The 61346-nt window shown below is 45.7% G+C and overlaps 1 protein-coding gene across 4 annotated transcripts; it reads right to left on the bottom strand.

Annotated features, from left to right (window-relative positions):
- Positions 1-5344: 5344 nt before the first annotated feature.
- Tmem72 (transmembrane protein 72) lies at positions 5345-37108 on the bottom strand. 4 transcript variants are annotated; one of them, XM_029478761.2, is made up of 7 exons: positions 36729-37108; positions 25543-25686; positions 21786-21852; positions 21651-21675; positions 18186-18257; positions 16695-16834; positions 5345-15421 (listed from the first exon to the last, which is right to left on the bottom strand). In XM_029478761.2, the coding sequence occupies exons 4-7, from the start codon at positions 21656-21658 to the stop codon at positions 14943-14945; spliced, it is 699 nt and encodes a 232-aa protein (XP_029334621.1). In that variant the 5' UTR covers positions 21659-21675; positions 21786-21852; positions 25543-25686; positions 36729-37108; the 3' UTR covers positions 5345-14942. The 4 variants fall into 4 exon arrangements, with proteins under 4 accessions (XP_029334621.1, XP_029334623.1, XP_021021355.1 ...); XM_029478763.2 differs by lacking the exons at positions 25543-25686; positions 36729-37108 and adding an exon at positions 25051-25494; XM_021165696.3 differs by lacking the exons at positions 21651-21675; positions 25543-25686.
- Between the last annotated feature and the right edge of the window lie 24238 nt (positions 37109-61346).

The following is a 61346-nucleotide window of genomic DNA, read 5'->3' as shown; positions in this document are numbered from 1 at the left end:
TGATTAAATGCTTATATTTCTCTGGAGAACAAACTGTCTTTCACAGAGACTCCAGTTCCGTATGTAGGAGGGGCCACCCTGCTGCCCAGTATTGGCTGCCTTTTACTTATGGTGGAGTCTGTGGCTACCCACAGTTGCCTACTGAACATCCTCCATCTTCTGTGAAGAACGAGGGGAAAGAAGACGGGGTGGGAAAGGGAAACATTTGAGAGAAGCCCACATATTAGGCACAGCAGCCTGCTAGTGATGGATCACAACTGCCTGTATTTCCATGCTACACTCAATTCACAAGAGAATGGGATGGCTAGAATTGTAACAGGTAACTGATAAAATATCAGGGTAAGCACACAGTGTATGTTGCAGAAATTCTGCATTGTTATCTATGCTTCAGCTGTGTGTATTAGATTGTGGCACAAAATGTGTACCACTGTGGGAAAAAAATTTAAAAATTAGTTTCAGTCAATGTTGACAGTCTTCATCATGGCTTCCCTAGTTACTTTGAAGCTAGAAGGGGGTCTTCACACTCACTTCTGGGCATCAAGAGGAGACAGAATTCAAGGAAGAAGGACTTGAGGGGAGGGAGGAGAAAACTTTAGTTTTCTTAGTAGAATGAAGAGCTGTCTCCCTTGCCTTCTTGCCACGTTCGGATATAATAAACAATGTCTGGAGCACTAGCAGACAATTTGAGATCATAACAGAGTATGTCCACAGGCTTTAAAGGTAGTGGATTATAAAGAAAGAAAAAAGAACCTTGGTCTTTATTAAACATCTTAGTGTTTCTGTGCTGTCTTCAATAAGACTTCACAAAAATGGTGGTGTGATATGTGCGACACATGGCCAGTGTGACAGCTCCTTCCCAGTTGACCTTGGCTCCTCAGCTTCCACCCCTTCTGCCCCCATCCCCCTCCTGTCTGTCCTGGTCACACTGAACGTGGCTCTCAGCCTGTGTGCTTGCTGTTCTTTGTCCCTAAGTCTCTTCTCCAGACACTGCCAGGCTGACCCCTCACATCCCTCAGGTCTTGACTCACTGTTTCTTCCAGAACTTCTCGGGCCCTCAGTACATCCTTCCCAACCCACACACACCCCTCTCTGTGTTCTGTGTCTTCATCTTGGTCTCCCCACCTGAGGAATGCCCTTCCCTCAGCCGCTGAGCACCCGGGGTCATTGGGTTGCATCAGCACCCAGTGTGCTTTCGGCTCCCTGTCTCTTAGCAGATTCAGGAAAGACACAGACTCTCAAAGTCCCAGCTCCATTCCAGGTAAGGCATGGATAGTGTAAGATTCAACCTCTGGTGGCACCACTTTTACCTCCAGGAGTGAGGATTGAAGGACCCCTTCAGGTCACAGGGGCTGAGGCCTTGCAGAAATCTGAAGTACCATAGCAAAGAGGGCATTGAGGAATTCCTGCAGGAAGCTGGTGGGAGGCCCATTCTTACAGCACGGCCATTGGGATGTCTTTAGGAAGCGTAGCGTCACAGTCCAGGGTGATTTGTGGGGTCTATAAAAAGGTGAATGGAAAAACTCCTGACCCACTCTTTCATGCAGGCGCCTGGAAGAGAGAACTTTGGCTTGATTTGCAAGTGGGGGAGTTTAAAGTGCCCTAGTCCCTGCTAAAGCCCACAGCACAGTCTGAGGTGAGGCTGCCACCCAGGGCCTGCCCTGCTCTAGGCTGGCTCCAGGCAGCTGGGCACCCGGTTCTGTTTTAAGGCAATTGGGAAATCATCTTTGTCCCTCTGTCCAGGGCCTCGTGTGCTGAGATATAATTTAAATACATGAATTCTGAAACATAAGTGAATGGATTTTCATATAAATGATTTGAGATGAAAATCACTTTACTTTTTTTTTTCTTTGCCTGTGCAGGTCCCAGGACTTAGGTCATCAGGCTTAGGGGCAGGTACCGTTCCTGATGAACCATCTTACCCACCCACCCACCCTCCTTTTCTGAGACAAGGTCTCAGAAGCTCAGGCTGGCCTAGAACTCACTATGACTATGTAGCAGAGGATGGTCTTCTCACCTCCACCTCCCAAGTCCTGGGGTGATGGTGTCACTGTGCTTGGCTCTGAGAACCATTTTCAAGACCGTTCCTTTAAAAGAATAAATTGGGCAAAGCAGTGGTGGCACAGGCTTTTAATTCCAGTACTCGGGAGGCAGAGGGGGCAGAGGCAGGTGAATCTCTGAGTTTGAAGCCAGCCTGATCTACAGAGTGTGTTCCAGGACTGCCAAGGCTACACAGAGACCCTGTCTCGAAAAACAAACAAACAAACAAACAAACAAAAACATCAAACAACAACAGAAAGAATAAGTTGCATTTTTAAAATTAAAATTAGTTATTGATTTGCCCTGTCCCTCCGCAGATGGCTTTGTGTGGTCCTTCTCAGTGTCTCCAACATGAGATTCAGAACAAGTGCCTTTTCAGAACAATTATTCAAGTACTTAAGCGTGTTCCCAAAGGAACTTCTGTGCCTGGTGACTGTACCTGCTCTGCTGGGGTCCCCGCCACACATCACTGCCAGTGCTATTTGCTTGGGTGTGGTCCTTGAATGAGGGCATTGTATTCTCTGGATGTGCAGGAGGTCTTGTGAGGGCTTGCTCTTGGATTTCAGCTCCAAAAGTCAGCATTCTGCCTAGCCACCTTTTCTCTGTCAAATGGTTTTCAGCAACTCCATTTGTTAAAGTGCAAATAATAACTCTGGACTCTCAGAGCCTGGCTGGAAGTGATGATTTATTCCCTAGATGGACATAAATTCCAATGACATGCTTACAACTGCCTTCTTGCTGACTTGAGCATTTTTTTTCTTTATAGCAATGCATTGGAATTGCCTTTGTACCCCATGCCGCATAACTTCTTAACGCTGCTTGCTAGTACTGGGTTTTCCCAGGAGCCTTTACCAGGTCACATGGCCGGAAGTGCCACTGAACGCACAGAGAGCTGCCTGGGAGCCCCTCCTCCCTTTAGTTCTGCAGGAAGAGGACAAAGGTGGAACCAACAGTTGTTCTCAAAACCTGTGGGAGGAGGGGCTGGCCTGAAGTCACCTTCAGAGAGCACCTGTATTAGCTACTCATCCTTCTCACCTTCTTATCTTCCTGGTTCCGGAAATGCAACGCATTGAAAGAGAAGGAAACTTCACCCGAGAGTACAAATTAGAAGGCCAAGAGAGGAAGGGATTGCCTTAGCTTTCCAAGGCTTGCCCTGCCTTCCATGCTCTTGCCCAACACCGTCTGAGATCCCCACCCCCATCCTCCAAACCACTACTTCACCTTGTGCTTCCCTGGACATTCACTCTTCCGCTTCCTTCACCCTTAGAGGGCGTGGGCTCCTGGAGAACTCAGGCAGCAGGGTGGGGTTGGGGTGGGGGGACTGTTAAGTGCTGTTATCTGCATCGCGGGTGCTGTGGATTGCTGCATAATAAAAAGAAGATGCATGCGTCCCCAGTCCGCTGCATTTCTACAGAATTTATCTCAGTGACAGCAGAAAGTGGCTTCCTGTTGGTCCGTATTTTTATTTCTTCTACAAACCACTGGGTTCAGGGAGCCACAGTAAATAGTTCCGGGGCAGGAAGGATTACAGGAGGACACTGCTCTTCACAGAATCATCAGAGGAGATTGTCCAGTTCCTCACAAAGAGCCTGGGGTTGCCTGGGAGCCCTAGTTCTGAGAATGGGGAGTCTCAGCCAAAGAGACACAGGAACCAAGATCTTCCCTCAAGCCAGGATGTGAAGGCGGCAAAGGAAGCCGAGACCTCCCAGAGGGAGAGACAAGGACCCTCAGGGAATACAGCTCACTCTCGCGCACACACAAGGGCCATCTGTCCAGCTCTGGGTGCCTCTTAACAACAGAGAATCCCGGGGAAGTCACCAAAATTAAGGGGCTTCTAAGGAATGCAAAACATTCCTAGGGCCAGGGCCAGGCTGGCCTCCAGCCTGTGACCTTGACGTGAAGAAATAAAAGATGCTTCAGTCGAGTCGACCAACCCTCTCTGACGCTAAAGCCCACCCTCCAAGTTGCCACTGGGTCCCCAAAGACTTGTGTGTTGGGGGAAGGTAGAGCCATAGACTTGCTGGATTGTGATACTTTCTGTCCATTTTGGAATGGGTGCTGGCTTTACAACTCAGAAGGTCTCTCTCGGCAAAAAAGGATAAACATTGTCGTTTCAGCTGGGAGAGCAGAATGACCGGTAGTTCATTAGTATTCACCCGAGCAATAGTACAAATAAGACATGTGTACAGCCAGCGGTCAGTGTCCTCCACATCTGACCAACTGGAGCTCAAACATAAGCAGGAAAAGGATTGCAACTGTACTAACATTGTAGTATTTCCCATTATTAGTCTCTATGCTTTACAGTGAGAATCACTTATACTGTGTTCACATTGCTTTATGGAATGAGATCAGTCAGTGTACGGAAGCATACGGGTGACTTACATGGAAATATCACACCATTTCATTAAGGGTCTTGGGTATCAGCATCTTTGGGTAAACACAGTAGACTGAAACCAGTGGCCCAAGAAAGTGGCTCGGGAGATTATGGGTTGAATGGAAAGTCTGTTAGTTAAGACCCCCAGGCTGGAGAGTAAGACAACGGTTGACGTTGCAATCTGAAGTTTGCACACCAGACTGAGCTGGGAACTCAGCCGACTGCTGAGCAAAATGGCTGACAGTGATGTGCTTGTGTCATAAAACCCCAGGCTTTCCTCTGGAGGCCACAAACTGGCCAAGTAAGGCCCACTCACGCTGCAGAGGCCAGTCTTCTTATTCAAGGGTTAATTAAGTTATATGTTAATCTCACTTAAAATACTTCCACCATAGCAACCAGGCTGCCATTTGATCCAACAGCTGGGCCTCTGGGCCTATAAGCCAGCCAAGCTGCTACATGAAATTAGCCATCACACACAGAGATGGCCTATTCTGGAGTGTGACCAATAGTCCAAATTGCTTCATGTCCCCATGAGGAAAGACTCCATGCAAAGTGTGAGCCTATAGCAGGCCTTCCAGGACTGCTTGGGATGGAGCCATCCTCTTTTCCTTGTATCTCAGTTATGAGTCTCACTATGTAGCTCAGGCTGGCCTTGAACTCACAGTCAGGTAACCACATGCAGCTGGAATTTCATGCTTTAATGTATTATGAATCCTTGTCACCTGCGGCAATCCAGGGGACTTTTGTTCCTTCTCAGCTTTATGAGTTTATGTTATGGATTGCCAAACATTTTCTGTGAAGGAGCAATGGATATTTTGAAGGTATTGCAACCACTCAAGTAACCATCACCCATAAGGAAATAAGTGGGTGTCGCTGTTTGACAATAAAACTTTATTTATAAAATAAGCAGAAAGCTCAACTCCATTTATTTTCCTCTGCCAAACCTTTGGAAGGACACATTTAAACACTGTGGCTTCAGATTCTTTTGAGTATAAAGAAACAAATAAACAAAACAAGGAAGACATCATTATCTCACATAACAAAAAGCCCAGACATCGATAGTCTTGAGCTTGGTTTATTCAATGTCCCGGCCATCTTCAGCATTTTGGCCCAGCAACTCCTGCTGCTTGTCAAAGGCTTCTGAACTTCCCAAGGACACATGCACACTTGGGGGAAGAGGGAGAGAAGACCACAGTAACGTTCTTCCTGGAATGCTGAGGCAATCCTTGCAGAGGGTTTCTCTCACTCCCACTGGCCAGAGCCAGGGATGGTGCCTCTCTGAGGCTGGGTGAGTGACTATACATCTGTCTAAGGGGCAGGTAGGTACATGGGGAACTTCAGACTCTGCAGGTAGCAAAGGCTGTTCATGGGAAGAAGCTCATCTGGAGACAATGGCCCATGGTGTGCTGAGCCAGCAGGTGACAAGGAGAGGAGGGAACTAGCTGGACAGACAGAAGGCTCAAAGGGTACACTCTTTGCAGATCACCATGCCCAAGTACCACAGCTCTAAGGAACTGAAAGCCTCCCTGCTAGAGCAAGGCAGTATGACCATGGGGCACAGTGAGCTACTCATAACCACAGCATTAGGAAGTGAAAATAGGGGAATGAGGAACAGCCCCTGGGGGTAAGGGGGTTGGGTTGGGGCTGGGGTTAGCCTGAGAGTGCTGGAGCAGAATAGGATCTTGGAGATGCTGTTTAGGTTGGTGTCTTCTGTCAACTTTACTAGCGATCCCAGGCGTTGGAGGCTGCTCCTTACAGGCACTTCGCTGAGGAAGCCTTGCTGAGCCCAGGATTCTTATCCCAGATTTGGAGATGGCAGTGGAGAAGCCTGGGGCAGTTGTTACAACACTTTCTGCCCATCAGAGGTGGGGGAGGGACACCCCAAGCATGCGAGCACAAGGAGGCTCATTTGGCAGCAGGTGGAGGACTCACTCTGCTTGTTGGGGAGTGGACTAACAGGTGCTCAGTGAGGCAGAACCACAAAGCACTGTGAACTCAGTTTTCTAAAACGCCATGCTTATGTTGAAGATTCTACAGGCTGACTAAATAGAACTCCATGATTGCAGAGTCTGGATGCTACAGAACCAGAGAAGAAATTATCTGGGCTGGCTGTGGTCTGCTTGCCAGTGATCTATCTCTCTCACCTCTGTATCTGGCTTACCATCATCACCTTTACTGTGAAAGCTGTTTTGTATCTGTAGTCTACAAAGGTGGAAATAAGTTTGTCAAGACCTATTTTGGGAGCTTCTGGCAAGCTGGCCCTCTCAACCCCCACCTCCCTCATCCTCCCTGTTAACCATTTCCTATCCTCTTCTTCATCCACTCCTTGATAAACAGGGCCACAGGTGACGTAAGTAGAAGGGAACGTGTCTACTCGGGACTGAATGCTTGTATGCCCATCCGCTACCCCTCTTCACTCAAATTTATCTGTTGACATCCTGGTCCCCAGGATGTTGGGATGGTGTTGGGAGGTAAGGCCACTGGAAAGTGCCTGGCTTATTTACATGGATCCTGCAGGAATGGAAACAGTGTCACAGTAAGAAGAGACACAAAGAGATGAATTTTACCGTGGAAGTTGTATGAATCAGGAAGCAGGCCCTCCCAAGCCTCTTACCATGCTGGAGTCCTGACCCTGAGCTGTCAGAACAGTGAAACAGCAGTGTGTGCTGGTTAATCCTGGTTTGCACTGCCTGTTTGTCTCTGCTGCCCAAGCCAAGCCAGGACATTAGGTCAAAGCTCTCCTGACTCAGAGATGAGGGGAGATAAGAACAAATGTCCGTCCACCTGACCCAGGTCACCGATGGCAGACCACAGAAACAATTCCACCAAGTCTGGCCTAGCAAGCCAGTGAGTTTATAGTTTATTAACTGGAAGATCGGTTCAAAGGCAGCTATACCACCAGAAAGCCCAGGCTAGCATCAGTGATGACTCTGAAAAGCTGCATCTCTGGGTTCCCTGCATAACTTTAGGCAGAGTCTCCCTGCCCTGAGCATCACTGCTTTCACAAGGGGAGGGGCTTATCGATTCTGTAACTCTGGCTTTCTGGGTCTTCTAAGTTTCCTTAACCTGTGGGTTTTAAGAGCTCCCATCCCCTAGTTAGAAGGGAGTGTTCCAGGGGAGACACTTCACAGCAGGAGGGGCTTCTGAGTGGGCTCTAGAGCCAAAAGCAGGTGAAAGGCACACACAGGTGAAGTCTGTAGCCAGCCCAGCCTTTGGTCTCCTGCCAGTGTTAGTATTCTTGTCTGGAGCCCAGTGGGGAAGATGCGGTACTGGTTTCAGCCACAGGCTAATGTGCACATGACAAAACTCTTCATGCTTTGGTTTCCCCATCCACAAGATGGGATTGAAGCAGAGTAGGACTTCTAGACCATGAGGACTGAAGGAGATAAAATGTCCTAAGCAGGGCACACACTCAGGGCTTGATTTTGTCAGTGGTTACAGTCCTTGTGATCTGCCTTATGATCCCTCCACCACACAAGGAACTGTCTCTGACCTCTGTGGAAGACTAGTCTGATCGCTTGGGACTATTGCCTTTGGCCATACTCCCCAGGCCCCAAGACAGGTGATGGTGTAGCTGACCAGAATTCTGTTCTTACTCTAGAGGGAGGCCCAGAAAATGCATGAAGGACACAAAACCTTTCTAGGTCCAGGAAAGCTGGAATGTAGGAGAGTCCCAGGGTTCCACAGCACAGTTATACAAGCAGTAAATCAGGGGGGAGGGGCAGTGGGACAGGGATGGATGGCACTCCTGAGAGTCCTCGCTCATGATAAAATGGCTTTGTAGTGATGCGGCCCACTTCTGAGTCATCCAAGCTCAAGCAAGCAGCTCCCTACCTGTAAGTAAACTCAATAAACTTAGCTCACTGACTCATGAGGCTACACCTGGGTGGACTCCTTGTCTGTCTGTTGCTGGTACCCGACTAGAGTGAAAAGACATTTCTTCACATCTGCCCAGGAAAAGTCACACAATAGATACAACCCAGCTTTCCTCCCTCCATTTCTAAACTGCCCAAATTCATCATGTAATGTAACATTTGTGATTGACTGTGAGACCCTGTCTGCCTCCTGTTTGCCACAATTAGCATACCTCTATGGGATCTGGCAGAGTGCTAGACTCAGCTCTTTAACCCCATTACCCAGTGCACACAGTAAGTACTTAATAAATGTCTGCTGAGCTAAGCTGACTCCTTTCCTTAACTCCAGTCTTAGAGCTTATACTGGCTGTGATAGTCTGAAATAAAGTAACATTCTTGTTCCACTCTGGAAAGAGGAACCAGCACTTGGGGCCTGAAAATATACTGCTCAGTTTCCTGGAAGCTGGACCCTCAAGTGACAGTGGGCTGGGGATGGGTGTGGCCTCGGGATGGGTGTGGCCTCAAACAGAGCAGCTGCTTGGGGACAAATGAGTCATTTTCACTTATCTGCTCTTTGAAGAGTATTTTGATTTGGGACTTCCTGGCGCTTCAGTATCTGTGAGCCAGTAAACAGTCCCTTCCAAAGACTCCTCAGCCAGCCCTAGTGTGGTCTCCACTTGCACAGATTGTCTTAAGAGATTCCACCAAGTCTCAGAAAGTCTTGCTATTAAAGAAAAATCACAGTTTATTCTAGACTCTGGATACCCTCTGGCCTTGCTCTGTTGCCCGGTCGGTCACAAGTTCCTTATTAGTCCTCACAGCTGGATGCCTCCAGATCAGCGTGGCAGGGCCCTTAGGGATGGTCTCCTGTGTAAGGCCTCAAATTTTAGCAGACCTGTGCTTTGTGCCTTTGAGCAATCTAATCTCTCCGCAGATATTTCTCTCTTATCAAACTGTGGAACCCAGACTATAATTTAACTGGAATTCCACTTCACTGAAATTCTACTTCTTATTTCCATGGGCAAAAGTCATGATTTAATTCTTCCCTCTTTTCCTACGATGACAAGATATTTGGCCACTTAGGTAAGTCCCAGGAGAAACCTCATTCCAGCTATCATGGGCAGTCCTTTACCCCTGAGATTTCACCCTTTCTTCCATTTCTAGCCTGTAGAATACCCTACAGTCCAACAAGCAGGCCAGCAGCTGTCCCCAGAGCTTTGAGGGCCAGGTGATAGGTGAATCTGTCTACACAGATAGCTTGAGAATCAAACATACACAGGGTATGAGATGAAGGTTTTTCTTCTTTTGAAATTTCAGCAAGGAGCAGGGTGGGATAGAACCCAGGAAAAGAGGCGTAGCTACTCTTTCAAACAAACACACCCTTGACTGGTATAAAAGAACTGAACAGAGCTTGATAGGAATAACTTGCAGCCTAGAGGGACAGCTGTGGGCTGGAGAGCTGACCACGAGGGGAGAGCATTGTGTCAGAGTGGCTGTAGGCACCCACATCCCAGGAATGTGGCAATGGAGGGCAGAGGGATGCTGTGAGGGTGTAGCTTATGTCATTACACCTAAGCCTTAGCCAATCTCAGGGAGAGAGTCTATAATTAACCCCTCTTTACAACCAAGGGAGTGGAGGCTGATGGGAGGTCCATAAGCTGGGGCTACATCACTAGTGAAGAACAGACACAGGGCTCAAGGCTGGGGCTTGTATATGTGACAGGAATACCTCATCAGTGTGTGCCACACTCTCATAATCATGGAAAGGGATGGGCAAGTGAGGGAGGGATCCAGGGAGCCAGGGAGTGAGCGAGTGAGCAAGGGAGCAAATGGAGCAGCTTTCTTGGACTCAGAATGGCTCAGAGAACCCTCTTCCCAGCAGTAGCAACAACAGCAACAAAACCCAAAAATGCAAAAAGGTTACTGTTCAATACAATGCACTTTCATCTTGGAGAAAAATGTGCAATGCCAACCACTTAAATCTCTCAGAAAGGTAGGGGTGCACAGCAAATGGAGAAAGAGTCACCAAGACCAAGGACAGTTGAACCCCGACTCTTTGACTATCTGAGGGTCTTCTATTGTCCCCCCCCCTTCTTCTTTTCTGAGACAAGGTCTCACGCTTCCCATCCCCAGCTAGACTGGAAATTATTATACGAAGACTAGGATGACTCTGAGCCCCTGGTCTCCTGCTCCTACCTCCCTAGTGCTGTATTGTACCGAGGAAGCAATGTCTTGACTTTATGAGGCAGGGGATTGGACCCAGTGTATCATGCCTACTAGGCAAGTGTCTATCAACTGAGCTATATCCTCAGCTTCCCCTTTAAGTTGTGGTTCCATTTTGAGAGAACAAGATGCTGTGTCCCTCATGTCTCTTGCCTCTATGTTTCTGAAGTTCTGTTTCAGGAGGCCTAGCGGGATGATGGAGCCCTGACCCTGACTCCTCCATAACCCAATACAAGGAGTTCATATCTTCTTGAGTACAAATACCAGAACAAACACAGCCAAGTCACAAAGAGTGGAGAAAGATTTACTACCTGCAGGAGGCAATGAGAACATAAGAGTAATTCAAAACCAACACCCTCAAACCAAGAGAGCCCAGGACCTCATCTAGGAATCGTACATCCATTTACATAGTGGTGGACTCTTTTCTGAGCATGCCCATTTTATGGTTTAAGAAGGAAAAATAATAGGCCTATCTTTAGGACATGCTTAGTCCAAGGTCATGGTAAGGTAGGGTAGAAAGACAGGGGAAGACTATGGGAACGTTGAAAGGGAAACGTAGCCCTCACTCAGAGACCTAGTTGGTGTTTAAAGAAACATCAGTACAATTGATAAACTGAGACAGCTTACAGAAATGCTGTTTTTTTTTTTTTCTTGAAGACATCTCAGGTAAAATATATTGTAAAACAATAAACAGGGCATGTGTACTTAGGGCCAGGACATTCATAACCCCGAGTTAAACCTTTTCAGTACCCCTGTCTCATCCCTAAACCCAAATGATACACCCCATAAACTCATCTTATCATTTCCTGTACAGAAGAACATTCTTTAACATATGGACTGCTTAATTTTTAAGCTTTGCTTAATCACTAAACATTGCTGTAAATGATACCCTAAATGATACCCTTGGAGCCATGGGTCTCAGAGCATTGGGTCCTACACACAGCCATTGTGAAGCCACTCAAGTAGGGGAGTGGGGATCTCCTTTGGAGAAGCCCACACCATCACCACTGTGTATCAGTTATGTAATATCTTTCCCCCCACTTCCTCCCCCACCCCCTCTCTCTGCCAGCATCCACATATACATGAACGGTGTACTATCCTCATCTTTATCCCATCAACTCTATAACTTGGTTTCACTCTCAGTTGTCTTGAAATTGTTTACTCCTATGGAGTCAGTGCTCTGGCTTTACCTGACTGGAAGCCACTGAGGGAGGGACTGGAAGCCGCTGAGGGAAGCAGTTGTTAGGGAGACTGCGCTGACCTGCAGCCTCTCCACCCCCCAGGGTAGCACCTGTTTACATGATAGGACCAGAGAAATTTCTGGGCACACTCAACTTGTATCATAAAGTCAGTAGACATTGAGATATAGTTAAGAATAAGGAAAAAGATGCTTTTGGTACAGAACATGTTTTAATATAAGGATCTGCCTCTAATGGCGCTTGCCTCACTTAGAGTCTCAGACTGGGAAGGATGAACCAAGGCTATCAAGACCCACTCTCTCCTATGCTCACCCATCCAGGAAAAGTATCCCCCAAGAACCTTTGCTGTTGAGGGCTTGGCCAGAAAGAAAGAATGGAAAGGTCAGAGATCTGCCTGATGGTGGGGGGATGGGGGTTGCGGGGAGGACCTCTGGAAAGCTCAGAGATCTGCCCTGGGGAAAGACCTCTTTCAGAACAGAATGTGAAGAATTCACACTGATTTCTCAGAAACATTGTAAATATATCTTGGAGAGAATAAATAAATAAAAGGGTGTTCAGAACACCCTGGTGCTGGTAGCAGTAGACAAACCGCTGAATCCTCTCTAGTTAATAGAGAACTAGATGCAGAGAGCCAAGGAGACTCCCGTGGGATCAGCCTATCTTGGGAGATGCAGAAACTGCTGCTCAGTGCAGCCTGTGCCCATTTGGGAGCAGTCAGGTCAGGGTGTGTGGAGGCTCAAATTACCTGATTCAAATTATGACGTGCTCAGAACAGTAAAAGTCACAAGGATACAAAGCAGATTAGTGGTTTCATAGGACAGAAACTGGGAGGCGAGGGGTGAGTCTTAGTGGTTACAGGGCTGGACTTCTTTTTATGGGGGTGGGGTGGGGTGGGGTGGGATGAGCATATAATGAACTTGAGATGTGAATGCATATAATGAACTCAGATTAGAAATACACTAAGACCCACTTAACTGTATGGTTTAACTTGGTCAATTTTATGACAGCAAACTACATCTTAATAAGGATGTTTAAGAAAAGCAAAGCAAGCTAACCAACCAACCAACCAACCAACCAAGAACCAAAGATTTCTAACACTATATAAGCTGATGAGAGTCTGCAGTGGTTTGAATGAGAAATGTCACCCATCTAGTTGGTGGTGCTGTTTGCGAAAGTTATGGACACTTTAGGAGGTGCAACCTCACTGGAGGAAGTACATCCCCAGGGGTGGGCTTTGAAGGTTCATAGCCTCATGTCACGTTTGCCCTCCCCACTCGGCCTCATTTCCTGTGTGTGGATGAAATGTGGCCAGCTGTTCTCTAGCTCCTGCTGCATGCCAGGTCTTCTCTGTTATCATGGACTCTAGCTCTCTCTAAGAACTGTAAGACACACACACTGTTTCTTCCTTAAGTGCTTTTGGTCATGGTATTTTATCTCAGCAACAGAAACTAACTAATACAGAGAGAGACACAGGGAGAGGACCTGGCTCCTCTTGGTTAAGGGCTTTGCTCCCTCTGGCCTCTGGCCTCAGTCGGGCTGGAAGCTCTGCTCCCTGACCTTCAGCCTTGTAATCTGGAGTTAAGAACCACCTGCTAGGTCTGCACTGGCCTCACCTCACACAAATTCATGGTATCATGGTAGTGTTTTCTTGTTCTTCCTCACCATGAGATCCCCGTAGTAACAAGGACATACCCACCCACACCCCATATTCCCCTGACTGCACTATCTAACATCCTTCATTGGAAAAGCCCCCATGGCCATCCATCAGCTGTCTATCTTTTGACCTGAGGGATGAGACCTACTCCAGGCCCCCTGGCTTGCTTTCTGACTTCACTCCTCACAGTCTTAGCAACACATCCTCTATTTCAAAAAGTGTTCTGTCCATTTGGGATGCTGGCTGTGCTAAGCACCAGGCTAATACCAACTACTAGGTTGTCTCATTTCAATGCATTTCCAAAACAAAACAAAGCAAAACAAAAACAAAACAAAACGACGTCATAGCTGCTGATCATTGTACCGTGAACATCTTCCTTATCTAGACTATAAAGTACATGATTTGAGGCTTACCCATCAGAGAGCCCTGAAGTGGGTCCCCTCCTCAGACACAAACTATAGGACTCTTAATTTCTGTTGCTAGCTCACTGGGAGTCAGCTATGAGGAATAACATGACTTTTTCTTTTTTCCTGGCAGTAATCCTGTGGACCAAGCATACTATTTAGAAAAGATATTTTGCTAATCTTTTTACTGAGAAATATCTAACTCAAATTCCCTGCCACCTCTGTAGTTCCAGGATGCAGCCATGCCTGCCTGCTCACTACCCTCTCCCCTGTGCCCTTCCCTCTGCTTCCTCCCCTCCTGTCTATTTTGAGTGATCATCTACTTAACAGAGGTTCTACTTTCATGTATCTAAGCATGGCAGAGGTACTTCCCCATGCTGTGTGGCTCTCTGGGGCAGTCTTCTTGGGGCCTGAACTACAATGACTACTCCATGCTATGTCCTAGCCATTTCTGCTACAGATGGCCACAGGTTCTCAGACCCTTTTAGATTGGACCATCTATACCACCTACTTGGACTCTGAACACTGCCCATACTGTTGGATAGGGGATAAGTGAGGGGAGGGCAGGAAGTCCTGAGTTATCCTTCTGGAATGAGAGATGCTTTTCTGGTCAGCTTTCCTGGCAGTGAGCACAGAGTGGTATTGTTTTCCTTGGTGATTCTTAAATGCCTGCTGCCCAGCCCAGTCCCAGAGTATGCTGAGAATGTAGCCCACTGCCAGGCTGTTCTCACTTGAGATCCGAATCTTCTTTTCTCATATCTACCCTGAGCAATCTTGCTCACGATGCCAATATAGCCCTGGGCCTTTGGCACCAGTAGGTTGTATCTCAAGCAAAACATACCACAGAGTTCTTGCTGAAGGCTGAACCCTTTGTTGGGTGCAAGGGTGAACTCATGTCTTCTGTTCCTTTAGGGCTTAGAAAGTTGGGTCAGCAGCCTTGTGGAGAATGAAGCCATGGTCTCATTTCCCACCTCTTGCCAAGGAGACTAGGTTGATTACACATGTCAAAGCTTCCTTTGTGCCTTGCTGGAGGTCACCACAGATCTGGCTTGGTACACTATCTCATTGTTCTGAATGCCCAGCCACCACTAGGATGTGAACAGCTGACCAATGGAGACCCTGAGTTCTCTGCAGGGACTGTGGCTATTAGGACTATTCTGGCAGGTCCATTCATCTGCAGACCTCTAGCTAAGAAGCTCAGAACAGGTCAGTAGCCATGAGAGAAGGCAGAAAGTGTGGGGTCTGGGAGGGAGGGATGATGGGAGTTGTGTCAGAGCTGGTTTCTTCTGGTCCACTGTCACTATCACCCAGACCTTCAGTGAGGGATGGGATGATTCTGACCACATTGTCTTCAAAGTGTACCTGCTTTTTCTTGGCCAAGGAGTCAGCCGGCTCCAGTGCCAGTTCCATTAGGGTATCTTGGGTCTGCAGGACACGTGGCTTCTTGGTCCCCTTTAGGATGCTCTTCATGTGGATGAAGAAGGAGCCAGGCCCCTCCTTGAAGGCCTCATGGAAAGTATAGGTTTGCTCGGTGTCCCCAGAGCCTGTGGTGCTCACGACGCTGCTGGAAGGGTCTGTGTACTGCTCTGTGGGGGGTGCCACCTCCGGAGCAGCCTTTTTTTTCTTTCGCTTGCTCAGCAGGAAGTAGGCCAGGCCAGTGATGATTAACATGGAGCCTGAAAAAGATCTGGGAGGTCAAGACACTGGACAGACATGCCATGGAGGAAAATCAGAGGTAGAGCAAGCCTATCAACAGCACCACTGCTGTACCGTACTGTACAGCCATGCTCAGCACCCTGATAGGTCTAGCCTTCACACACCCACACCAGACTCTGGGGCTGATATGATGGCATGACACGGCTTAAAGGTTCAAAGAGGACCAGTGCTGGGGGGGGGGGCAGGGTACAAAGGAAGGGATCTGTCTGCTCTCTGTGCTCCACATTCCCTCCATATGGAGAGTTGGTCTTGGTATCGACTTTATCACACCCTCAGTTTCCCTCTCGGGGTGGATTATCAAGGGCAGGCATGTGTGATGGCTTTGCTGGATCTGGATTCTGCTGGGGATGTTGGATTTGTTGGATGTCTTCTCACTCTCAGAAATGTGGAGAGTCCCCTAGTCCCCACCCAGTAAGCTTGGGGAGATGTGAATTTCTCATGTTCAGTGGCACAGAGAGTACGGCTCATGAATCATCTGGGCCAGCCTGCAGACTCTGCTACGGGGTCTGCAGAAGCCAGGAACCTGACCACCAGTGCCCACCAGTCCTAGGGTCTCTTCAGTCTGCCTTTTCAGAGGGCAGGGCTTGTGGTTCACTCAGTGTCAGGGTGGATCCTTCTATTACTTTCTTCAGAGGCACATTTTCTAGAGAAAAGAGCTTAGTCTCCTTCAGTTTAGTCAGGGGCTCTTTTGGTCTTTCTGGTGGGCCCTGGGAGGGCAGTGTATGTATAAATAAAGAGAAATCAAAAGGAGGGTTGCAGAAAAGAAGGTAAGAGACAGAAATATAGAGCTGAGCATGGATGCCAGTTCTGGGGTTAGAAATTGAGCCACCCTGCAAGGCACTAGGAGGGAGAACAGAAGATAAGCTGACATGCTGTTTAGTGTGCCTTCCTAACCCAAGCCTGGAGCTTAGAGCTGAGTGGGTAGGTAGCCAGGAGATATGCAAGGGTCTGGGCTGAGGATTAGCCATTTCACTCTTTGAAAGTGGCCAGAGAGAAGACAACTCAGAGTCCCCGTCAAAGGTCCAACCTCTGAATGGCTACGTCCAGGAGGGCTTCACCTCAGGATGTTCCTGCTGCTTGGTCAGCATAGTGGACATCTGACAGTCATGCTCACATACTGGGTCAGAGAGGGTAGACAAGCTGGTAGGGACTCTGAGAGACAGAGCCTGCTCCTCCTACTTAGGTCACATCTGTGCAGGGCCCACATATGTCCACTACCCCTGGTGCTCCTACCTGGAATGGTCACATGCCAGACCAGGACAGGGTGGAGGAAGCAGGCCACCGACAGCAGCATGTAGGCGAGGAACTTCTGGAAGCAGCCCAGCCAGTGGGCCTTCTCCTTGGCTCTGTGTGCCAGAGACCCCGGCTGGCACCTGGGAGACGGGGTTCAGCATTATCAGGTTAGTAGAAATCATTACCCCAAAGTCCCAGCTCAGCAGAAGGCCGTGGGAGCCTGGGGCTGAGCCCTGCAGTATCTGTGATCCCTGCAGTAGCCCTTAATGGAATATCTGCAGGGGATGGAGTCACAGAAGCCCAGGGTCCTCACAGTAGGTTCTCTGGTTAGGAGGCTTCCTTGGGACACTCCAGAGGGTCCACAGGCTTCTCGCAACCCATGTGTGCTTTTAGCCACGGTTTTGACCAACAGGAAAGGGAAGCTGATGGAAGTCTTTGGAATTTGGGAGAAGTCTTTAATGTACAAGTAACAGTACAGTACAAGAGCCATCACCCCAGGACCACTGTGTGGATGGAACACTGCACACGGCACAAAAAATAAACACACTGGGATTTGGCCAGGCACAGGGCAGAACAGGCCTGGAAAAGCTTCATTTTTAAAAACTGACACACAGGGATCATTCAGGGTAAAGGCAGAGAGCCCTGATGCTGAGCAGATTTCTTTAGGGACACGGCCTATAGGTTTCCTTACAGGCAAAGTAAGACAATGCCTGTCCTCGGACCTTTGATGCTCTCAGAGCATCACTGTTCACAGGACCTTGCCTGCTATAGCTCATTGGCGCCATCTGGTGTCGGTCTGTGGGTGTATATGTACATGTCCTTGTGCACTGGGAGATGATGCAGACAGGACTCTGAGACTAAAACATTTCTGCACATCCCTGCAGTGCCAAGAATCCTTTGAGGTACAATTCAGCATAAAGGGGAGCATGCTGCTGCCTAAAGGCTGAGCCTCGGAAGCAGTTACTAGACCCCAAAGTGCTAAGGTCTGGATCTCACTGACCATTTGGGAACCTGGCTACCTGGGCTTTGTTAGTCTGAGCCCTTATCACACTGATGGCCATTTTGACACAGTGAGCACTGGTTAGGCAACAGTGGGGCCTTTGTGGTCTGAATGCTGGAAGAGGCAAAGCCAGTTACTCCACACAGCTCTGTCACCTGCAAGCTGAGCCTTCTGCAGGGTCCTCAACTTGTAGTGGACAGCTTGGACACTGGCCCAGAGACTGAATGCCCTGGGGTAGGGAAAGCTGACTTTCCCAGGGAGTCTGGGTAGAGTCAAGCTCCGACTGGATTTGTCCAGCCGAGAACAACAGAAAGCCTGTAATTGAACTGTGCTGACCTCAGCCATCTCCAGTCCTGGTCTTGCCTGTTTCTGGAAGGAGAACCAGTCCGCAGTGGCCCAGCAGGACAACCTCAGCCATGGCCTGGAGGTGAGGGATCTGTCTGGGGCTGGACTGGGAAGGGATGTAAAGATTACTCCTGGAGGCTACTCACTTGAAGCAGATGGCCAAGAGTTGAGCCACAAAGTAGGTCCCTTCACACACAGAGATGGTAACTCCTGTAAACCTGTGAGAGGGGGAAAAACGTGAGGGAGGCCCCGCTGCGGGTCCCCCACTGATTTATCAAGGTTGTCTGCCTATGTCTCTCTGATTCCCAGACATCTTCACCGACACACTGGCCAGGATCCCTGCCCCCATCTATTCATGCCTCCATTAAACATCCCTCTAGTGCTGCCTAGATGGCATACAGGTCTTGACTAGAGTGGCTGGAGGAGAGGTGAGGAAGAAGCTGAGGCCAGCAGGTGAGATGGTATTTTAAGTGGACACTGGAAGGTGTGTTCTCTGCCTGCTGATCCAGCCTTGAATCTGGGCACTGTGCTGGTTAGCTATTTTGTCAATGCCTCCATCACACTGGCCTGTAGGCAAGTCTGTGGCCGTTTTCTAGACTAGTGATTGATGTGGGAGGGTCCAGCCCATTGTGGGTGGTGCCACTCCTGGGCAGGTAGTCCTGCATTGTATTAAAAAAAAAAATCACAAGCCATGGTGAACAAGGTGGTAAACAGCTTTCCTTTATAGTCTCTGCTTCAGTTCCTGTATCCAGGTTCCTTCCTTGAGTCCCGGCCATGACATTCCTTTGTAATAGATTGTGCATGGAAGGGTAAGGTAAATAGACCCTCCACAAGTTGCTTTTGGTTATGGTCTTTATCACAGCAATAGAAAGCAAACTAGGATGGTCCTGATGACGATCCCCCCTTTCTGTCTTCTTTTCCAATAGTTTACCCACTCAGAGCTGCTAAGTGCCTTCTTGAAATTCTTTCAGGTACAATTCCATTCTCTCTGGCCTCAGGCTCTGTCCCTTGGCTTTCTTGACTCACTAGCCTGTATCTCCTATTCCTCCATTATCATCACCAGGCTGGCAAGGCCTCTGGGACACACTGATCTGAAGGTGTTTGCCCTCATCCAGAATGTCCATGCTCCAGGCATTCTAAAATCTGTCTCCTCAGGCAGATGTGAAATCAAAGGTTTCTTTCTGTTTGACTTCTCTCAATTTTATATATTTAGAATCCTTGTGAATAAAACTTCAATTTTTGTTTGAAGAGCATTCCTGGTCCATAGAAACTACATGCCATTTAAATCCCCTTATGAGTACCCATAGGCAGTACAGGGCCTTTGTACAAGCTGGTCATTTTTTTTGGAAGGTCTTACCTTCCCTCTGTTGCCCATTTGGTGAACTCTTGTTATCACAATGTCTACGAGCTTCTAAAGGATTTCTCTGTATAATTAGCATGTGAGACCTGGGCCCACCCTGGGCAGGACTTGTGGAAGAGTGCCCGTGAATACCCATCGGGGTGAAAGGTAGTGAGGGTAGATGCAATAGGGGGTTCAGGACCATTGTCTCCTTAGGGTCATGGGTCTGCTTCTGTTACTGATCAGCTGTGTGCATGTATGTAGAGACTTGGCCTTTCTGTGACTCAGTTTCTCACCTGTAAACCAGGGGTAACTATAAGGCTTCATCAATGAAATTATTACCAATTAGATGAGTAGATGTCTACAGGTTTCTTAGAGCTGTGCTTAGACTGTAACTAACTTTACATGGATGCTTTTCCTCTCTGTGTGATTATAATATTTAATTTCTTCCGTTTCCTGCTTTCCTCAGCATCTGCCCAATTCTTCCCCCTTTAGGTTTAAAATGATGGGAACATAATGATTGGAATGTACCAATCACAACCTGGAAGCCTTATAGAAATCGACTCCTTTGGTCTTTGCAATGCTTTTATGATCAGCAGTTATACTAATGTCAGTTATGAATGAGGAAGCCGAGGCCCAGACCCTTAGCCAGGACTACCCAGCTCATCGGTGGCAGGTGACAGATGGGAATCATCCCCAAACTTTGGAGATTGTGAGACTAAGAAGCACTCAAAGGTATGTGCTTTGCAGAAACTCTCAGCGGAGCCATTTCCTACATCCTGGGGCAGAGGGCCATTGAGACTTGGTGGGTAAGTGACTCATTCAGACTTTCTGCAAGGTGCTAGTGAGGGAGGGAGTGAGGGATGGCAGGACAAGGACTGGTGCTGATATGTGGTTGTCAAATTGTGTGAGTGTGAGGGGCAGGGAGACTTGAAGCTGGACTGGACCCAAGGATGACTGCCTGGGCATCGAGTCCCTTCAAGACAGGACAGAGCCCTACGGAAGAGCTGGCACTGAGGGCAGAAGGTATCCTCATTACCCAATGAACCACACTGGTGCATTACCAGTGTTTGGAGAGGAGGAAGGTTCCCCCTTGCTGCAGGGACCCAGGGAGACAGTGCCTTGACCGCACTGAGATGTGTTGTGTGCACTTGAGTGCTCCATGGGTACACAGAGCATGAAGACCAGGCAGTAGAGAGGGTCAGAAGTCGCCAGGTGCAGCCAAGTGTCAAGAAATAAGTTAGCAATGTAGACATGAGCTCTGAAGGTGGACCACAGCAGGAAGGTGGCAGATGTGAAATTTTCAGGGGCAGCACAGAGCCTACATCGAGGTAGGGGGTAGAATGGCAGCCCGGGGCAAAGGTCAGCCACAAAAGTGCAGGATATGTTAATGAGGGGGAGGGAATGTCAGCAGATGCTGCCTGAGTCCTTGTGGGCAGAAAGAGGCAGTTGAGACATTGTACAGCTGGGACACAGATCCTTCCTCCAACATTCCTTTTGCAAGTAGCCTAGGGCAGGGTTGTCATTGGCTCAGGGACTCCAACTCCCTCACTGTCTGTGACATCCCTGCACAGCCATTCCTTTCATGCTAAGGTATATTGGTGCAGTTGGTGGTGGAAAGGTAGAGCCAGCTTGGGAGGCAGAGTCCCATGCCTTAATATGAGATCTGTTGCTCACTAGCTCAATGACTTAGGTTGGCTGCTTAGTCCTGAATTTGACCATCTCTACAACTAGGACACTGTGCATGCCTCTCATTGGTGCTAAGCTAAATGATGTAATGTAATAAGACAATGAACTGTACTTGCCATGAAAGAGAACTATGTATATGTATATATGTACAGGCATATATGCATTGGTGTTGGCTGAATAAGGAAATGATTATAGGGAGTCATAGATGTTAGAATGGGTAGATAGATGAGTAGATGGTGCATAAAAGGGTGGATAGATGGTTGTGTGGGTGGGTGGATGGGGTAGGTGGATGGATGGATGGATGGATAAGGGACTAAGTAGTCAGATGAGCAGGTGAGTAGGTAAGTCTGTAGAATGGGTAGGTGGAAACGTGGTGGGTGGATGGATTGGTAGATGGAGGAGTGATTTGATGAGAAATAGGTGCATCTATAAATGGGTATATTTAGTAGGTAGGATGTATTGATGAGGTAGATTCATGGATAGATGATGGACAGGTAGATGTGTGGAAGGTTGGGCAGATGCGTTCATGAGTGTATGGAAGGATGCTGGCTGATTTATGGAATCTTCCCAAACCAGGACTTACCTTAGCATCTACTGTGGCTCCACCTCTGGATGGGGAGAAATTAGCATAGGAAGTGGGTTACCCTGTGTTACTCTGAGTAGACAGGCATGGGTGAGCTGGAACATGCAGGCAGGGGGAGCGGGTTCTTATACTCACAGCAGATAGAAGGCCAGGCTTTTGAACCGCCCCCGGAGGAAGGTCTCGGTGCCCACTCCAATCAACACTGCAGAGGAAGAGGGGACAAGACAGTGGGTCTGGGCAGACAACTCCACAGCATTGTCCTGTGAGGACTCTTGGCTGAGGCATGAGTTTCTTCCTGAGGTCTGAGAGCTAGGACAGTCCCCTTCCATGTGTATTGACAGCTGTGGTTAGGTAAAGAGAGCAGGAAGGCTTCCAGGCAGTCCCTGAAAACCCCAGGCAGAGCCTGAAGAATACCCTGACCATACAGCACAGGAGCCATTCAAGGTCCATGTGCCCTAGAGACTGCCTGAACTTCAGGTTCATGACTGGTCTCTGTGGTGGCTTCCAAGACTCTTGCCATTCTGGGCCAGGCCATTGTATGTGTTTTACAGCCTGCCATGGGTGAAAATTACCTAGGTTTTACTCTCTTGCCTGGATCATTGAGCTTGTGGCTGACATGTGGCTTCCACAAACATAAGATAGTCGCCCCAAAATTCAGAAGGTGCCTAGAATTAAGGGGATGTTCATTCTGAAGGTGACTCTCATAATCAAAAAAGCACTCACCAGAATAGAAACAGATGCTCACTGTAAATACAAGGAGATATTTACTCCCTTGTTGGCCTTAGCCCCTCTGAGCTCCTAGAAGAGTAACAGAGGGTGCTTTGCAAGATGCAATTGGAAGGATTGGACTTCTGGGCTACTTGTGCACTGACAAAGCTTCAAGTAGTACCCAAGATAAGAAAATCAATAAGCAAGGTCAGATAGTGAGTGGAAGGGCTCTTTGTCCACAGTGAGCACATTTGTTTATGAAGCAAAAATATGAAAATCGGCATATTCTTTCCTCTTGAGAGGGCTGATAAGAATAGACTAGCTCTTATCATGGCTCCATTGGCCATTGTCTATGGCCTCACAACACTCTATCAGGTGTTAAAATGGAATGCCTGGGGCCACCATGACACATGCTTTTGCCTTTTCCAGTATAGGGCAGAGATGTTGAACCTGTTGGTATGCATTCCCCGAGACAGTAAGGTTTGTTAACAGAGGAAGTTGGGGAGATTCCTAGCATGGCCCAGAAGCATCCTGTGTGTGCTGAGGTCCAGGCAACTGATAGGTGAGCCAGGATGGAGAAGTGGCATGGGGAAAGGTCTGAATTTATGGTAGAAACTTCTGGAAGAGATTCAAGGAAACCTTGGCATTTATTGTTTAGTTCTAATCTGCCTGTTTGGGGAGAACTTCCTCGAGGCAGTAGAATTCACCTATTTTGTACCTGATACTTTTCTTTTCCTTCCTTTATTTTCTCTCTGTTTTTTCAGAGTTGGAAAGCAAATGTAGGGCCTTGTTTATGCTAGGCAAACTCTTAGCCACTGACCTACATTACTAGACCCTTACTAGATCCTTTAAGTATGACCCATAGATGAAACACACCATTTGAAGTGTCTGTTTTGGCTTTAGCTCAGTAACAGTGCCTGTGAGAGATTGCAATGTCCCTGGACCTACACACCTCTTGGTATCCACACCCCTCATCATATGTCTTAGCCATCCCTTGTCTTCAGCAAAGAGTTGCCTCTTGGCTCAACAACATGACTTTCTCTGAACAGTGGTATTTTCTAGACATGATGCAAGTAAAGACATAAAGTGGCCTTGAGACCTGAGCCTTCTTTCTGTCTCCGCTACTACTAGCCTTCCACCAGGCCAGGAAAGACACAGTACAAAATTGCCCTATCATCCCAGCCAAGGCCAGTCGAGATAAGCCATCAGTTGCTTGACCTCCAGGTCGGGATGCTTAGCCAGCCAATATTAGCAAAGCTGCTTAGCCCACTCACCTGTATGGAGAACACCAAGAACCTATTGTATGCCACTGAGGTTTTCAGCTGTCCAAGGACATCATTTTAGCAAGAAAACAGGCACTTTCAGTGACAGCTTTAGTGAGACATTCTTGATCTGTGACAAATTTCACATGTTTCAAGAGTAGTTTGATATGCACTGGCATATGTCTTCACTCATGAGAGCATCACCTCATCAAGAGAATGGGCAATGTTATCACCCTGAAAGCCTTTCATCAGTGAAATGTTACATTCTCTTTCTGTGGTCCACCCTTAAGCAGCTAGTGATCTACTTCTATCACTAGAGACTAGTTTATACTTCTTGTGGGTTAAAATAAATAGTACTGAGAAGTATGCACTCACCTTTGGCTATTTGTTACACTTGAACAGTTATTCCAGACTGATTTTTAGCTGTAGTGTGCATCAGTAGTTTGTACCAAGCTATGGCTGACTCATATTGCTAACTAATGGGGATGCTGCTCAGCCTGTTTATAGTTCGCAGACTGATAGAAAAATAGGTCACTTCTAGCTTTGGATATTAAGAACTGAGCTGCCATGAGTGTTTGTATGCATTCTTTGCACGGGTATGTGCTTCTTTTCTCTGGGGTAGACGCTTGGCAGTGGAGTGACCAGATCATATGGCAGCAGCATGTAAAACTCTTGAAGGAACTGTCAAGCTGTTTCAGAGTGAGTGCACTGTTTGCATTCTCACTAGGAGTGCACGAGAATTCCACAGCCTTGCCAACAATTTGGTTCTTTTCATTCTAGTCATCCTAACGCATATGCATCGGTGCTCATTTGCATCTCTCTAAGGACTAATGATGTTGAACGCCTTTTGCCTTTTCACATTTGCCATCAGTTGTATTTTGTGTTGGCTTCCAATACTGTATTTTAAAGGGAAATGTTTTAAGATCTTGATGGGATCCAATCAGAAGGATTTTATTAATTCTTTTACTAGGCACAGAACTTTTCGTATTGAACTAAGAAATCTCAGCCTAACTCCACACATAGTTTTTGTCCTATCATCTAGGAGTTTCACTTATTTAAGATGTACATTTTAGGTTTATGATTCATTCCCAGCCTTTAAAGAATAAGATTAGAGATGGGTAATTTTGTAGAAATGGATATTTAATTATTTATGTTTCATGCATTAAAGATGCATCTTTTATATATTGCCCTTGTGATTTTCTTCGTTTTTTTCTTGGCAAGCGGTATGTTCTGTTTCTCTTCATTGCACGACAGCGTTGGCTACAGCTTAGTCACAGTGCTGGCTATATGTGGTGAGGATGGGTATCCTGGGCTTGGTCCAACCTCAAGAGAAAAGCATCTAGCCTTTACTTTCAGAAAGCTGCATGTTTTGTGTTTGCTTTGTTTGTGTTTTTAGATGCCTTTTTTTCCCCTGCCTTCAAGAAACATACCTTAGGGCTCAGCAGTTAACAACACTGGCTGTTCTTCCAGAGAATGGGGATTCAAGTGTCATTACCCACATGGCAGCTCACAACTGTCTGTAACTATAGTTCCAGTGGGTCCAGCACTCTCATACAGACATAAAGGCAGGCAAAACACCGTGCACATAAAACAAAAATAAATAAAACAATATTCAAAAAATAAATATATCTCATGACTAAAGATAGACAGCACTTCATAATAAAATTATGGCAAGGAGTATTCCAAGCAAATGGAACTAAGAAACAAGCAAGCTATTATAATATCTGATAAAATCGACTTCACTCCCAGAACAATATTAAGAGATAAGGAGGGACAGTTGATTCTCATTAAAGGAAAAACCCAGCAACAGGATATTATGATTCTAAGCACAGGAGCACTGAATTTCATAAAAGAAAGACTATTTAATTTAAAATCCCAGAGTGATTCCAACACAAAAATAGTGGGTGATTTTAATACTTTACCTCCACCATAAATCACGTGGAAAAAAACTAAATAGAGAATCTGAGGAGTGACATCATAAATCCAATGGGCATAACATCTATCTCCAGAAGATCTCACCCAAAACCTAAAGAGTAAACAATCTTCTTAGTGGCCCACGGAGCTTTCTACAAAAGAGAGCACATATTAGGGCACAAAACAGGACTCAACACATGAAGGAAAATTGAAATCACGCCTTGCATTTTGTTTGACAACCATGGGTGCTTGATACTAATAACAGAAGAGATGACAGAAAGTACACAGACTCATTTAAGCTAAAGAACACACTACTAAATCAAGATCGGGCTAAGGAGGACATCAAGGAGGAAACGAAAAGATGTCCAGGGTGTAATGAAATGAAAACGCAACCTATGAACATCTGTGGGACAAATGAACATGGGACGGAGGAGAAAGTGCCTACATCATGCACCATCATACCAATGTTAGAGAAATCTCAAATTAATAACCCAAAGATGCGCTGAAGCTTTTGAAAAACAAGAACAACTAGTAGCCCCAAATAGTAGGTACAAGGAGGTAATCAAAATCAGGCATGAAATTAATGCATAAGAAGTGATTAGAACAATACAAAGAATCAGTGAAATGAAGAGTTTGGCAAACATTTGGTCAAACTAACTAAAGGGAAAGAAATCAACAAAACTAATCAAGTTAACCAAAAGAAAGAGAGAGAAAGTCTAAATTAATCAAATTAGGAAAAATGGAACTATTATAACAGAACCGAGGAAATTCACAGACTTATAAAAGGCATACTTTAAAAAAATTATATTTACCAAACTAAACAAAATCTAAAAATGGATGAGTTTTTCAATATACATATTTTTTTCATTTTATGTTTATACACATATAAACTCATCCTATATACATAAAATCAAATTTAAATCAAGATGAAGTTAATAATTTAAGTAAACCTAGAACATCCAGTGAGCTAGGAAAAGTAATTAAAAACCTCCCAAGTTAAAAAAAGATTCCACTAGACATCTACTACAGCTGATAAATACATTATGCAAAATTAATTACAAAATCAACACATAAGGCAGTAGCCTGCTCTCACGCAAATGACAAACGCACAGAGCTAGTAAACATGGACACTATATTATTTGTATTAGTTCCAAGTCAAATCTTGGACTAAATCTAAGCAAGGAAGCAGAAAACTTGTATACTAGAAGCTTTAAGATGCTTTTACAGCAAAAAAAAAACCCAAAAAACAAAAAAAACCCCAAAAACAAAAAAAAAAAACCAAAAAAAAGAGAGAAAGAAAAAGAAGAAGAAGAAAACATCAGAAGATGGAAAGACCTTCCATTCTCATGAATTGGTTGGGTCAATACTGGGAAAATATCCATCCTACCAAAAGTAATCTACAGATTCACCATAATTCCCACCAAAAATTCAATTCAATTTATCCATGAAATTGGAAAAAAATGGAAGCAACTTAAAAATTTTCATGTATAAATAAAAAAGCCTAGTATAGCCAAAATAATCCTTAGCAACAACAAAAGCAATAACAACAGCAACAACAGCTTGCTGGAGATCTCACCCCAGATACTAAGTTATTTTACAGAGCTACAATAATAAAAAAATAGAGTAGTACTCACATAAGAATACCCACTGAACAATAGCATAAAATTGAGGGCCCACATATAGCTCACATTCCCGTAGCCATTTGATTTTTGACAGAGAAGCCAATAATACAAATTGGAGAAAAGACAGCATCTTAAACAAGTAGTGCTGGCCAAACTGGATGGATAGCTTCATGCAGAAGAATGAAGTTTGATCCTTACCTCTCCTTCTGAACAAAGTACAACTTCACATGGATCACAGACTCCACCTAAGGCCTAATACCTTAAATCTAATAGAAGGGAAGCCAAGAATATGCCTGGACTCATTGGTACGAGAAAGGCCTCTCTGCCTCGAATCATGACAGTGAAGGCATGATGATTAACAACTAGTAAAGGGAACGTATGAATGTAAGAAGGGTGCCATCACTGGTCTGAAGAGGAAGCCTGCAGAATGGAAACATTCTTACCAGCTTTATACTGGACAGAGGATTAATGTCTAGAACATACAGATAACTCAAAATTAAGGATTAAGCAAGCAAACAACACAATTGAAAATGGGGCATGGGACTAAACAGAGAATCCTCAAAAGATGAAGTACAAATGGCTGAGAAACAGCCTTAGCTGTCAAAGGAATGCAAATTAAACCTACTTTGAGATTTCATCTCACCTCAGTCAGAATGGCCACGATCCAAAGAATAATAAGTGCATGAAAACCTGGCAGGAATGTGAGGAAAGAGAAACACTTATTACGGCTGCTGGGAGCGCATTCTGGTGCAGCCACCACGGGAATCAATGTGGAGACTTATCAAGAAGCTAAAAATAGATCTACCACAGGAGTCAGCAGTATAACTTTTGGGCTATACCCAAAGCACTTGATATCCCACTATGTTTGATCACCTTTGCTCATTGCTGCTCCAGTCATGATGGTCAGAAAATAGAAAGAGCATATACATTCAACTGACAGCGAGATAGTTGAAGCGTGGTGTACTTGAGAAATGGAATATTACCCAACTCTTAAAATAAAACTATGAAATCCACAGGCATGGAGAAAGCTGGAAAGAGTAATTTTGAGGGAGGTGATCCAGGCCCTGAAAGACAAATGTATGTTTCTCTCAGGCACTGATGTTAGCTTTGACTCTTTAGATATGTGTGCTTCATTTGGAATACACACAGGGGTCAGGGAATCACTAAGGACCCACGGGGAGTGGGAGTGGCTTTCAGGGAAGAGGAGATAGATATACTGATATAAAGGGATAAAAAGGAACGAAGGGAGAAACTGTGGTGGGGAGGGACCATCAGAGGAGAAAATAGAAAAGATAAAGAACTCTAAAGACTTAAAAAGTCATCTGGAAACCTACTTCAAAGTATATATATATATATATATATATACCTTCTGAAGTATATATATATACATAAAAAGTCAAAGTGGAGTTATCCTCTATGGTTAATTAATGTCCCTACTACATAAGAGAGACTAATGAATGAAAGCCCAGTGCTTTTTTATCTGTCTGTCTATCTATCTATCTATCTATCTATCTATCTATCTATCTATCCCTTTTGCAGTTGTTGGCCACTGAGGTTCTATAAGCCTCCAAACAGTACAGGCTATTGCCAGTGCTCTTGGTTACCTCTTGAAACCCAAAACTTGATAACAAGACCCTATTGTTGAAGAGACCACATACATGAGTCATAGCTAATATGAACAAACCAAGGTGGTGCTCATCTGGGAGCCTCATCCCTACTGGGTACTTTTCATAGTATGCATGATACTAAAGGAGAAAAGTACACACCAGTCTTACGTAGGTGTGGTCCCTGTGGATTACAATAACAGCAGGCCTGCTACAACACGCTTAGTGGTCTAATAGTGGCCAGGAGTAACCAACCACCTTTTGATTTGATTAAAGGTCTACTACACAATGTGAAACCCATAGCTGGCTCCACCATCAGGCCAAGAACCTACAGCTCGAGAGATCATAGACCCTAGAGAAGAATCCACAAGTATTATTTTGATAAACAGACAAAGCATTAAAGCAATTTCTAATGGCTTATTATTCTTATTATTCCCATAGATTAAAAAAATATTTCAGTCCTCATCAGGGCACCTTCTGCTTGCAATTGATGATGATCAACACCGAGACCCACTACTTTCAAAGGGCAGGGAATAATAGACTCCAGAATGTCCATCTCTCAATGTATCATACATACGACAACCCCTCCTCTAAAGGCTCCAGGATCATAGTGGAAGAACTGTCAGAGAGGACAAGAGCCAGAGACGCTGGATGACCATAAGGAACCAGTTTAATTTATTTATTTATTCCCACTTCCCGCCCAACCAGTATCTTCTGAACACAGCAGAGTAGTTGCACAAATAATTCCACAGCAGTTGCCACATCGTGTATTAGACATGTGCGAGCTTAAACCTGCCCAAATCCCAGCACAGAGAGGGAAGGTGGGCATGAAGGTCCAGACCTAGCCTAGGACTTCTTGATGATGTTCTTAGTTTCTGGGAGAGGAAGGGCCAGTTTTCTCTAAAAGTGTAGCCACTGAAAAATCAACACTGCTCTAATGAAAGGCCACAGGTTCATGAATAATTATGGATTACAAATTGGCCTTAGTGGCGGAGGTAGGGGGAGGGAAATACAAGTTGTATGTGACAGGGCAGGGGCAGTAGATCTGAGAAGAGTTAGGGTTGGAGAGATGAAAATGACCAAAACACTGATGAAATTCTCAAAGATCTAATAACCATAAAAAATCATAAGAATTAACAGGAGGGGCACATACAACAGATGCTCATTTATAAACAGATGATTTAAAGTTTAAAACAACTTGCAGTAAATTTCTGCTGCAAATTTCACTTGCTTATGATATATTATCCTTCTCATGTACATATTTACTTGATCAGGGAATTTGTCTCTGGTTTTCTTATAGCATCTCTGTCTAATGTTGTTGTCTATGTTGTTCTAGCTTGCTTTCTGTTGCTGTTTTTTAAAACAAGTCTCAAAAGCAACTTAAGAGAAAGAAAGCGTTTGTTTTGTATTTCAGTTTGTGTAGCATCACTGAGGGAAACTGAGGCAGGGAGTAAAGCAGGAACCATAGGGTAAGGCTGTTTATTGGCTCTCTCTTTGGCTCATGCTCAGCTGTGTTTCTTACACAGCCCAGGCCTGCATGCTGCACAACCCTCAATAGTCTGAGTCCTCCTAATTCCATCAACAATTAAGAGATTGTCCCCACAGACATGTCTGCAGGCCAATCTGATGGAGGCATTTCTTCAGCTGAGGTTCCCTCTTCCCAGCGTGTCAAGTTGACAATTATGATCAGTTGTCACATACGTAAATACTGATTCTATGTAAGAAGTTGGAAATCACTCCCTACTTTCAAATTTCTGTAGTTGTTTACATAGAATTATATTATGTCTTCATTAAATGTTGGTAGAATTCTCCTGGGAAACAATCTGGGCTGATTTATCAGTGTTTGGAGATGAGACTGCTGTGTGAGATGTTGTATCAGGGAAAATATCTCCCACTAGAACAGCATCTTCCTTGGGCAGGCTCAGAAAACATCTTTTTCTTGCTCTTAGCTAGGAATATATATGCTTCTTATCAGCGTTCAAAATCCATGTGTATATTTGCTGTTCCGAATGGCAGTTTTCTTGATGCTAGAGAACAATGTGTGTGATTCCACAGCATAGATGCCACGCTTCTTCATCCGACCTCCACCTTGCCGGTAACAAGGATGCCTACGCTCCCTGAAACCTTGGGTGTTGCTATGCAGATGCACACCTGTTTTGTTCAGACAACGGAAAGAACTGCCAGCACAGGAGATGTGAATGCCAACCCCATTAAGACTCTATCTCACCCCAGAGAGAATGACTTTCATCAAGGAAGCAGGTAACACTGCTGAGGATGTGGGGAGAGAGAAATGCTTCCGCCCTGCCAGAGGGAGGCTCAGCAGTAGAGCCACTATGGAGATTTGTGTGGAGGTCCCCTGAAACCCCACAGACAACACCACACGACCTATTCAGATACATTACTGAATCTACCTGCAAGGAGACGGGAGTAAACAGATCATGGAGGAACCTGTCCACGTATGCCCGTTACTGAACTACTCACAGACGCATGCCTTTAATCCCAGCACTCAGGAGGCAGAGGCAGGCAGGTGGATTTCTGAGTTTGAGGCCAGCCTGGTCTACAAAGTGAGCTCCAGGGCAGCCAGAGCTATAAAGAGAAACCCTGTCTCGAAAAAAAAAAAAAAAAAAAAAAAAAGAAATCAGCCTATGTGTCCATACATAGATGAACAAAGAAAGTTTGGTACATATCCACGATGGGCTTCTATTCAACTTTAAGGAAGCATTGTGTCATTTTTTTGGAGACTATAATGTTAAGTTAAATAAGCCAGGCTTAAAGAGAAAAATATGTTGTCTTTTATGTGGGAAACACACACACACACACAACACACATACACACAAGATTGTGGTAAGAGTCCAGTGAGGACAGAGAGCGGGAGACAAGACAGATTAATGGGCAGATGGATATGGACAATATATGCATATATATGTATATGTATATATTGTACATACACAGTATATATTGTACATATACATATATGTGTGTGTATAATGTATATGCATGCATAAAATGTTATAATGAAACTATCATTTTGTACAATGATTTTATATATATAAATATATGTTCGGGGGGAGGAGGGGAGTTGGTCACATCTGTAATCCCAGCACGCAGTGGACTGAGTCAGGTGATTGCCAGACATTCAAGTCCAGCTCAGACTACATAGAAAGTTCCACAACATCCTGGACTACCAAGTGAGACCCTGTCTTAAAATCCCCACTGCTGCTGCAGCCACCTCCACCCCAGCTTGAAAGTGATGGGACTCGTACAACTGGATCTGGCCTTTTAAAGTCCCCCACCCCCATCCCCCCATCCTAATCTCCCAGGCCACTTGTTGCCCCTCTCTCATTCCTCTGATCCCTCCTCATCCTTCAAGAGGGGCTAACTGTTCATGTCTCACAGACCTTGATACTGAACAGGCTTCTGCGATTAGCCTGCTCTGAACTAGAAACCATGACTGCAGTTTTCATTTTGAGTCATTGGCTCCCTGAAGTCTCAGGGTAAAGCCAATGGTTGTCCCTGTTCTGTCGACAGGAAACTGAAGCTTAAGTAGTTTATGTGGGAAGGGGCAGTATAGGGGCAGCACAGGTCACAGAAGCTCGAGGTGGTGGAATGCGTTTACTACTTGGTCAGATGATGTGCAGAAGCCTGTGGTCTTGGCTTCTTAATATATGGGTGCATATTGCACAAGATGGAAACACAGAACTTCTGCAGAGGAAATGAACCATAATTAGCTTTCTGCATTCCAGTTCTAAACCTAAAATGGAAGACACAGATATAAAGAATAAAGAAAGAAATGCTTGACCCAACCTGATGTGATGCAGGAGGGAGGAAAAGATGCAGGGAGAATATTTATCAGACCAGAAAACAAAACAAAACAAAACAAGACTGGAAACACTTTGAAACCTCACAGGGACAAAAATCCCCTGCAGACATGTGAGAGTACATGATTTCTTCAATGGCGAGAGGTAGTCATGCAAATCTGCATTAAAGAGTGGTTGAAATTAGCATACAGTGGAGACTGGGAGGCTCAGAGGTTAAAAACACTGGCAGCTCTAGCAGAGAACCTGGCTTGGATTCCCAGTACCTACATCGTAGCTCATAGCCTCCTGTAATTCCTGTTCTGTGGATTCAATACCCTTTTCTGAACTCCACAGGGACCAGGCACACATGTGGTATACAGACATTCATGCAAGGCAAAATGTTCATATAATAAAATTAAATGAATACACAAAATTAGAACAAAAGAAATAACCTAGACAGTTACTTAGAAAGCATTTTTTTTGAAGGCTTTGACCAAGGCTGAGGTGAGACCACACATTTGTTGTACCAGTCAAGAAGTGAGAACTCCTGGATCTATGTTTGTAAGTCCTTAGTGTGTGAGGGGTATGGGGTAGGGAATGCCACTATTTAGCATGTGGCAATGTGTATTAAATAGAGAGCAGGTTGATGAGATGTAACAAAACAAACAAACAGACAAACAAACAAAACAAGCCTTAAGTGATCCCAGATTGACTCCAAGCACTTGACTTAGGAGAAACAGGACACTAGCTTGACAGGCAAGTTGCCCACAACAGAACTGCTTGGGCATCATCTCATTCCTTCGGTTATTCTGCTATGTCCAGTCCTTAGGATGCCCTGCATTATTACTGTGTGGGGCTACAGTGTGGATAGTAAAGCCTTAGTTTCTCTATTAAATTCAGCACTACAGTCTTCAGGCAAGACGATTACACTGTCTTGTGCAAGAAAGACAGTAATACTGAAGTATGCTGTTGTTATTATATTGTGTTGACCCTCAATCATAACCTTTTATTTGTTGCTACTTCCTAACTGTAATTTTGTGACTTATATGAATTGTAAATATTTCCAATGTTCTTAGGCCAACTCTGTGAAAGGATTATTTGATCCTAAAGGGGTCTCAACCCACAGATTGAGAGCCATTGATTTAGAATATAGGGCCTGAGCTCTGTGTAAGGCAGCAAACCCACGAGGCTTCATGTCCTAGCTGGTTTTGTGTCAACTGGACACAAGTTGGAGTTATCACAGAGAAGCCTCCCTTGAGGAAATGCCTCCATGAGATCCAGCTGTAAGGCATTTTCTCAATTAGTGATCAAGGGTGGGAGAGACCATTGTGGGCAGTGCCATCCCTGGGCTGGTAGTCCTGGATTCTATAGGAAAGTAAGCTGAGCAAGCCAGGGGAAGCAAGCCAGTAAGTAACATCCCTCCATGGCTTCTGCATCAGCTCCTGCTTCCTGACCTGCTTGAGTTCCAGTCCTGACTTCCTTTGGTGATGAACAGCAATGTGGAAGTGTAAGTTGAATAAATTCTGTCCTTCCCAGCTTGCTTCTTGGTCGTGATGCCTGTGCAGGAATAGAAACGCTGACCGAGACACTACACGAATGGAGTTAGATGGGAGGAAACAGCGTAGTGAGCAGCCTTCTCTGCAGGCCCTACTGCAGCCACAGGCATAGGAACCTGTTGTGAATTGAGAGCACCTGAGACTGACAGCCCTGAGCCTGTTTCCAGGGTCCACAAAAGAAGTTTCTGGGGCAGAGGCTACCACCTCCCAGGAGCTGCACATTCCCTGCAGGTGCCACTCTGGGAGCCCTTGTTCACATCCCTGCCTAGCATTGAGACAATTCTGCTGTCTATGTACAAGGGGTACCTCATATGCCCCACTACCCTGGGTTTCTGCAAAGTACCAGTCTCAGTTTCAAGGCTCATTTCCTTTGTAGTAGCAATGCTCCTATCATGGGTCCCAGACTTTGCAACAGAGGATTTCAACAAAAGATGCTTAAGGGAACAAGGACAGAGGCCCAAAGGCCGGTGATGTCGAGAGAAACCCGAGATCTGAACTGGAGAGCACCGGAGAGCACCGGAGAGCACCGGAGAGCACCGGAGAGCACTGGAGAGCACCGGAGAGCACTGGAGAGCACCGGAGAGCACTGGAGAGCACCGGAGAGCACTGGAGAGCACCGGAGAGCACCGGAGAGCACCGGAGAGCACCGGAGAGCACTGGAGAGCACCGGAGAGCACTGGAGAGCACTGGAGAGCACTGGAGAGCACTGGAGAGCACTGGAGCCCCTCTCTGGCTTCCCACTTGCCCCAGCACTCTGGAGAGCCCAAGGGATATTCTTTGAAAGCTTGGCCTTTAGAAAGCATCTGTGGTCTATTTTTAGCTTGGATCTTGTATCACAGCCAAGCAGGGGGAGGCTCATCTTCAGTATTAACAGCAGCTTCTTAGCAGAGATGAAGGCTCTGGTTAAGATGTGCAATAGGCCTTGGTGTGCACATGGGCGCAGGGGTGCGGAATGAAAGGCAGTCCTTAGGTCGGGATAAGGTAGACCCACTAATCCATTAGAAAGCTAGATGTGTGCACCTTAAGCAGCTTCCTGGCAGGAGGGAGGTAGTTGCCCAGGGTGAATGGAGTATGGCTGAGTTCTAGTTGTAAGGTTCCTGGTAGCCCGAAGGGTACAATGTATGCATTTAAAACTCATTGCGAAGAAGGAACTCAGTAGACTTGGACCAGCAGTGGTCAACAGTAACTCACACTCTCATAATGGAGATATATTTAGGGTCACCTTGGGGGCCTTGTGATCATTGCCTACATGTAAACGCATTGGGCTCTTGAAGGAAGCCAGAGCTGGCCTTTCCATTAGTCTAGGGATGCAGGGAAAACTGCTGGGAAAATCCAGGAACCAAGGTTCCAGGATACTGCTACTCCAACCCCTTGTGTGACCTTGGCAAGGTCACAACTCTAATCTGAATTCATTTTCTCCATCTCATAGCAGGAGGGCTGGAATTTGACCTTGTCTGCTCTGATTCGTAGCCACAGTGCCAGAAGAGCCTAACAGCTGGTTGACTATGAACTCATCCTAGCACCCCAGAAATGATCTGGATCCCCACTGACCGTGGATTTATCACAAGGGCATCTACCAAGAACCACCATTCACATGTTGTTTTGCCAAGCACTGAGTCTGCCAGATCCATCCATTACAGAGGTCAGGAAACACAGCTTCAGGGCTCCACAGAGTTGGACCAAGGTTGTACAAGCATGAGAAGCCTGAGGCTTGGGTCCCATTGCTTTGGTTTGAACTGGAGAGAAGCCTCTCAGTTGGGAGAGACTCTTGAGAAAGCTTTTGTCCAGATGCAAAGAAGGATTTAGTGTGTATTTTTTTTTATTTCCCCAAGGGATTTGGTGTACAGAGCTAAGAGCTCAGAACATTGCTATCCAGTCCCTCAGTATAGGCTCTGCCCCTTCTGCATCGGTGGGGTTCAGGGTGAGGGTCAATTCTTTGCTAACTATCTGAAATTCCAGTCAGCTGAGCTGCTCAGGTGATTTCTGGTCCTCTAAGCCTCATGCTATGCTCCTGTAGATGGCTCATACCAAAGAGGCTGCTTTTCAACAATGCATTTTTCCAGAAGGGTGTGGGGAGGGCACCGTGGAAGCTTGGCATCTTTCTACCTATCAGGTCTCCTGAGGATAGAGTTGCCCTGTCAATGGGATTCTCTCTGCAGAAGATAGGACTATTGTCGCACAAAGCAAGGCGAATAGCTGAGCATTCTAATTAGCTACACAATGCTACAATTCTCACATTTTTTTCCAGCCTTGTATACCTTCACCTCTAGTCCCCAGCTCAACAAGCTCTCCTCACAACCCTCTGAGGGCAAGGGGCACACCTGTCAGCTCATTTCAGTGATTGGGATGCTGAAGGTTCTTAAAGGTCTTGTGGGGGTGGGATGCCACTGAGTATGGGCACCAGATCCAAGGCTCACTCTTCTCTATCTGCCTAAGGCTCACTCCATACCTGCCATTTTCCCAAAGTTTAGGGTTTCTGAGGAACTCAAAAGAGAAACTGAAGGGCAGATGTGACCAGATGTGCCCACCGTCCCCTGGCTAGAAGCCATTTCTCTAGTAGCCTTCCCCATAGGGCCTCTGAGCAAGGAGGTGGTAGATGAGGGGTAGGATCTTACCTGCAGCCGTGGCGATGCCCAAGAGCCGGCAGGTATACTCCAGTCCAGTCCAGAATACCTGGAGCTTCATGGTGCCAGGGGCGTGAACAGAGTCCCAGAAGGGCAGGCTGCAAAGATGCCTCTGTATCTGAGATGCTCTGGAAGCTCCTCACAAGCAGGAGGCTGCGGGGGCTGGCTGGGGGGCCCCCTGGGCTTCTGGGCTCAGCCTCCCTGAACTAGCTCTGGCCTCCGCTGTCTGGCTGAGGTGTGAATAGGGCTCCCCTCCCTAGCTTAGCAGCCCATGCCAAGTGCTGCACAGTTTAATCATTATCTTGGGAGAATGCTCTCCTTGCTCCATGCAGCCCTGGCCTAGCCTGGAGCGGCTCCGGCTCCGGCTCCGACTCCGGTGCAGCTGCCTGAGATCATACCGATTAGGGTTGGGCAGGAGGCAGCCTGGAGTTGGCAATTAGCTGTTTCTGTCTGGGAGGAGGGAACAGGAGAGCTAGAGGCCAAGCCCTTCTCTAGGAGGCTGTGCCAAGAAAGTCACCCCCCCCCCCGCACCTCACACCTGCTGGGGGTCCAAGAGGAGATGGGGCACACGCAGATCTGGGCTGGGGAAAAAGAGTAGAGATGGAGACAGAACAAATGTGTTTCTAAATCTCCACTGGGAGCCACTTTGTAAATGAGTTCCAAGCTCTTTTCTTCTGTGTATAGGTGGACTGAAAAGATTTCCGAATCCGGTAGATTTGAACTCTGACCTTCTTGGTTCAGACGGCAGCACGTGGAGACCCTCCTCTATTCCTTACAGGCATCGGGGATATGAGATATGAGAAATCACGTTGCCTGCTGTGTGAACAATTAACTGGGTGACCTTGGGGAAACCCAGAGGTGTCTGGGAGCCTCAGTAACTGTGGCAGAAAGTACAGAAGAAATGTAACTGAACCGGTGTTCTCAAAACAGAAAAGTGCCCAAGAACCCTGTGACACGCTCAGCCTCTGAGGCCGGCCCTAGGTGGGCGTTTCCGTTACAGCTGGATTAAACAGTACTGTGTTTTGGTTTTCCTACCAGATATTTTCTGAAATCTCTTCCTAGTCTGCTCATGTGGGATGAAAGACAACAACCAAATGAACGGGCAAACTGGCCAACCCTAATAACAGCAGAAACCTCCACCTAATACTGTATCTTTCTTTGCTGTTAATGAATGGTCATATTTTACTATGAAGATTATTATGGCTTGACAATTGATTTGTATTCCATAACCCACCCTCTCTTGTATGAACCTCTGTGCTCATATGATACTTAAAATGATGTCTAGAAATGTATCGTTCAGTGCTTATCATGTGTGAGACCCTAGGTCTCATCTCGAGCAGCACACACACACACACAGAGGAGCGTGCGGAGCCCTTGTGGAGTATGACTTCGTTTATTTACTTCTTCACTGAACAGACTGTGTATTATCAGGCTACTTATCTATTACCTGAGTTTTATCTACTTTAACCTTCCTGAAATGCCGCACGTCTGGGCAGCCAGCACCCGCTGTGCTAAATGCATGCTAGAGTGTTCCTATGGTAGACGCTGAGTTGATCTGAGGAAGGAGCTGGGTCCTGGGCCACAATAGCTCTGTGGCTTACAGCCTTCTTTGGGAAGACTGAGTAGCCTTTCTCTGAGTAGACTGGGGAGACCCCATCACACCATAACTGTCACACGCCTTTCCTGAACCACAGTGGCTTCTTTTCTTTGTGTCTCATACCCCCATGCTCAAATGCTCAGAAGACATGGACTCTAGAAGACATGGCCATGGCTTCCCCTCCCCAGTCAAATCTTTGGGAATGAGCAGGTGACCCAATTTTGGGCCAAAAGCCTAATTTGTGGCACATGCTTCTGGGATTTTGGGGAAGTCCTTATTATTTCTAACAAGGGGCTCAAGGACAGGGGGAGCTATGCCTCTATGGATCTCGTAGTCCGGATGAGGAGTGGCTGGGTGGGGTCTGTCTCATGAGACAACAGCAGCTATGTGATGACTTTGGGGGCTGCTAAACCTTCCAGATGTGCTTTGTCATATCGTCACAGGAGGTTTCCAGGGGTCACAGCAGGACTCAGGTCACAGCAGCATGTACGTTGCCTGACAGAATGGGTTGTGTCTGAATAGGCTCAATTCCTAGCTCCTTTCCTAATCAGGATTTTCTCTGTGCTCTAAGCTCACAGTGGGACAGGTAGAGAACTAAGAACTAAAGATTAAAAAGTTAGGGCATTCCTCAAAACCCAGGGGTGCCCTGTTTCACCGAGATGCCCTTTACAGAGATCTGGAAAATGGCATTGAGCTGATGAGGTGAAGAAGGCAGAGTCCATTTCAGAAGCAGATGGAAGAGGAATCCCAGTGTGAGCCCCTTTAGAAGAAACCACAGAGTGGGCAAAGGACCATTAACCCCATTTGTAGAGTCCCAAGGGACAGAGAGAAGTCTGTCTTGGCAAAGTTCCCCAGATATCTTACAGTCTAGAGAAAAGACTTCTGGGAAGCAGTGGCTAGGCCCTAAAATAGGACTTGGAGAAGGAAGTGAGGCCCTGGACATGCACATCTGACCTGGCCTCACTAATGTGCCCAGCAGAAAACAGCACTTAGCGGAAGGCCCCGGAGTTTCACTTTCCACTGGCTATCAAAGGGCAGAGGAGGGAGGGACAGAAGAAAGGCAGCAAACCTGAAGTGGAGAGGGATTCGGCACCCATGTAGAGCCTGGGAAAGTCCTTCAGGTGACAGAGGGTCTTATTACAGCAGGGAGTCATGTAGAGTATGCCAGGTAGGGACCCCACTGCTCAGGACCGTGATAGCATGTAAAAACAAAAAAAGTCCAATGATTTTGTCCCGTGAAGTACAATGGGTGGACATTGAACTGGAGAGCCATGAGCTTTGAGCAGTGAAATATGTTTTAGCAACTGATCACCCAGGGGTAGGAAGGCATTGTGGGAAGTGATGAATGGCCTGAAGCCCACATGAATCCTGGGGTAAGGATGTGTGGACAATTTGAAATCTCTGGATTACTCAGAGTGAGAAATCTGTGATTCTAAGGAACTGTTCACCTGCTTCCTCACAGGTGAATCCTGTGAGGACTTCCATAAGACACTTTTTTTTTTTCAAGGCCCCTGGTATACACCAAGGAAGAGATCTGGGGCTTTCTGTCTTACGTCTAACTTCACTCTCCTGGTCTGTCAATGGCCCCTGGCTCCCAGGCCAGGAAGAAAAGCAGTGTGGTGAAGTTGAGCCATGATGGTTATAGATCTTAAAATTATTCTCGCTGTAATCTAAGCACTTGGCAAAAACCTGTCCTGGCTCCAAGGCTGGTGAAAGTAGCAGCAATGTTTGTTCTCATTGTGAGAGCTGATGCTTACATAATGTGCCTGCGTTCCTGAGAGTCAGTGCTGCATACATACAAAACCCCATTCTTACCCTCAGATCACAAAGGAAGGAGACAAGGTGACACTGAGTCTGGTCAGGCCTCTGGCTCAGGCCTTCAGCTGCGTTCTCAGCGTTAGATTTATAGATGCTTTATCATGGAACTGCCTTGCGAGAGGGAACTCTTCACAGAACAGTGGAGATGACTCCGAAAGATTTTGTCTGAGATCAGCATCACGGGAGCTTCTCTGCTCCTAGAATTAAGGAGTTGGAGTTTGATTCAGTGGGGATGCGCATCTTCTCTGGAGGTGGTCCACAGGAGTAGTGCCCATGGGGTTCCCTCATGGCTTTGTCTGGGGCTTCTGTTTGTTATTATACGGGGGTGATTTTCAGACATCCCAGCCATATGGGATGGACATAAATTGCACATCACTGACAGGGGCACAGAATTTCCAGATGTTCGGAGTGGCTCTGGGGATCTTGAGGAGTGAGGAGAAGATGAAATGTATGTGCTAATCATTAGCCACTGGGCTTGAGGAAGCCTTGGGAAAGCGGTGGGAAGGTCTCGGGCATAACTCAAACCCAGAGATGTCCCGGGGGTGGTGGTGTCTAGGCTGATGCAGATAACTCCTTGATATTTCATATCCTTCCTCGGGTAAAACCGGGATCCTCAGCTGGATGTCAGTAGAAGAAAGTGGGAATGCAGCGCAAGCCCAGTAGCTGAATCACGTGTTCATTTGGCTCCTCCCCCTTTTAGGCTTATTAGCATATGGAATCTCCCCTTCTTTCTGGAAAATCGCCTCCATCACACTGTCCTTTTGTGTTTTGTATTTGGTCTTATCTGAACATTTGCTGTTCATTATGGAGTCCCCTTTTGTTGTGTCCGGGTCCCATGCTCTGTTGTTGGCTATCTCCAAATTTCCTTCTATGGTCCCCTCCCTCTCTTACACTCTGCTATGGTTGTGCTGTGCGACCCATATGACAGAAAGAAGATTGGGATGCAGTAGTTAGCTGTTGAGATGTAATCCATAGCTAGAACTGTTCTCTCTCTCTCTCTCTCCCCTCCCCCACCATGAGATTACATATACTTGTAGCACTGACTCCCTGGAATGCAGGCGTGCTGAGCCACTCACATCAGTGCTGCTTTGAGAAGCCCTGAAGCAGTGGTTTCACTCTTCCCAATGCTGCAATCCTCTAATACAGTTCCTCATGTTGTGGTGACCCCAAACACAAAATTATTTTCATTGCTGCTGCATAACTACAATTTTGCTACTGTTATGAATTGTAATCTAAATATCTGATATGTGACCCTCCAAAAGGGGTCACAGCCCACAGGTTGACAATCACTGCCCTAGAGGCAGAAGGAGGGGCTATCCTCTCGGAAGGAAGCCAGAAGTAGTGATCGGTGTGAAAATCTGAAGCCTCTTGTCCACAGCAGCTGCCCGAATGAGTTCAAACGTGACCGTGGCCCTTGATAAATCTCAGATGAATACAACCCCTGCCAACTGCCACCTCTCCAGAGACTGTGAGCATGGGCCAGCCAGGCTCCTCGCTCTCCAACATACCCAATCCACAGAAATTGTGAGATAGTAAATGTTTATTGTTCTAATTTCTAGGCGTTAGGGTGATCTGTTACACAGCAACTGGCAACTAATACACCCGGTAATCCCCCCTTCTCTCTTCTCCACCATGGCGGTTTTCCTTTTCCACAGCTTGAACATTACAAATATGAAGATAATTCCCAGCCGAAGCCTCAGATTTCACCTCTCTCTTCTTACAGCCCTAAAATTTCTCCTGTCTTTTGGTTACTCCTGTGTGACAGTCAGTATGTCCCAAGCAAACTCATCTATTCCTCTCAGTCCCTTTCTATTTTCTTTCTGTTATATCCTAGATGCCAGCCTTATTACTACTCCAGTCAGAAGGATGGAAACTCGGGAGAGGACCACAGCTTTCTGTCTTCCCCGGTTCTGTCACTTCTGTATTAATTCCTTGCTGGCCACCTTCTCCTGTTGCAGCGCCCATCATCCCGTCCTATTTCTTGCAGTTTGTTGATCCTGTCTCCCAAGGGTCTTTAGCCTCTGGTGATGCTCCTCTATAGCATCTGCTACCTCAGGTTATGTTGGGAAATGGTAGATATTCATAAATTACCCCCGACCTTAACTCTTTCCAAGAGTCCCCATTTCCTACAGAATAAAGTGTGAATGTCTTCGCCTAGAATCCCAGGCCTTTGTAACTGTCTAGGCCACCTCTTCATCCTTTGCCCACTTCAACCATAAGGGCTCTCAGCCTTAGACATGGCTTCCTGCTCTTGTTCAAGTTCTTTTGATTACATCTTTCCTTCAATAGACTCTTCTAATTCCTGTTGCACCCGTTATCCAGTTTAGACTCTCCTCTCTGCTCACTGGTTTATGGCTGTGTGGCTTCTCCTCCAGCCTCCAGCACTCCTCTCACGGTATCGGAATTCCCTACCTCAATGTTGACATCTGCCTCAGCTGTCAGGATTCCTAGGCCCAGGGATGGTGGATACAGGCATAAAGAAGGAAAGTTGAGGACCCATGTGATTTATGTCTCTAGGATGAGTTTAGTAATTTACAGAGAGAAGCTAGGCCATATGTTCAGGGCTGGGACAGCTAAAAATGGCCTAGTTCCTGGCTGAATGCCTTTGTACCTCATTTTTTTTCTGAGGTAGATTCAATCCACCTTAGCCAAGACAGTAAAGGCTGAATCCAAAGTCTCTATAAGACTTGTGTTCCCAGGAAAAGAAGAAAGGCCAATGTTATGGGATGTGGCTGCCCCAAGATCTGTAGCACCAGTCATTTTCGCCTCTCAGGGCTTTGTTATCTCCACATGTCTCCTGGTGTTGGTCTGTATGGAGTGGGGTCTGTATGTGTGATGAAGTACTTGTCTTCAGTGGGACCAGAGGGAGCTATAGAACAGTTATTTACCACCCTGGTTCCAGCAGACTGATGGTGCAGTAGTCTAGTCATGTTCCAGTTGATGCTAGCTGTCAATGTGAGAGTGGACCACCATGTCTTTTGCATATCAGTCGTTCTGAGTTTACAGAGGACAGCTGGGCCCTTCAGATTCTTGTGAAGCTGAAGTTTCTATCACAACATACTATATTCCAATTAAATAATCTTGACAGAGAAGACTCAGGGAGGGTGTCAAGGCACAGATTGAACTGTGTCCATGGCAGACTTCGACATTCTCTAGGCCTGACTCTCTGGACAAAGGTAGGCATTTGGTAACTGGTGTCTGAACTTGGGACTTCAGGAGGACATAATGAGACTAAACAGATACACAGGGTTGTAGCATGTAGGATGTTAGATCCCCAGTGCTCAGGGGCAGACTCCAAGATGAGGAGGAAGCAATATTTCTGTGAAAGATAGCAAGTTACTGTGGACAGGATGTCCCTTTGTGGATCCTATGAGGAAAGGACCTTTTCCTTAATCAGAGACTTGAGGGGCACAGGAGTATGACTCAGGAAAAAACCCAGGGTGCTGCATGAAGCTCCTGGAAGGACTCTCTAGGAAGGTAAATAGTCCTGGAACTGAGGACCGGTGTGAAGGTACAATGTGTGGCAGACACTCTATGCCAGTGTTTCCTTGGTGATGATTCTGATTTGTCTCATTTTTTTTTTAAATTTTGGTTTAAATTAACTTGAAAATAATTCTAAGGTTGTATCTAAAATGAAATGAGATTTCCATTAGCAAATTTTGGAAAGAAGTCAGCCTAAGAGCTAAAATGTTTCTTTCAGTTCATTCAGCCACCATTGTCCACATATGAAAAAAAGAAATACTTACCAGCATAACTAAAAACAAAGCCAAAATTAAGCTTATTTTGAAAACATAGGCCAGCTGGGGATCCATCCCATATACAATCACCAAACCTAGACACTATTGTGGATGCCAACAAGTGCTTGCTGACAGAAACCTGATATAGCTGTCTCCTGAAAGGCTCTGCCAGTGCCTGACAAATACAGAGGTGGATGCTCACAGCCACCCATTGGACTGAGCACAGGGTCCCCAATAAAGGAGCTAGAAAAAGGATCCAAGGAGCTGAAGGGGTTTACAGCCCCCTAGGAGGAACAACAATATGAACTAACCAGTCCCCCCGCCCAGAGGTCCCAGGGACTAAACCACATTTCTGGGACCCATGGCTCTAGCTGCATATGTAGCAGAGGATGGCCTAGTCGGTCATCAATGGGAGGAGAGGTCCTTGGTTCTGTGAAGGCTCGATACTCCAGAGTAGGGAAATTTAGGCCAGGAAGTGGGAGTGGGTGGGTTGGTGAGCAGGGGAAGAGGGGAGGGGATGGGGGTATTTGGAGGGGAAACCAGGGAAGGGAATAATATTTGAAATGTAAATAAAGAAAATATCTAATTAAAAAAAAAAAGAAAACATAGGGACTTATAGATAAATGTGGCTGGGTCAGGGTGAGCATGTTGTCTCCTCCCTCGTGGAAAGGGGTGTGAGGGTTGAAGGAGAGGTGCCTTCCAGGGACACAAAAGATGGTGGGGTAATTAATCCTGGCTGGCGAGGATGGAAGAATGGTGCCAGGCTAGTAACACTCTGGAGGGTTCCTTCACACAACCTGTGAGCTGTGAGGGCTATATCCTGATAAATCCCAAGGGGCTCAGCACCAGGGACCTCAAGAAACGGGGAACAGAGATCACTCTTGGGGCTAAAAGGGGAAGACAGGTGAGAGTTTGGGCAATGGTTCTCACTTAAGACGCTGACTCGTGCTCTCCTTGCTTTGCAGTGGAATGAGAGTCAGCTGCGCTCAGAAGAAGCGACTCTTGAGTTTTTTGACTTTTGCTCATTCACCGGGTCCTTAATATCCCCAGAGATATAACAAGAAACTCAGTTTCTTCAGAAATCAGCCTGATAATACTTGGAAAGGTAACGGGACCCAAAAAGTCAAGAGAGAGGAACGGAAAAGTCTCTAGTGGCTAACCCCGTGAAAAGTTGGCTGGGCAGCCCCGTGGAAAGCTGGCTGGGCCCCTGTAAAGTGTGAATGAAGGGGAAGCACTGAAGGCAGTTGCAGTGGGCATTAAGTAGTAGATTTCTTCAGGGTAGAATTGAGGATCGCTTTCCATGGGGTCCATTCCTCAGGACAGAAGTCTTGACCGTGGAGCACAGCACACATGGAATTAAGCAGTCCTAGCAGGCATTCAGGGCCTTTGTCCTTCCAGATACTCACTCTTTCCTGAAATGTCACCCCAAACATTGGATCTTATTCCTGCCCACAGCTAGGAGTCACCTGGGTCACCTCTCACATGCCCTGATGTCTAGGTCTCACCAGCATCTAATTCAATCAGTGTCAGGGGTGGGGCCAGCCTCAGGACTGTTTTTCAGCCTCTCTAGGTACTTTGGGGTACATTCAATGTCAAGGCAACACTACCAATAACTCGTCTAACAATGGCCTCTAATCCAGACTGCATATTAAAATCAGCTGGGAAACATTAAAAAAGGGAGTTAACCGAAGATCTCTCCTGATCCATGCGTCAGAGTTGGGAGGACGAAGGTGTGAAGTGTACATCCCTGTGCCCAGGTGATTCTACTGAGGCCAAGCCAGCCTTGACATTCTCCAGGGAAATAGGATAAGAAGCTCTCTCTTGTGGCTATGTGAAGTCCCCATCATACAGAGTTGGTGCAGTCAGTTTTAAATTCCAGTATTTGGCAATACTTGCCTGGGGATCTGAATTGTGTCAAGCAATTAAAAGCAGAAAGAAGGATTGGTTTCCCTGTCTAATCCCCGAGAGCCATGCCACAGGTGGCCTGGGTAGCTAATCTTGCCTCTGGACATTTAATTTAGTTTGAGACAGAACCTCATTACATAGCCCAGGCTCATCAGGAATTTACTGCGCAGTCTAGGCTGGCTTCACGTTTGCGGTCTCCTGGCGTCAGAATCCCACGTGCTGGCATTATAGACATGTGCCACTACATCCCACACGAAGATTTTGGTTTTCTATTTTATTTTTATTATGGTGCTGGAGACCAAGCCCCAGGGTCTTGAGTTTTCTAGGAAAGCACACTGCGCTAACCACTGAGCTGTTGGGTATGCTCTGCCTTCCTGGAGATTGTCTCAAGGTGAATGTCCAGCACTCAATATTTTAATAGATTTCAAAGCGAGTGTCTTTTTCTCTTTCCACTCCGCTGGATCTGTACATGTCGCACCCAGAGGATATACAGATTCAGTTGTTTAAAGGGCAACTGAGACACCACTGATTGACCTATTGAAGGGTCTGCATGAATAGCAATTTAGGAATTGGGCAAGCACAAAGAGGAGGAGGTGGTGGGAAGGAGAAGGGAAAGAAGGAGGAGGAGGAAGGAGGAGAAGGTCTTCATTACTGGACCTGGGAAGGAGGCAAAGAAATGACATGGCCATTTGAAGTGAAGCAGTAGCTTCATTTAGAACACTCCAGGGGAAAGTCCTTACTTCCAGGTTTCTGATGAAATAGAATGTCTTGGCAGATGGGCTGTTAGTCTCTGGCGGGTCTAAAAGATGGCTTTTTTTTTTTTTTTTTTTTTTTAATTAGGAGTAGGTTTGTTAGCAGCCCTCTATCACTATAATACTGAAGTTGATATAATTAACTCAGAAAGCCTTTAGTTTTGCTCACAGTTCTGGGGGCCTTATTCTGTAGCTGAAATCAATGCTTTTGGGTCCATGACAAGGCAGCACACCATGGACAGCCCCTACCCGTTGCACATCCAGTTAGGTGCTCATCCCCCGGGGGAGGCTTACTCTCCTCTCTCTGAAGTCATTAGCTGCCTGTGGTTCTTTGTCTAGGGAGGGAACCCCATGAGAGTCCCCCATCCTATATTAACGTGTCTGGATTGCTGTTGTTTGGATCTTGATCTTGCTTCTGCAGCCATTTCTATGAGAGACTATTTCACAGCAGACATCCTGGTTCTTTGGCTCTTAGAATTTTTCTACTCCTTCTTCCACGATACTCCCTGAGACTTAGATACAGAAGCTGTGCTGTAGATGTATCCTCTGGGGCTTGGGTCCTCACGATCTTTTGATTTCTGCTTTGTGGCATGGTCTCTAATTCCCATAGAAAGGCTTCTTTGATGAGGGGGTGAGAGCTACATTTATCTATGGCATAAGGATAAAACATAAAATATAGTAAGGGATATTCTGGTCTAGCAAGAGTGGCCCCTTGTTCTCCTGTAAACTAATGGCGGGAGATTCTTGGAACTTTCTTCTTCTTAAACCTCACCCAGCAGCTACTGTAATAAATCCAGACTAGGCTGCTTGAGGAAGTACCCTTCTATCACTGTAGTAAATATCTGATAACCACCTTCAAAGGAAGAGAGGTTTATTTTGGCTCTCAGTTGTAGAAATTTCAATCGGTGACCACTTGGCCCCATTGTTTTGCTCCTGTAGCAACGCAGCATCATGATAGAGGTGTAAGGTGGAGGAAGTCTGTTTACTCTACAATGAAAGTGGAAGAATGGAGGAGTCCAGTTTCAAGATCCCTTTTAAAGATACAGCCCCAAATGACCTAACTTCCTCCCATTAGTCCCCTCCTTTGAAGAGTGTCACCACTTTCCAATAGTGACAGAGCATAGGGACCAAGCCTTCAAACCTGCAGAGTGGGGCGTGGGATGGGTATTTAATATACAAACTGTAGTATAAGAGAAAGCAATGAGTTTGCCCTTCTGTGTGCTTATCCTGGACTCTCTAGGCCTGAGTTATGCTGACTCAGCAGCAGCTATTGCAGGAATCACCGCACAGCAAAGCATAGATCATCAACCACAGAATTAAGAGTGAAATTGTCCCTTAGCATCCTTGGGGAATTGGCTCTAAAAGTCAGACTCTCTGATGTTCTCCACATCTCTGGAGGCTAAAGTACCTGTCTAGCATGGTGATGTGCTTGACTTTGACCTACGCACATCCTTCCAAGTCTTTATATCATTTGTAAGCTATTTGCAATACACAAATGATATAAAGTCGTATACTGTATCATTCAGGGAGTAACAGTAAGAAAGTCTATGTGTCCAGCACAGCCTCCAGTCTTTTGAAGGGATGCATACCGTTTAATGTACAAATGTAGAATCTGAGTATACAGACCACGGATTACAGCTGTGTTTTAAGTCATACAGCTTTAGAGTGTTTGTTGTTCAGGCCAGGTAAGCAGAGGGGCTTCTACCTCTCCAGGCTCTACAAAGGAGAGATTCCCTAGCTGCTAATCCTTGTAGAGAGAAATCCCATCTACCCACAGAAACAGGTGTATCCCCATTCTACCCTTTACAGGACCCCCTGTTGACTCCTAGTCTAGGTCGCTGCTAGCACACGAGCTGAGAGGTGCTGTCTTTCTGCTGGATTTTATGGGGCTTTGTTGTTGTTCCCTGGTCAGAGTATAAGGAGCAGCTACCCTCTCAGGGTAAGGGACATCATAGTGCTCATACCCTGTAGTCCTACTGTGTGAAATAAAATACAACTGCTGCAGGCAAAGCAGGGCACCGTGCCTGCGTGGGGTTGGCTAGTGAAGTGTGACTGTCCTGGGGACAGGTGACTCTGGGCCTTTGTCCTTCTCACTGCTGCTCTGTCCATACAAGATTCCTCAGGGCTCCTGGCTGGTGCCTCAGTGGCAGGGAACAATGTGATCTCCTTCTGGTATCAGATAAAGAATGAGGAGGGCTCAGGGACTCCTGCTCACTTAGGGGAAGAAGCTAGGTCCAAATTCACTTCCTGCAGGAGAGTCCTGAGATTCTTGGGGAATAAGTGCTTATCTATGTTATTGACTCAAAACAATTCTTTATTACCTCCAGATAAACTGGGGTACATCCCTTACTATTGGGTAAGGACTGTCAAGACCCCCCACATAGATAATACAGAACCCGATGCATGTTATGATTTTTCCTATACATACATACACATACATACATACACACATATAACATTTAATTTATAAATACTAAAACAAAATATTTAATAACAATATACTAAAATAAAATAGCCAGCATGGCAATTATTCTTTATGGCTCAGAAATATTAATAGGTAAAATGAAACTTACTTGAATAAAAATACTAATACCATGGCAGTCAACCTGATACCTAAGATGGCTGCTGACTCTTGGAACAGTAGTGCATAGATGTGGATACACAGGGTAAAGGGATGAGCATTCTGATAAGGATGGCTAGGACTTCAGGATATAACTCAGAATAACACATGATTTACTGGCCAGGAGTTGCTAATTTCTGGAAATTTCCATTTACTATTTTGGCCCGTGGTTAAGTATGGGTAACGAAACTATGGAAAGTGGAACTGCTTCTAGAAGCCCACAGCTTGGCAAAGGGAGAGCACGTGGTCTAAGTGGGATTGTTATGGGGTGATGGGGGAGTTTACCCAATGAGCTTCCTCTTATGAGGCACAGCTTCTTAGAGTAATAAGCATGGTCCTCTGAGATCATGGGGTCTCACCACCAGTCTTCCTGGGACTGATTTGAGTAGAACAGAGTAGACTCATGGAGCGGAGATAGGATGTTGTTTGTGTGGCTATGAACCTTCTCCGGGGCCTGGGGGGGAGCTATTCTGTTTCCCATGTGCAACAGACTTGAGGTGTGAATATGTGTGTGCACAGGTGAGCAGGGGCTGTTTGCTCCAGCTGTGAGGACCTCTTCAGGGGAAGTTTCTCACGCCTTGCTAATCCTGCCCGACTTTCCATCGAGATCACCACGTTTGGTTTCCCACTTTGAGACTGCTGGGACATGATGGTGTAGTTCATATTTCTTCTGCAGGGGTAGCACAGATGAGTCCCTGTGTTGGCAGACTTATGTTTTGTTTCTGCCAAGTAAATAAGCTGGGATTCAGATGTCAGTTTGTGAAGACTTGTTGATTGAAATCTCAAAATAAAGTCCCACATTTGAGAAAGGGCAGGTGCAGTCCTCAGTGTGGAAAGATGAGACCCACGGGCCTTGGGCTCACTGTGCAGTGGAGCTTACAAGTGTCCACCAGCCCTGGCCCCTCTCAATTATAAAATTAAGGTGAACACTTACTGGGTAGGACAAATAATGCATTAGCAAGGCCCTAGCAACTTTCTCTGAGTCCCTTCTGAACCTTTACTGAAGTCCCTATGGGCCCTCCTTCATGATATTTTGAGATTTGTTGGCATGTAACTCATTAACCAAGGAAAACACCTCCTTGCTTATTCTTTTCAGATGGTAGAATGTCAACATAAGAACAAGTTGGGATTTATGTCCACAGTGTTGACCGCTGCTTGGCCCTTGCTTGGATTTCACGTTGTAAATTATGCTTTTGAGTGTATCCTGCTCCAGGAGTTAGGTAATTTATTGTTTGAGGTTATACTATGTGGAAGATCAGATGTGGGGGACTATATGAGTCTGGTCAGGGATATTTTACAGAGCCTGGTATTCTTAGCCTTATTATCCTCCTTGGCTCTGGTAGGGTCTTCTGGTCTGGGGTGCATGGGGTATAGCAGGTTGAGATAGGTAGGCTAGTGTGGCATAGTTCTGGGATTCACTGTTGGGCTTCTATGGCGACAAATGAGCAAGGTTTGTAGACAGGCTGGCAGACTCTCATGTTCTCTGATTCTATGGAAGGAGACATATAGACAGCTATGTATTTGTTGAGACTATACTTTGCAATGTCTGATGCATGGTACAGAAATGTTCACCGCACACAAATGTGTATTATACATGGGCAATGCAGAAAGTGGGTGGATATAATTTGCCCCTGAAGGTTCATGTGCTAGAAGCTTAGTCTTCAGGGTGGTATTGGGGTGGTGGGGACTTTATTACATGGGGAATACTGGGAAGCAATTAGCTCATGGGGGCTTAACAAACCTTAAATAGATCAATATGTTCTCTTAAGAGATATGAAAATTCAGGGTCCTGTCTCTCCTGAATGTGGCTATTTCCATTGATGCCTCTCCGATATAGCCAGGAACCCTCAACAATATGAAGCTTGTAATGTTGGACCTTTTAGCCACCTGAATCTTGAGATAAATAAACCTCTCTACTCCATGACAAGTCTCAGGTATGACAAAGACTCAGAACAGTTGTTCTCATTGTTTTTTATTGCTGTGCTAAAATATTATGACCAAAAGCAACTTGGGTGGAAGAGAGTTTATTTGGCTTATACTTTTATGTCACAGCCCATCATCACTAAAGGAAGTCAGGACAGGCTCATAACCAGGATCCCGAAGGCAGGAACTGAAGCAGAGGTGTGGAGGAACCTTGCTCAGCCTGTTTTTTTTTTTTTTTTTCAGGACTACCTTTCCAAGGGTGGCATTATCCAGAGTGAGCCTGGCCTTCTCACATCAATCAATATTCAAGGAAAAGCCTCACAAACTTGCCTGGAAGCCTCTCTGGTGGAGACACCTTTTTTTTTTTTTTTTTTTTTTTTTTTGTCGTTGCTGTTGAGGTTCCCTCTTTCAGAGGACTCTAGCTTGTGTCAAGTTGAGAAAAAACTAACCAACACAGCCATGTAGGTACTAAATGGAAACATATGTAAGATGTAACCTAGCAATGTTTTCAATTGCATTAAACATGTAAAAGACAACTCCACAGCCATTGGTATAGTCATTATCAGGAACATGGGAAATAACACGCGTGGGTGGGGATATGGAGAAATCAGGGCTCTTGTACATTTGTGGGTGGGAATGAAAAATGGCACAGTCACTATGAAAGAGTATGGTGGTTTTCCCAAAAGCTAACCATAGAATTACCATGGCCCCTAGCAATTTTGCACTCAGGAGACACTAAGTGTGAAATGCTGTAGACATGAAAGGCCAAATACTGCATAGTACATAACCAATGTAAAAGACGGACATTCACAGAGACAGGAAGTGAAGTGGGGTTTGCTGGAAATTTGTAAGGCAGGCTTGTGTCTAGTGGGCACAGGGATTCTTTAAGAGCAGAGTTCTGGGAATGGGTGGTATAATGGTGTAATGGTGGTATGGTGGAATGGTGGTATGGTGGAATGCAATGGTGGAATGGTGGAATGGTGGAATGGTAAAATGGTGGAATGGGTGTTGTAACATCCAGTGTGAACATGGCACTGCATGTGTTAAAATGCTAACTCACTGTGAGATTGAGACAGCATAGCTTATGCTATTTCGCCCCAGTATTTTCAAGAGAAGTCAAAGTGCATGGACTCATCCACCACGCCATGAAGCAGTCTCTAGCTCACTCCATCTGTGCTTCCCCAGGATATCTTTGGGTAGATAATGCTTGGTGATATCATTGGCTACATTTTAGAGAAAAGTTAATAAAGGCACAGGGACTCTCCCTCTTAGCCTACTATCCCCATTTCCTTTCTTTGTGGCAAATGCATAAGTATTTTGTTTGTCTGCCATTACTTGTCTCCCAGTGGCACATTGACCGGGTCCAAGGGTCAGTCAGTGGGGTCTGCAAGAAAGAGAGTGGGGACTGAGGGGTAAGAGACATGAAGAATGCAGTCAAGACAGGCTATCTGATCAAGTCTCAAGTCTTGTTTATTGGAAGGCAACTATGGATATATAAGCACAAGCTGGGGAGTGTAGCTGGAGACACTTAATCACAAGTCCAGAATGTGTAGGAGAAAAACAAGATGTTATTAGAGTGTGTTCAGCTGTGGTGGACTTCTTGCAAAAACATCATGCTAGGAAAACAAGTCTCTCATCATGGTGGAAAAGTACCACCTGTAAGTAAATAGCCCGAGATGGCTGCAGAGATGATAGCCACTTTCTGCTAGGAGTCGGCTCCCAACAGCACATGCAGTTTTCTCTGGGCGAAGACTTGTGCTCCCATTCATGACAGTATTCTTAAGGCAGGACACACACAAAATACTTGCACTGGATGAGAAAAAATGACCTTCCTCACCCAGCTAGCTTTTGAGCTGGCAAGTAGCAGCGCTGATAAGGACCTTCTGCTCCTTATCTTCAGGGTGGGTGGGAAATCTCACAAAGAGGTGAGGGTCCTTTAAGGTCCAACCCAGGGCAAATGACCCTCGAACATCTGTGGTTGGAACATTGGGTACCCTCTTGAGATGTTCTTTGCTGGAACTCTGCTCAGCATCTCACCTGCATCTTAATGTTACCCTGCCTTAACCCTTGCCATGGGGACAGCAGGGGAATCTGGGCAGAAATTATTTCTCCAAAAGATGTTGTGCCCTGGATCTTTAGTCCATCTTCATCTCTCATTCACCTCTCCATCACACTGTGTTGGCATGAATACGCTTCTACGAGGAGCACAGTGTATGTATACCCTCAGAGTTCTGTGCCGCCTGACCCAGCATCTCTCCTGCCCCTGTTCCTGCAGAGCTGGGTAACAGGAACGGGAAAAGACCACCTGAAAAAAAAACCCAAACTCACCCAAAGAAAAGAAGCCTTGAGTTGGTACGTCAGGGCAGGCTGTCATCTAGGAGGCCGGGAAGTTAGAGAAGGACAGAAAACACACACACACACACACACACACACACACACACACACACACAGAGAGAGAGAGAGAGAGAGAGAGAGAGAGAGAGAGAGAGAGAGAGAGAGCGAGCGAGCCAGGGGAACACCTAGAGTCTGAGAATCCCCAAGAGACCATCTTCCAAGGTCAGGGTGAAGATAGGTCTCCATGGAGTTGAAATTGAGAGCACCTGATCCAACACTGTGTCTTGGATCCAAGCATCTTTTTCTCTTAAAAAATCCAGAGAACAGATGGCCTTGGAGAGCTCCTGGAGCCTGATAAAATGTCATTCAATAACCATTCTTTGGTTTTCCATCATGAGAAATCTGAGGAATTGCTAAGATTTATGGTAGACAATACGAAGATTATTGCCAAAGATTTTTTTTTTGTAATCAATTGACTGTCTTTGTTATTCATTTCAAGGACACAAGTTGAAATTGGAACAGAGTATCTTGATAGAGGAAAAAAACCAGGATTTTGATTTGTTTTGTTTTAAGATTAAGGATGGCAGTATAAGCTAGTGACTTGGCTTGACATTGGGGCCGGGATTGAGTCCTTAGCACATCTTCTTAGTTTTCCGGAGGGTTCTGACCCTTAGGAGACTTCGCAGTTTCTTTGCTTTAAGGCAGACATTTCCCTTTCCTCTGTATTTTGCGTCTTTGTCCACTAGCTGGACAGCCCCACACCTCTGAGCTCTTCTCAGGCTACTCCAGAGTCAATGTTTTTCATCTTTCATGTTACCAGAGGACCTTGTCCATAGCCATGTGATTATTTACCTCATGGGAGGTGTGCTTGTTAGGTTTTATTTATTGATTGATTGATTTTTGGTCAATTGGTACAAACTAGATTTACGTGGGAGGAGGGAACCTCAATGAAGGAAATATCTACCAGATTTGGCCTGTAGGCAAGTCTGTATGGCATTTCCTTGAATGTTGATTGGTGTAGGTGGCCCAGTCCACTGTGGGTGGTGCCATGCCTTGCCAGATACAAGAAAGATATCAACATAAGACAGAGCAAGCCAATAAGCTGGGTGCCCCCAAAACTCCTGCCTCAGCTCTTGTTTGAATTCCTGCCCTGATTCCCCTCAATAATAAACTGTAACTGGAATATATAACTCAAATAAACCCTTTCCTCCCCAAGTTGCTTCTGGTCATGCTGTTTAGAACAACAATAGAACACAAACTACACAATAGCCTACTGTCTACCCTCAGGACAGTAGCAGTAGAGATGCGAATATTTCTAGATACAGGAAGCTAAACACAGCTTCAATGGTTCTGTATGTCTTTTCCTTTTGTTCTCTGAGCACATGGTGGGTAGGGACCATGTTTAATACACCTTAGTCCTTATTGTTCACCAGGTCCAAGTTAACAAGAGTTCGATTTGTGATGAGTGTCCTGAGAATACTGGTTAGAAGAAGTTGCATAAATTAATCTGTAACCATGGCATTTACAAAATCAAACCATTGGATTAAATGCTTTTAGTCATTTATCTTTTGTAAGCCCACCTATATTTCTTTTGGAAGTCTAACCTCCCATAATAAATGTAGAATATCCACAGGACACTTGCTTAGGTTTTCCGTTCTACTCAGCTCCCCTGGTTTTTCTGTTGGACTAAGAATAGACGGCGTACTGGACAGTTGTAACCAGAAGCTCCTTCATGTACAGTGGCCTCCCTGACCCCGGGAACCGCCACTGGATGTTTCTCCTGCCCATATAGGCTCTTCTTCAAGCAGTTCAGAGACTAACCTTCTATAATTGTCATGCTAAGTGGATAATTGCTCTATTCCTATTGCCACAACAAACTGTATTTGACTGGCTATTTAACAGAGAACAGAACTTTATTTTTCATAGTCCCACATGCTGTAAAGTACAGTATCAAGGTGTGGTCAGACTCAGTGTCTGGCAAGACCTACTGCCTGCTTCCAAATGATACTTTTCAGCTTCACCCTCACCCAACAGAAGGAAGGCCTGAAGCTTGTGCCTTCTCATGGTAAAGGTAACAAAAGGTGCGAACAAGGTCCCACAAATATTTCCATAAGCTTTCTACCCTCATTTATGTAGGTGGCACTGTCATGATCTAAGCACTCCCCAAGGTCCCCTTCTTTATGCTATTGCCTTAAGAATTAAGTTCCAACCTTATTTTTGGAGGGACATAAGCGTTCACATCATGCTGTTGGATGTCATAAGTAGGGCCCTAAACTGCAGAGATTGGGTTTAAATATTAAAGTTATTAGAAAACTATCTCCATATAACTCCACAATCCATGTGGAAGAAATAATCTTCTACTTCCTGACTGAAAGTTTACCCCGTCATTGCTCTTCCAGTCCCAAGTAACTCTATCGTGTTTTTAAACTTTCAGTCTGTATTGTTGATTTTCAGAGAGATTAGAGATTACTCCAAACTGTGATCAAGAACAGAATTGTATTTCTTGTAGATATGGAGATAGAGAAGTCCAAGTTGAGAACGACAGCTGTTTTAAACATAGTCTCTGCTCTCAAGGTGCTGCTTCCTGTTATGGAAAAATTTAATCCCAACCTGGGGTTTCTACCTTGTCTTTAATCATTTAGTTCCTAGTTAAGAGACAGGCAGCTTTTATTACTTACAATAAGCCTTAAACAGCACTAGAGCTGGGTAGATATCTACCCTCTATGCTATTAGAACCTACTTTCCTATTGATAACCTTGAGTTATTACTTACTATGTTTCATGTGGGCTGCTTTTACCTCCAATTGACCAGCACTCAGGGCAGTTTTCTTGGTTCTTAACCCATGATGTTTTTCTCCTCTCTTCACCCTCTTCTCTTTTTCCTCATGGTTTCCTCTGATTTCTGTCTCCTTCCAGTCAGGAACACCAAGCACCACCAATCTTAATTCTGCCCAGCTATAGGCTATAGACATCTTTATTTACCAATCAAAAATAACTTTGGGGGGAGGTCACATAGCCGGTCTACATACACACTCTCTCTGGGGCAACCAGGTCTTGGAGGCCCACACTTAGCATTACAATACATAGCAACAGACCAAAGCTCAATAGCTTTGTCTCTGAGTTCTCCAGGGGAGGGATGTTATGTCCTCATGTGGGAGAATGATAAGGTAGAATGATAAGGACTGAAGCACCCCCTCAAGGTCCCTCCTCCCAGGACAGTTGGCTTTGCTTCCAACACACTAATTTTGGAAGGAACACATCAAACTAGCCATAGCAAAAGCTAGGGATGCCTCTCAGTACATGTTTCTCCTGCCCCAAAGGGTCTCCTTCAAGTTGTTAAGGGCTTCTGGGACTCAGACAAGGACTGTTAACCCTGACATGTATTAGAGACGGTCTAGGGTCTACTGAACAGGTCTTTTGGTCCATGTCTTTGAAGCAGGAGTTACAACCTTCCTACTTCTCTTGCCTTTCCACAAAAGAAACATTGGAGAAATTATTTACTTAATATCCAAAAGAAAGACAGATGAAGGGGAACTTTATGTGGGTGTTTAAGTAAATAATTTCACATAATTTCATATGTAGTTGTGATTTTTCTTACAGGAAAGGAAAGGGGAAAGATAAATGTGTGAATGGAGAGAGAGAGAGAGAGAGAGAGAGAAGGAGAGAGCAAAAGAGGAGAAAGGGAGAGAGAGAGGAGAAGAGAGAAGAGACAGAATTGATTATTCTGACAGCTTCCTCATTTCTATACTTTTCACACCCCTGGGAGGGCTTTGGTGTGTTTTCCCTTAGTTTTGTGGTGAGAGAAGTCCAGCTCTCTCCCACCATCATTGTTCTTAGGACACTCTTTTCTGATCCTTCTTGTCCTGTATTTCCCTGGGCCTTAGAAGGAATGCTATATATTTCTTTACTGAACATTGAACAGCTACCTGTTGTTAGGACTTTGACCAGTTATGAGCCTTGGTATCAATCACTGCTCACTACAAAAAGAAGCTTATCTGACAAGGGCTGAGAGTAGCCCTAGTCCATCTGTATTTACATAAATATTTAGAAGACAGGTCAACTCCATGTCCATTTAGCAAAGCCGCAGTAGCAAATTCCCTCTATGGTTGGTGACCTCTCCAGATGTAGGCTTTTGATTAGGTTTATCATACCAAGGAATCCTCTTACGTGGTGGGCCTCAAATACAATCAGAACCTGGTTGGTTATCACCCACCAACGGTCATGCCATGATTGTACCAGTGAGCATATCTTGCCTGACAGTTCCAGGTTGTTGCATGTAGGGTTCATAGCTGGGTAGAACTGTTAATGGCTTTTCTCTTCCAGTAGCTTACATAGTACCTTCAGGCACTAAGAACAGTTAGCCAACAAGAAACAGCTTTCAGCTCAATTACAGCTTCATTTGTGTGTGTGGGTGTGTTTTCTGTAACTGAAATACGTGGTGTATTAAACATTTTTATCATCTAGTTCTAGAGGGTAGTCAATAGCAATAACATCCCTCTGTACTTGGGAACCTCTGAGGCCTCCCTATAACTAGCAAAAGCCTAGACTCCAGCAACTCCCAAAAGTTAGGCTCAGCCACTTGGCCCAGTACACTAATTACAAAAGCAAATAATGGTGAGAAGCAGAGAAATCTATTTAATGCAGCCATTTTGGGAAGAGGAACAAATAAGTAAGTCTAATGCCCAAGGCTGTCACTGTGTCACCAACATGGCTCAAAGGGAGAACTGGAGCCAGGGGCAAGAGGTATTCATAATTGCAGTCTTGATCTACCTGCTGTCTGTTAATCATTATGCCACATCTGGGCCCTACAAGGTCTTGAAGGTGATCCGAGAAAGTTCTTGTTGTTCAAGAGGCAAGGTACTTCTCTGGGATTAGTACTTCCCTTCTAGAGTACAGTCTCAGCCCTGTGGCTAACTGTCCTTACCTGGGCGATAGGGTATGTCCTTTAAAGTTGTACTGTTCCAGTAACCCAAGGTTACTCAAGAGGGAAGGTTTAGGGGAATATTATGTCTATATCTTTAGCTAAAATAAAGGAGGCAAGAGTATACAAAATGAAGGCAGTTACCTCGGACCCAAGTGAGGAGTCAAAGCATTTTTAGCAAAAGCAGCTTCAAGATGCGTATTTCAAGCACTGGAGATAGGGGTCCATTCATAGTGCTTTCATCAGTCGCAGAGATTGCATCAATCACAGTGATCTCATAAGCCTAGTCTATAAAGCTCATCTGGGCTGGTAAACATGCCCATGTGCTGAAGGTCCTTTTTGGGGAGGCTGTGGTGCCTAGGGAGGGCACCAAATCTCTGTGAAAACACCTCCCTTTCATAACTCACTATGCACATATAAACTGATGACTGTTTTGCTTTATGGTTAAGGGGAAGCCTTTTACTACATAGATGAGAGAGATAGACCAGCCAGAGGCATCTAGAAGAGTCCAGATCAGGGAAAGAAATATAATAAACATGGCCAGCAGATTGAACACGTCGAGGCTGTCTGTGAGAGGGAGGAGAACAGCAGGAGATCGAAAATAGAGAAAACATGGTGAGAGGAGTGACAACAGAGCTCTCTCTCTCTCTCTCTCTCACACACACATACACACACACACACACACACACGAGAGAGAGAGAGAGAGAGAGAGACAGAGAGAGACAGAGAGAGAGACAGAGACAGAGAGAGACAGAGAGACAGACAGAGACAGACAGACAGAGACAGAGAGAGAATAAGTAACTGGGGGGAGGGAAGTCCATGAACTGGGGGAAGTTTAGGGTTGGGGGCGGGGGGAGGGAGGTGGGAAGGACTGGGATGCTAGCTAGCATGGACTTTGAAATGTACAGGTACTTACTTGTGGTTCTGAGGAAGCCTGAAGTCCAGCACAAGCTTTGATATGCTACCAGGCATCACAGGTAGCCACAGGACCCTTCTGCCAGAGGTAAGGGAAATAACTCCTTTTGGTAAAGGGGAACCAGCTTCGTAAGTTCCTGAGAAATGTGGCTTTTATTTACCCATCAGAAGTGCTCATATGTTCCAAGTTGAGCTCATTTCTGGATATTTGGACTGCCTGTTAGAGTTTCCTTCCATTCTGGCAATGCACATCTTTCCCAATTGCTTGTTCATTTGCACAAGAAAATCTATTGCAATTAATTGTAGTTATTGTATTGAAACATTTTGTCAGTCATTCTAGCAAACTGCCAAACTTAAGGACAGTAGAAGCACCTCAATTTGTAGTCAGCTGAGCAGAAGTGCATACCTACCTGGGGATAAATACCCTTTATGTCTGAAGTGGGAGCAGTTTTGTGATTGACTTCCTATAACATGGGTTCTATACAGTCTCTGGGCAATTAGTGTCAGTATGCAACTAAAGGCACTCATTTAGTGTCAAGAGAACTGTTGTTTGCATTGGGGAAAATTCACGAATTGACTCTGAGCGATAGGTTTCTCCACCATTCTGCTCCCATGGGACTATAACTGTGTTGTCCTTTGTACCAGCAGAGCCACCACCCTAGGGCTTCAGAGACCATGAGAAATGTACTGGTGCTTGTAGGGATGCAACCTGGGATGTGAGCTAGGAATCTCTGGGTCTGCCAAAACCCTCTATAAATTGTCTTAGGACACACACAAAGTCTAAATTCCAAAATGTATCAACAGAGCCAAAGAGGCAGACACAGAAGACACGTTGCCAGCTGTGAGCAGAAAGATATGCCATGGGAGAAGTCCTGAACAAAGACTAGCAGATACATAAATATCAGAAATGAGTTCCTGGAGTGATAAATGGAGACATTTAATGAGTTTTGTTTGTGTGTTTTACAATATGACTAGTAAGTACAGTCTCCATTTAGGTCTCATTATTTAGAAAGAATAAACATATACATTATGGTCATGTGGAAATTTTGCATATGTTTTCCAGAGATATGTTAGCTGGGCCCATGGTCTGTGAACAGCATGGCATCCAGCTGACTTCATCAGGGACACTGAGCTCCTAACACAGTCCTTTATCTGCTCTGCTCTAGAAAGCAGTGGTGAGGACCCAGGACACTGAGCCCACTCAGAAACACAGCACCCGTCAGGAACTGTTGGAGGCTGGACATCAGGGGCATCCAGGTCCACAGGTTTTTTTTTTTTTTTTTTAAAGAAGTGTCTCTCCCCTGTCTTTTTCACCACTTGTTGGTAGACGAGAAGCTGAGTTCCAAGCTTAAATCCTTGTGTAAGTCAAGCTGATTTCCTGTTCAAGTGTGAGAACCACATCTCTGGGTATGTGGTGCCCAAATGTCAGAGGGTAAAAGTCACCTCTGCATAGAAAGGAAAGCTAGGATGTCAAAGGAAGAGAAAGATCCCATTGAATAGAAAAAAATAAGCCTGGGTTCAGTGAAGAAAGCTTTCTCTGGTCAAAGTCAAACTGGTGGGAGGCCATTCTGCCTGACTTTGGGTCCAGGTGCTTGGCTTTATCTTTAGTGTCACAGTGCTGACCCACTTTAGATCTTTTCCAACTCTGGTATTTCAAATCACTCACATCTCTATTTTGTGTTAGTCTTTGGTCATCCAAGGACCATATTCCCTTTGTCCCGTTGGAGAGACTCCAGCTAGCTCTGGACTGTGTGCTGCCATTTTCTACAGTCTTCATTGGTGCTTAGAAAAAAGGATCTCACACATTGAACACTCCTGTCCCAGCATGACAATGCCTAATATGGCCCCTGAGTACTGGGAGCACTGGCAGCCTCACCTTGCTCTGGACAGTGCTGCCATTTCCAGCGATGTCAGGAGCAGTTGACACTGTATTATTGCATGCCCTTTGTCCCCAGTATGACATCTATCATACTGGTGACTGAGGACTCTCCCTGATTCAGAAGGAACCATCCTTGATCTGTTAGATGCTCCTGAGCCCCTTCATTGCTGCGCAGTCTTCTCAGTCCCAGGGCTCAGGGCCCAGAGCAT

The sequence above is a fragment of the Mus caroli genome, unplaced genomic scaffold (genome assembly GCF_978045245.1).
Source record: "Mus caroli unplaced genomic scaffold, Mus_caroli_1 scaffold_7, whole genome shotgun sequence".
Taxonomy (NCBI): Eukaryota; Metazoa; Chordata; class Mammalia; order Rodentia; family Muridae; genus Mus; species Mus caroli.
This window is presented reverse-complemented; position numbering and strand designations above follow the sequence as displayed.

Coding starts and splice junctions, on each gene's coding strand:
- Tmem72 (XM_021165696.3), bottom strand. CDS start 36,798: ATGAAGCTCCAGGTATTCTGGACTGGACTGGAGTATACCTGCCGGCTC. Junction 21,853..36,728: donor GGGCATCGCCACGGCTGCAG/GTAAGATCCTAC, acceptor CTTCCTCTGCAG/TGTTGATTGGAGTGGGCACC. Junction 18,258..21,785: donor AGCCTGGCCTTCTATCTGCT/GTGAGTATAAGA, acceptor CCCCTCTCACAG/GTTTACAGGAGTTACCATCT.